Here is a 69,998-nt window from a genome sequence, read left to right as displayed (position 1 = left end):
AAACCAAATCATGGAGAAAGGCTACAAGTTTACAAACTCATCAATTGATTCAAACCACAGTAAACGGAGTAAATTTTCCTTTCACATTCCTCTGACATCTTTCTCTTTTGCTAACACATTGTAGCCTTTTTCACTCAAAATGTGTTTATACACCTCTTTGCATTTAATCATTAATTATTATTATATCTGGCTCTCTTCCACAGCATGTCTTTTGTCCTGTCTTCCTTCTCCAACCGGTCGCAGCAGATGGCCGCCCCTCCCTGAGCCTGGTTTGCTGGAGGTTTCTTCCTGTTAAAAGGGAGTTCTTCCTTCCCACTGTCACCAAAGCGCTTCCTCATAGGGGTCGTATGATTCTTGGGGTTTTCTCTGTTGTATTATTGTAGGGTTTATACAATATAAAGCTCCCTGATGTGACTGTTGTTGTGATTTGGTGCTGTGTAAATAAAACTGAATTGAATTGAGTAGGTGTGAAAACGGCCATGTGGTTCCTACTTCCTGTAAAAGGGAACTTCCCACTGTTTCCAAGTGCATGATCATAGACAATTGCCTGAACGTTGAGGTTTCTTTCTATTATTATAGGGTCTTAACATTACTATATAAAATGAATTGACCTCTACGATAATATTTTATACTTCGATATTAAATTCCTGTAATACAAATGAATATTAGCACATGAATTACAAGGTATGAAGTCATTTGAATCTAATTCTCTGGAAAAAATAGACTGATGTGGCCTTCAACTCATCCCAAAGATATTTACGGGTTTGAGATCAGCGCTCTGCACATGCCACGACGTTCTTCTTTGCCAAAATTGTTGAAGTCACTGTTTGCTGTGGCACTTTGAATTTAAGGGTGTCTTGATCTGGACATGTAATAAAGAGTAGACTTAAACAAGCATGACCTGTCATCAGGCCAAATTCAAGTTTAAGTAAGGTCAGCAAGGTTATTGGCACAACTGCGGTCCTGTTTGGCTATCAAGCAGACACCAGCACAGATCCATAGTATCCATAGCTCTTTATGGATCTACTTTTTCTCCCTTTCTCTTTCCCTTCACGTCCCTCTGACTTGTGAAAGTTATTGGAGTGTAAATGCATTTAACAGCTTCTGCCTCCTGCTCAGTGTATGGAGGGAGATATCTTTTCTTCTGATTCCTCTTTCATAGTGAAACTAGTTTTAAGGTTAACTGAGCCAGAAAAGTGTGAGTTGAAGAATTAAAGAACAAGAATCTCACACCATTTTTACACTAACTTCAGTTCTAGCATGTTGATATAGAAAGTTTTTCCTACCTAAAGTCGGCTTCATTGCGTCAGTTTTTTAAATGATTTTTGTGGGAATCTGCTGTCTGTAGCTACTCCTTCACTAATGTTTATTTCAGCGGGCAGTCAATTAGAAAAAGATTCTTATTTACAGTGAAAGGTGGGTGGGTGGATCTTGAATCCTTGATTAAGACATTAAGAGTGTTTCGGCTTTAGCTCTAATGAGGTCGAAGTGAATTTTACTGATGTGCTGTTCTTCTACCACACCAATTTAATATCTCATAACTCTGGCACTTCGTTACTCTCACTTTTCATGCCTACCTGCCTCTCTCAAGCCTAATTCTGTTCCCCCCTAAGGTGACAGAAAAAGGGCAGACGCTCCTGTTTACACATGGCTCCAGGGGCTTGTGGCTGCTGATTAGCAAACCAGTGTGAGTCAACATTTGGTACATCTTTTGCACAAACGAGCTTACTGAGTGCACACTTGGGCTGTTGTCAGACACCATCCCTCTCCGTCCAGTTCCCAACCAAGCGGGCAACCCCCCAAGCAGAAGTGTTGCGCGCTCACACACCAGCGAGACATTTCCCAAAGCCTTCCCAGTCCTCCTGGCATCTGGGCAGGCCGTCACCCTTGTACCTTCCTGCGTGTTCCACAAGCACACTAGAGGACCAAAGGGCACCAGGATCCCAGCACTACCACTCGGAGAACTGCCCAAAAGAGAGCGGGTCATGACACCGATGCGCTCCGTCACGTCCGTGCAATGGGACGCCCTCACTCTGAAGCCCGTCACAGACTGGTGGAGACACCATCGTAGAATTTCCCTCCCTTTGTTTTTGTTACCCAGTGCCAGTCCATGGAAGTATCTTGGCTCTAGACTCAACAGAACACACATGCTGCGGAGAGCGTCGGGCAAGGGAACATCTGTTGTGGTCAGTGGCTGTGGGCAAACTGTTTCATTTCGACAAGATGGCCTGTGGCAACACAATGGCTTAGTGGTCGGGAGAATGAACGAATTGCCAGTTACTTGTGGTCAGGGTTTACCTAAGTTGGACAGAGCTTCTGAAAGACATGTGGTTACATGAAATTACTCTTTAGTTAGTGATAAAAAAAAAGGGGGTAATGGCACATTTTGAAACACAATTGTTTTTCAAAATGTAATCTTTTCAAGTGGGACAGCAGAATTTGAAATACCCAAATTGTTTTCATTTAAAGTCTTTATTCCATTGTAGTTGCTTCTCCATTTCTCTTCTCATGTAAATCGAGACCGTTAACAAGCATCCAGGGGGTGATCGATAGAGTGTGCCAACAACGATTTCACTGATGGAAAAGGAGATTAGAATAACAGATTAAAGCTTTAGCATTCACAGAGATTGAAAATACATTATTTAAGTGTCGAAACAAACTGTGCTGTACTACACTGTTGCGGCTCTCATATCTCTGCCATGGCATCCGATTCACACACCACTTGACACACCATTGAGTCTTGACATTTCGTATATCCTACTTATTTTCCCCTCGCTTTCTTTATTCATCTCTCTGTCTTGCACTCTCTCTCTCTCAGCCTTTCCTTCTCTCCAGGCTGTTGGCGGCCGGCCAATGATGTCATCCTGCCATAGGGAAGACCAGGGGGAACGCCCTCCTGGCGTTTGGAATGCGCTGTTTTTTCCTGTTGTTTTCCGGAAGGTGGCGATCAATTTAATTCCGCCCTCATCACTCCCTGATCTGAGGGGGGCCGAGGAGGCAAGAAGGGAGGGTGGGACAGTGGGAGAGCCAGAGGAGGAGGATATGACAGAGGAAGGATGGGGGCACTCTTGGGGTTTTCCAAAAGGGGATGCATCAAATATAAAAGGAGAGGGATAGATGAAGACCATGGGATGCTTCAAACTGTTGAGATCCTCTTTTTGTTTCAATTTTACACGATGTGAATACGGGTAATCACCCTGGAATTTTGTGAGGGCACGCCAAAGCCAATTAAAAGCTGCCAGGCGTCATTACAGGAAAATAGCGATTCATGAAGAAAAATGGGAATGACTTACGGAAACCAACAATGCTTATTTCCAAGTGACCCAGCTAGGCCATTACAAACGCCGAAACAAGCACATAATAGTTAAATACATGTTTTTATTCACTGCTTAACTGCAGCTACTTTATAATAATAAAGTCTTTCTTGAAAGAGGTATTTTTTTAAAGTCATCTGTAGCAATAATACTCAAACTTTTCATGGATGGTGAAAACTCAGAGGTGGAGTTTGTAGGATTTGATGTAGATGTGAGGTCACCGAATTCAAACTATAGTAACCCTTCTCCATATAGATCTGAAGGGTTTGCTCTAAGCTAATAAAAACAGAATAATGATGATAATGAGTAATTATAAACTCAATAAAAAGCATAACTGTGAAAACACTATATTCAGTTATTGTGAACAGGTCCTTCATAGAAACTTAGCTTTTAATTTTTTTTAGCAGCATGAAACGTGTTGCTTAGAAGACCTTATGCCTCATTCACCCATTCATAAAAGCACTATTTCTATGCAGAAGTGCTCTCTAACATTTACAAATATTCATACTCCAATGGATGCATTGGAGATCAACTTGGGGTTAGTATCTTGCCCAAGGAGTTCTGGAGGCAGACTGGAGCAGGCAGAGGTTGAACCACCAACCTTCTGATTAGTAGATGCTGAGCTACAGCTGCCCCAACTGGGCGATCTCCTTATTTTCATTGTTGCGCCGAAACAAACACGTTTTCAGGTCGTGTGAAAAATGTTGGCAAGTTCTTTAAAGATTACACAGATGCCACACTGAGGTCCAGTGTTTTTTCTCTTATAATAAGCTGTTTTTTTTAAGTTACCATGACATTTGATCAAATCATTATGACTTGTAATCACAAATACTTTGGTCTATGACTACTTTAAAAACGAATGACATTATTATCAGACTGTGATTATGTGGCTGTTGGCTCCATTTACTATGTTGGTAAGAAAAAAGGAAGCTAAGTTCTTTATCGGGCCCAGCAGGGGGCGACTGCTCTATGTAATACTGCACAGAAGTCTAATATTCTCTCTTGATTTATGAGGTTGGTAAAGGTTCTGAGGTCTTTGATCAACTTGTGATCAGCTGCTGTCTTCAGAGGTGTTTTGTGTAAAGATGGCAATAAAATGGAAAAACTCGGTATCACACCAAAACGTGTAATAGACATGCAGGTCCACCGTGTCCATTTCATGCTTGCATTTCCAGAATATGAAATGGACATGCATGCAGAAGTTGCATTACCAGCAGGGGGAGATAATATATTTAAAGCAAAAAAGTCGGTAGTATCCAAAAAACGTATGGCGTACATTCCAGGTTCCTTAATTGTCAGAAACAATTAAGCTGGGCAGCTAATATGTATGTCAATGTAAATATGTTAATAATGTTTGTAATAGACATGCCGGTGTCTATTACATGCTGTGCCATGACATCGGATTGAATGGAAATAAGACAGAGTTAATTTGCTATCTGTACGCAGATAGCAGAGCGGTTGCAGCCTGTCAGAAGACAGGTTGCCTCCCACCAGGCGACCTGTGCAATCACCTTGAGATTGAACATGGTTGCTCAGAGGTCGAGGGTGTTGCACGCTCAACTAATCCATGACAAATTGGTCACAACAGCTGCTTGTAATTGGTCACCAAATGTAAAAATATTTAAGTTTGCCTATTCTTGTTCTAGTATTTTGCATTAGTGAGCGGCAACCTTGTCTCTTCCAAAGAAGCGGGATTCCACCAGCCAATGGGTGACATCACAGCTGAAAACCAGCATTGTGTTTGTTATTGCTGGAGCTTAATTTTTCCTCAATAGGAACACTGCATTCAACAAAGTAAAAGAAGATTCATTTTTCCAATTTCATTTCACTTTCCGATCATAGGATTGTTTTTTTAGGATTAGCTGTCAATACGACAGAAATGTGACTTCAGCTTTCAGGCCCCGTCCTTTGCATGTGCACCGCCATATGAAATCTTCATAAAAAGGAAAACTCAGGTATTGAACAGCTTCGGTAATGAGTGACTGAACACGTACAAAAACCTAAAGAAAAACATTCATATTCACAGTGCTTGTGCCACAGTAAAGTTTCCTGGCTTAGCTCAAGTTCTTCAGTCTCAGAGTTCAAAGTGGGCCCCGCAGTCACATCACAAAGCCAATGAGCTGTCTACAATATGATCACCATTAATCACAGCTTTTGATCACGCGTGGAGCAGCATTTTCTCCATCGCGACTGGAATGCCGTAATAGACACAAAGGATGCGGGGCCCTGCTCAGATTGACTTCAGACTGAACAACAGCGTGGCGCGGCGCTCTTTCAATAACAAGCCTTACACTTAGTTCAGCTTTCTTTTCTTCTCTTAGAGGAAAAGGGGGAAAAATATCACTTTGATGCTGTTTACTGGATATTTTTGCAAAAATAACTTTATGATGAATTTTAGGGGAAAGGGAAAAAAATATAGCAGAAGGGAGGTGGGGAGGGGGGCTTCAAAAGTAGTGTTAACGGGAGACAGATTTTTGACATGCTTCCCAAGCCATCTGCTTTCAGTTAAAGCTCGGAGACAGAGTCGAATATGGGGGAGAAGGAAGAGGGGAGTAAGCCTGGAGAAGATGACAGGGCAGTGGGGAATAAAGGGATATGCAATATTGACAAGCAATGGTGAAAGCTATGTATTTGCATTGTGAGCATTTCTGTGTATGCTGCTGCAAGGCAGGTCTCGCAAGTCTAAGGACATAATATGTCACATCAAGCACTTTTAAAATGACTTTCCAACACATTAGACGTTGTTCTAATCTCAACGTTTCTGCAAATATTTATCTGAAATACTGATAAATGCTTCTACTGATTTGACAGCTCAAAAAAACAAAATGTTCAGGCTCTGGTTGGTTCTGAAATCTGTCAGACTGCCAAAGTCCCATCAGAGAGTGTTCTGCTGTAGATGCCACAACACAAAATGAATTATGAGACGTTCACCGGGCATATCTTTTTATTTGATGGGGTGTGGCCTCTGGGATTTGTTCTATCTCTGCCACTCAAGCCACAGATAGCCACAGCAGCTTGCCAAATTCCATGACTTTCCTTAACTAATCTTCTGACAGGTAATATTTTGTCGTCTTAGTTTGTGAGTTTCTTATGTTTAGTCTCCCCCCTCTCTCTCCTCTCCAATCTGTCCATCTCCATCCACCCATCTGTGCCATTCTACCAGTCCTCAGTGGGCACAGTCGGCCAGTCTGGCCTGGGCTGCCCCTTGCTGTGCCCCTGCAGTGCATAAGCTCCTGTCTGGACTTTGGGTAAAGGCCTTTGTATGGAGCTGTAGGTGTGTTAGTGTGTGTAAGTGTTTGTGGTGAGCTATGTGTGGGAGTGTATGTCTGTATAGCATTCATAGCAGAAAAAGGAGAAGGGAGTCAAATCTATGCCTTAGGGCACCCCCGCTGCCCCAGCACCCCTTCACATGCGCCCTATTGAGGCCTAAGGGAGCGTGAACAATCACTGCACAACCAAAGGACTAAGTCCCCTTGTTATACAAGGCCAATTTTCAGCACCAGACCCCCTCCCCGCTCTCTCCTCCATAGTTTGACCCGCTCCTCAGAGGTTGACGGGCTTCGTTAAAGCGAGCCGGGGTCCTTTAATGCCGTTATTTAATTAGCCATTCCACAGCAAACTGTCATCCAGCACTAAAACTACCCTCTCACCCCCACCCTTACCCCATTGGTGAATCCATCTTCTTCATCACCATCACCCCTCTGCCATCTCCCCCACTCACCACCACCACACATGCTCAGCATCACCTCGACCCTTCCCCACTGTGTCCACCGGTCCCCTCCTCTCTTCTTTCCCTGTCTTTATCTCCAGTAATTAGCCAGTAAATGGGGGTTGACTCATTGCTGGGTTTCTAGAGTATTTGGGCGTGGGACTCAGGAAGTGTTTCTCCCGGCATGGGGTTTCTCTCTCAGTCCAGCACACCAAGAGCTGTGGAGGAAGACAATGGGAATAGCCGGTACTACAGTAGCCGGCTCAGCCTCACTGTCCCTGCAGCCCACTGAGTTCTGTCTACACCGGCACCCTAATCATTAACCAGATTATGACTCTGTGTGTCTGGATAGATGTTAGGAGGGGGTCAGAGGGAATTTACTCACAGGATGCCAAAGACTGCTGGCAACTTTTTCCATCTGGTTAGACCTGGATAATGAAGTTGAAGAACTGTGCAAGACACTGAAATTACAGCACTTCTTGTGATAAAAATGATTCCATCTCACAACTGTGGAATTTTTTATATTATACTCTTAGTGAGTATGATTCCAGTTAACTACTTCATTTGCCCTCAGTGGAGTCTTTTAGAAGTTTGATTACAGAGCTGCTGAGCAATTTCACTTGAGCTGCACCCTAACTACGAGTGAACATTCTTTCCCCATGGACTCAAACATGAGTAGTCAAACTGTGAGGGCGAGTCTGGGGAGCCCCTGGCTTCATGTCCTCACCATGCTAGTTCACCGCCCTCTAGTGACTACTACAAAAGACAAGCACAATCACAGCCCATCCAGACTGCGTAGGTAAATGAAACCAAGAGTCAGGTTTAAATTCAGAGCAAGCGCGTGCTGATGGAGTTTGACCAGCTTTTGATGCAAAGTTTAATTTCAAAGCATGTTTACATTTTCTTTTTTTTTTTAAAGTCTATTAAAGTTTTGAAAATGTTTAAATGTTCATTGGAATGGAGATCGACTCCTGAATCAGTTTAGTGCGTCTACCGAACATGTTTAAGCGATTTGACTATCAATAAATTTCACTTGTTTGTGTAAGTTCTAATTTGGATTATGGGAAAATAAACATAGTTTAATAGTAAGAAGAAAAAAACGTTCTGTTGATTTTCCCCTAATGACTGCTTAGCATGGGAAAGGTACCGCTTAGTTATCCACGGCCATTTATAGCCCCTTAATTATGCGCCTATTTTGTGACCCCCGAGTTCAACGGGCCAATTCCTGTGTAGACCCAAATCCCGATGAACAAAGGTGGAATGTGATGCCCCTTTTCCGCAGACAAGCTACCAAACGTTTCCCATCATTTTCATGGTAAAGTTCACGAAACTCTTTTACACTTCAGCCGAGTATTGACAGCGCATTGAACCTATTAGTGCATCAGAGACACTCTGCTGATGAAAACCGCAGGAGAAGCAGCTGCTGTTATACTTACAGTGTGTAAGAAAGAGAGAGGGGTTAAAAAAATATCTTGTATTATCCTGTGTGTCTGGGAATATTGCTCTTAAATGCGATTAAAAAAAGGCTGGTGCTTTAGGACCCAGTTGATCCTCATTGTGGCTGATATTTTCCACGTTGTGAGGGGAGGGTTGGGGGGGGGGGGGGGGGGGGGGGGCTGTCAATCATAGTGAAAGTGGCCAGGGTGGGCAGGCCCCTCTGACACTTTGTACCGTCGGAGGGGGATATTTAACTTGGGACTGAGCACCACTCGCTACAGACACACTCACACACAGTGTGCCTAAGCAAAGAAATGCTCCAGCGCCAAGTCTCTCACACTCCTGAAGTAGGAGCGACTTAGTAGCTGCTGTACCCAGTTATCAAAGGAGGAGAGAGGCTCCCTAAGGAATTGACCGCTTTCATAGACCGGGGAACAAAAAAGCAGATTATGGACTCTCTCGTCATGCACCGACATTGCGATTAGAAGATTTTTTCTTTTTGAAATTAATATTATTTGAATGTATTTATTATTATTTTTTATTTTGTTGCTGGTGTTGTGAAGATTCAGCGATGCCACACTGAGAGGATCTCTGACCCAACCACGTTTTCTGTCTTTACGCAGTTTGCATTTCACGTGCAGTGAGGCTGCATTTCGCTGGAAAGCTGTGTTTTCATCGTTCTTCTTCTACTTCTACTACTTACACGCAAAAGCCAGAGTTCTGTGGGAATATTACAAGCGAGACTTTTACATGTAAAACCGAGCTGCTCTGCGATTTGGAACATCCTCTGGGAAGATAAGCGGCTGTTGCGTCCTGAAAAAAAAACTGAGATTGTGCCACACGGCTCCTCCAAGTTTTCTGTCATTTTCAGGGAAAGTGCGCATCGACGGGCTGGAATACCGCAGGAGACTGGCTGCAGAGACTACCCCACTCCCCGCCCCCCTCTCCTCGGTCCGTGGACTGTGCGCTCTGGGACCTTGTCAAACCTGAGAGCGCCAGGCGACGTTAAGAGAAGCCACGTTTCTAAAAGCCGTGCGTAAAAATAACATTGGCCAAGGCTGGCAATCGCTGCCGGGCGCGTGACATTTAAAACTTGGTGAAGTGCTCTTTTGTGCGCCCTTCTCTCCCGGGAGCTCCGGATCTATTCTGTCCCTTTCAGAAAACACTTCAGTCCATGCAGCTCTCGCCTCGGCCGCTGTCATCCAGTGCAGACAGTTTCGTCGTGGCTTCGAGTCCTCGGGGTAACCATGACAACCGAGAGAAACCCGAAGTGAATCTGAGGAGCGGGGTGAAGCAGGAGAGAGCGTGAATAGGCGCTCGAGTTTTCCCTTTTTTCTTTTCTTTTTTTTTGACTCAACTCTTTCTGCAGAGAGCGGGGTAGCCCGCTTCCATGCTGCACATTTGCATCAGCGGGTAAATTGCAAAGTTGAAGGAGCCCTAAAAAGCAAAGCACTCCGCTCCATGTCATTCAAACCCGACGTGGTCTATTAAAAGTATCGCCTTGCTGGTGACTGAACTTCTACTATTTATGAAGCCCCGGGCTGGTGACTCCACAGAACACAGTAACCGGGAAAAGAACTGAGTATTATTCACGCGAGAAGAGCCCGTGCGTTGAACAAGAGGAATTATGGGCTTCTCTCAAACGCTGTTCGTTTACGCGCTGGTTTGCGTTCACCTCGGAGTTTCCCAGCATTACCTTCGCCTCCGCCCTTCGCCCAGCGATCACTTCCGCCCTTCGCCCAGCGATCACCTCCCCGTGCCCGACCTGAAGGAGGACCCGGACCCGGAGTACGACCCCCGGGAGCAGGACTTGGTCGAGAGGACTCTGCGGAAAAGACTCGGCAGTAACTTTGACCCCAATTTCATGTCCATCAGCCCCCCCATGCTGGTGAACTTCTCCGCGCCAGATAACCAGGTGAAGCTGCAGGGGCCCATGCCCAACGATATTAAAAAGCTGGACCTCACAGAGACCCCCTATGGAAAGCGGCTAAAAGTGGGCAAGAAAGCCCGTAGGAAATTCCTGCAGTGGCTGTGGACCTATACGCACTGCCCGGTTGTGTACACCTGGAAAGATTTGGGTGTGAGGTTCTGGCCACGTTACATGAAAGAGGGAAACTGTTTCTCTGAGCGCTCGTGCTCCTTCCCCGAGGGGATGTCTTGCAAACCCGTCAAGTCAATCACCAAGGTTTTCCTCCGGTGGTATTGTCAAGGCTTTCTAAAACAGAAATACTGTACGTGGATACAGGTGCAATACCCAATCATCTCAGAGTGCAAGTGTTCGTGCTGATTCTCTCTAAGGAAGGAAGTAGTAGTAGTGGTGGTGGTGGCGGCGGTGGTGGTGGTCGACGGGGGAGTGGACTGGAAATACGGTTTCTATTGCACTGTTAACTCTCTACAGAGGTGGGCACCATAGCAAATCTATTTTTTTATATAGCATTTTAAGTGAAATACCAACATTGTACATATTTAAGAAAAATGCAGCTATTTTTTCTAATTGAACCAGGACCATATTTTATTCTCAACCCTGACATTTTTTTTCGGAGGGGAACACGAGCACTTCGTGAGGAAGGAGCATTTTGTTTTGTTGATATTTTTAAGAGACATTGAAAATGGATTGCATATGCTACACTTCTCCAAGAGGTGACCTTTTTCTTCTTCTTCTTCAACTGAACATTGATGCTGACTGTTATTTCACTGCGATGCTGCCTAGAGTTTTTGTATATTAATATCAATAATAATTAAATTGTAAAAAAAGAAGAAGAAAAGTTGAGGTTAAAGATATATATAAAGGCGTGAACTCAGCTTTTTTTTTTGGAATACATAGTATTGTAGGAATAAACAAATCTGTACGTTTTATTTATTATTTTAACGATTTGTGAGTATAGAGCATAAGGACAGAGAATAGCAGAGTATACCAGAATAAAAAAATATGGGAGATGTCTACTTGAATATTTCTAAAAATGACAAAAAAATAAATAAATAAATACAAAAAACCCAACATATCAGTGTACATGTTATGGTTACACGTTTTAGCAATAAAGTCCATCTTTTCAACATGTGTTAGTGTCAACCCATGCTTACACCACTGTGTATATCCAAAGGGGCGTGTACACTGTAAAAACAAAAAGCTATCTAAAAATGTCTCATTAAGCTGTAAAAATCTTTCCTTGCCACAGAGATACGTTTCACTGGTTTCCATTCGGGGTGACTGAAGAGATTTCACATATCAGAGCGATGACGCTGAAGTATTCTTGCAATATTCGTGTGTTTTTCAACCGGAAACCCCTGAAACCGTACCTCGCTTTATTAAAATAATAAAGGGTGAAAAGACTTTTGCAAATGACATATTTTTTTACAGTGTAGACGGCTGGGCTCCGAAGTGGAGTGGAGTTACAAACTACTATAAAGTTTCGGTGACTTTGTGTGGACTGTCTGACGCTCCACGCCGTCACAGCGATTTTAGAAAAGGCTGATTTACTACGCTGCTTAATGCGCAACGCATACCTCAAGCGCCTCCACAGACCTGGCATTCATTTGTCTCAACCGGAGAGCGCGCGAGAGAGAGGGAGAGCGAGGGGGAGAGGCCACGCACACGCATTCATCTCCAACTCGCTCATGCGCTTCGAGGTGTTAACATAATGGCTAAAATATGATTCAGACTTTTCAAACAGTGTCAGATGATGAAATCGCAAGAGCAGACGCGCAAAGCCTCCAGTGTCTGGGGTCTCTCTGTGTTTTTTACTCTGGAAGCTCCACACAAGTTCCAATGAGGTATTTGTATAGAGGTGGACTGGAGCAGACAGGCGCCTATTCAAGTCTGACCGCCCTGGAGAGAGCGAGGGAGAGAGAGAGAGAGAGAAAGAAAGAGAGAGAGAACACAAAGCCCATAAAACAATGGTCAACTGTTTTTGACGTTAGCAGACTATTAATTGGAGAGCCTGGGCATGCTGTCTGCAAGTTAAAGAGATATGGGCAATTAAACGCGCTGGAGACGCGCAGGGAGGGAAGGGGGGGCAACGAAGTCCCGTGAAATCAAAGAGCTGAGTAATTTTCTGTAAGTAGGGTTTTCTAAATTGTGTTTATATTATTGGTCTAAATACAATCAACGAGTTCAACAGAGCTATGACTAAACGTCTGAAAGCGGAGTGTTTCCACTGAGCGCATTTTGTGTGCCTTTAAGCCATTTGTGTGTTTTCTTGCGGCCAGAGCCGCATTTGACACTTGCCGCCCGGTTATTGTGACAGAACCGCTTAGGGGGGGATTTGGTAAGCAGAGGGGAAGAACGGCAGCATGCCAGCGAAGGAGGAAGAGAAGGAGCGGGAGGGGAGGGGAGCAGGGGCTGCTTTCCTTACTGTCAGCTTCTTTCTTGATGATGTCTCGGGGTTTTTAGAAACTGCGTCTCTGACTCGACGGCGCCACTCAGCCGCCCCCTCTCGACTGCGCAGAATGAGGCACTTTGGGAAACAGTAACCCTTTCAGGCTCTGCCCGGAGAGTATTTTAGAAGCGTGTGAAAGGCAATACGCCGCCCTGGCTCCAGCCAGTTAGGTGCGCACCTTTTAGAAACAGACCTTGCCAGCTAGTCAGATCACTGGTTCTCAAAGTGGGGTCCGGGGAGCTCCATGTGGCCTTTGTGGGGATTCCAGGGGGGATTGGGTGCTTAAAATGTCAAGAAAGTGCTTCATTGACAAGAAACAACAACATTCAATTGCAATTACGCACATTTTGGCACTCTGACCATGATCACAACCGCCAGATTTCTGCACTCTTCTTCAGTGGCAGGTTTACGACTTTGTTTGGAGATTTAAACTGAACAGAAATGTTCAGTTTGATAACTGATAACTGTCCTGAAGTTGTCATTTAATTAGATAAGCTCACATATCTCCTCGCTCAATCTGTCCGCCTGAAGTGTCAAATCCAGTCCACATCCACTAACTTTATCCCATTCTACAAATAGAAACCTTTTCAATACAGAGTTAATATAGAAGCGTCTGATGCAGCCGTATGTTAAAAGTGGACTTGTGTTCTTTTTCTTACACCCAAGGGAGGAAACAGTCCTAAAATGGGTAACTGTGCTGTCTTTACTTCTCCCCCCAAACTACGAGCTGGACTACAAACGGCTTTACATGCCCTGATCAAATGTGTCCATTTTGTTTTTAAAATCAATAAATCAGAAAATTTCATCATGAAATTGGGTTTGTAAATTTATAACCCTTTTATTGGCTATGAACAGACTTTTGACTGACATCTTATGCTGGAGGAAATCAGAAAAAAGAAAAACCCTTCCCATCAACACACTCATCATCACATTGTCCTTAAAAATGTCAAGACTCGTGTGGCCTCACCCCATCAGATGCTCAGCATCATCATCGTCTGACAGCGCCCGTCTCCACATTCGTCAGCACCGACCTCCTGCGAAGTGAGCTACAATAATAAATATGGTTTGGTAGATATGTGCACACTCCGTACATATCTACAGCCTCACGTGAATGTAAAAGAACTCCCATATTTGCTGGCTGTAAAGAAAATTAAATGAAAGCCTGGAGGCAATTAGGATGGGGATGATGGGGGAGTAGGTGGGAGGAGGGGGTGACATGCTTAGTGGTAAAGATGATGAGTCTGTGTCTGCCTGATGATAGTCAATTATTCTGATGGATTGTGGTCAGATTGGGAGTGACTGTGTGTGTGGGTGGGTGGCAAAGGGTTTGAAGTGACACATCCTTACCTGTGTGGACACATCTTTTTAGAAGAATATGTGTGCAAGTGAGCGTGCATGCTGATTGCATGTATGCATAAAATCTTCCACAGGCACATGCACAACTCCAGTGTGTGTGTGTGTGTGTGTGTGTGTGTGTGTGTGTGTGTGTGTGTGTGTGTGTGTGTGTGTGTGTGTGTGTGTGTGCAGTGGGCTGACAGACAGACAGAGATGGAGACGAGGGTCTGTGGCTGTGAGTAAGGCCCAAACCTCATAGTTGTAAAAGCCAGTGAGTCAGCACTGGTGAGGTTATTGATGATGACAGGGTATTAGATTGAGCACTGGGAGGAGGGAGGGCACACACACACACACACACACACACACACACACACACACACACACACACACACACACACACACACACTTTCACCGCAGATGATACCCAGAATTCCATCACACCATCATCCATGGCTTGCGGTGTGTGATGGTATGTGTGTGTATAGGTGTCAAGCATTTGTTCATGTTGTACACGAGTTCTGTCTGGTAAGTGTGCCTGCAGAGCGTGTGTGAGAGAGAAGAGCAGAAGCTACTGTGACAGTGGGTTTTCCAGGTCCCCGTTTCTCTCAAATTCCTGAAATGGATGTCTGTGTTTTCATATGTGCTGCCAGTTTAAGATGGGAAGTCTTCAAGGAACTCACAGATGCCTCTCAGCAAACCTCTGCCGGGCTGATCCAGCTTTTATGATGCCAGGCATCCATCGCCGCGAGAGCTCGCAAAACCTGACCTGGAGTCAGTAGCAGTGGGCATAGAATTCATAACATGCCATTGCATCAACACAGTGGCCCATCTTTGCAGACAAACAACAGGTGACTGTAGTCAAATAACAGGTGTTTGTAATCAAACTCCAGCCATTGCCAGCAAGTGGTGCTTATGGTAATTAAGCAGAAAGCTGGGAGATGAGCACAGTGCTACTAAGAGTCATGAATGCATTCATTAATACAGGTCTGCAGACTCTGAAAACTGGATTGCTGCTAGTTTTGGTCTGGATGTGAGGTTCAACTGCATAGCTTCAAATCAGAAGAGTGCAAATGCCTTCTTTTGTTAAAAACCATCCTCTTACAGCAGTGGCTCCCAGACTTTTTCATCTAACATACCTCACAGGCACGTCAGATAGACTCAAGAAGCCCCTCATCAGTACCACTTACCACGCTTACTTGAACTAAGCTCCAGTTGTATCTACACTTCTTCCAGCTTACCTTTCACTCCTAGTGATGGCATTCAGCTCACCCAGGGTTAGTGAACTTTATCAACTGTTTATTCATACTGTTTCCTTATTATGCCAATCATTCATTCATTTACTTATATTACTGATCAATGGAACATCTATTCATTATGCTTAGTGACAACTCTCACGAGCTCTGGCCAACAGTGTCAGCTAAACCTCTACCAAATATTCCTCTCTATTTATTCAAAGTGTTCAACTAGTTTTTCAAATGTTTAGACAATCCATGCATTTCTCTAATTTTATGTGTTTATTTCTAATTTCTGCTGATTAGCACACCTTCAGTTAATAACTTCCTGCTTATTCATAGATATATCTAGTGTTTAACTAATGGCTCAGTCACTAGAGTCAAAATAGGACAGTGACCTCCTTGAGAACAGGGAAAAAAATCAACGGTTGCGCTGTGTTTGCATTGAATTTTTGTATTTTTTATTGTTTGTTTGCTTTTGGAGATTATTGTACTATGATGCAACAACTAAATGGTTGCCCAGGGGTTGAGCGTGCAGCACCCTTAACCTCTGGCCGTCGACTGTCGACTGCAAGGTGATTACAGCGCTCATGTGATGGGAGGCAACCTGTCTCCAAACAGTTGTCGTCTGACTCCGACTGGCTGCAATCATTCTCAGACAGATTGGTGAGTGTTTGAAAATAATTGCCGTCTAATTTATAAATGCAAAGAGGTTGCAATCAACCTGCATGAGTCAGTGAGTGGAACTTATCTGCAGCCTGTCCCTTTAATATGGGGGACTCTACTCAACTGGTTGAAAAGTGGTGCTATTCTGGTTATGTTTCTTATTTAAAAGCATGGTTACTGAGCGCTTATGTCTTTTTTTTCTAGTTAAAAATTGGCATCCTGCAGCATGTATGTCAGTATTTGTGGAGGAGTTTCTGAATTTCCGTTTCAAATCTATGTGATTCTGGCTGGACTCTGGATGTAAGTAATTAATCTGGATTTCTGTGCATGTAGACAGAAACAGTTAAATATTATAAACAGCAATTGGAGCGGTAATTGCCAGCTTGACCCCCATTGGAAAGTGAAATGATAGCAGACTGAAGAAGAAGACAGCAACAGATAAATAGTGGTTGGAAACTTGCTCCCCATCTTCAAAGCAAACATTTCAAAAGAAACAAGAGCAGAAGTTAAAGTTGATTGCAATAATTTTGGTCATGTTCTGGTCTCCAACCATTGTTTTCCTTGTGTGACTGCAGCATAACATTTACTGTAACATTAGCATTTATCTCTTAATTTAACTAACTGTAAACACTTCTGCTCAGTTCCCCTCACTTTTTAATGAAGTTGTATTTCTGTTGTGGTTTAGCTGGACTAATCTTTCCATATAACCTCTGCTTTCTGTACTCTCCCTGAACCCAACTGCTCCTATTAATCACATATTACTATTAGTTTCCATTTCTAATCTGTGCATGTGAGTAATGTGAAGACTATAAGAGAACTTGTGTCTATTTTATGTGATTTGTATCCTTAAATGCACCGCAGGCAAACACATGCAGTGAGATCCTGGTCATTCTATATGCTTTCTCGCTGCTACCATTTTAATCAGTGTCAGAGTCACATTTCTGTAGTCACGCTTGCTGATTACTCAGTTTAACTCTTGTTAGATGTAACAGATATTTTAAGCTCAAAGTAAGGCCTAAAAATAGAGCTATGGGTGGTGTGGCGTTCTCAGGGCTGGGAATAGTGCATATTCTAAGCTCTGTTTCCATGGTTACTTGTCGCCAATAAAGGTCTCAAATTCAGAAAATAGTCCCTTTGCATCAGTGTATACATTCTTATTCATTAAAAAAACTCAGTTAATTTGCCTTTATTTCATTTTTTTTTTCTCTTCCCACACACCACTCAGGGGAGAACAACAAGGAATAAAAAGCTCACATATATACACAACACACACTTTTCTATCACTCATCACCAGCACACACAAACACTCCAGTGTCCTCATACATAAACGGTTTCTGGTCATCGTAGCAACACACGCAGGTAAACTATCTTTAAATTGTTTACCTGACCACTCAGCCCAATCGCGATACCAATAACATGAAAACAAACACACACTTGAATTTTCCCCCAATTAAAATCTATATTTTCCATCTCCGCTCTGCTCCCTGATTGCTGCTTTACTCTCTTCGCTAACACAAACACGCACACACACATACACACCTCCCCCTCACAGCCTGTCCGGCGGCTGTCTCCCAGTACCCCTCTGTGCGCCTAGATGGCATGCTGAGAATGTTTACTTTTGCCACAGTGTGTATTTACAGAGCCTAATAGTTTTTTAGGCCGCAATGGCGCCTCACTTCGTAACATGTGTACAACCCACCTACTCCTTCGAACTCCTAAACAGACACACACACACATAGTCTCAGACTCACACAGAAAACATACAACACCCCCCTACACCGCCGCCGCCACCACCACCACCAAACAACAAATCAAACCTCTGGTATTTGGGGTTTGGCAGTGGTGCAAGCTCGAATGCAGGCAGGTGACACGATTAAGCAGCAGCAGCAGCATGCGATATTACCTCCTGTGTGATTGGAATGAATGAAAAAAAGGGAAAAACAAGCATCTGAGGGGAGCGTACTGTGACAGGCTGAACGAATGCATGGGGTTCTTGGAATGAACGGCCTCGTGGTGTTTTGAAGGATTGTGCGTGGTTTTGCGGGAACGCGAAAGATTAATGAATGTGTCCGAAGCACCGTGTGAGCAAGTTTGTGAGGCAGAGAGTGGATGAAGTTTACCTGGATAAGCAGATTATGCAGACAAGATGGATTTGAGACGACTCCTTCCTGGTTAAGAGATGGAGAAGCTATCAATAATAATGAATGAGCACATTCATGGACTTAAAAGGTAAACAAGTTGCAACAAGAGTTATAACAAGAGGAGACCGGGGGTAATCATACAGTAAGGCATCAGTTCATTCATTTTCTTAACCACCCGGACACTGGAGGACAGGCGGGGCGCCCCCTGAATGGTTCATCACAGGGCTAACTCAGAAAAAACAAACAGCCATTCACCTTTTTGCAGTGAGCCCACTGTACTGGAGCCACCCCGCCGTGTGCGGTATTTTATTTAATAAGACAACTGCAGTGTTATTACTGGGATGGCTGGTGTTATGTATTATATTAAAACACAACCACAAGATTCATCCCTTAATAATAGTTAACCCATAAGCGGTTACAAAAATGCTCTTTAATGCTGTGCACTGAACACAGTAACCCTGATAATTAGACATGTTCAGACATGTGTATGTGTGTCTTTTAATGTTGTTTCTGTGTCACCTTAGTTTCCTGAAAGTCAAAAAAACGATGGTACTTTGCTTTCAAGTTACTTATTGACTGGAAACAAACTGGTATATGCAGCCCTCTCCAGTGGGCGATTAAACCATCTAAATGGCAATACCCAACTCATCTACAGCTCCTGTCTGGCACGTTATAAAGAACGATCCACCAACATATCACCAGATCATGGGGCAGTTTCTCTCCTGAGGCTGTAAGATGTCTGAAGTCATCCTCCAGCTTTGTTTAATGACTAAATTACTTCTCTTTTCTTTTTGTGGTTTTGGATCTTTTATTGTGTAGCAGTATGGGGCCCTACATAAGCAGACAATTAAATGATCTTGAATCTAGAAGCCTAAATTTGTCTGTTCAGTTATGATCTATTAATATAAAATTAATGAGTCCTCAGCAGTCACCATACAATGAGGGAAGGGGGTTGTGTACAGAACAGGTATTAACTGTGGATTTTAAAACACTTAGGCCATTGTTTTATCTTCGTCCTTCCATTAGACAAAGAGCTTGAGGCAACCAAACAGGTGAAAATAAATAACTGGCTCTTTTTTCCCCCACTGGGCAACTATGCAAGACTCGGCCCGCCGAATCTGATGTCCTGACGCCTGTCTGTCTGTCTGTCTGTCGTATTCAGCTGAGGTGGTCTATTCAGGGTTAGGGACCAAGGGACACAGAAGCCCGAAGGGTGTGGACATGCATGTGTGTTGTTGGTCTCTCAGGGGGAGGGAGGTGGCACTGTGAACAGCAGAGAATGCCTGGTGATGGGTTACCAAAAACAGAGCACGAGGGGACAATAGGACCTGGGACATTCCTGACATAACCCCAACACACCAGGGAGGAAGTGGAAGGGGGGATTTATTGGTGTCAATGGCCCCTTGCCCCGAGAGGAGGAACGGGTGCCTCTTTTGTCCCCTCTGGCGTTGGAGATGGACTGAATCGAGACGCCTTGCAAAGAGAGGACGCCACTAAACACATACACACATAATCACTCCTTTGAAAGAAGAACCACCAATTAGGGAATGGACATATATGGCTATAGTGGTTTAGACTCAAAGAGGGAGGCTGTGTGTGTGTGTGTGTGTGTGTGTGTGCGTGTGTGCATGCGTGCGAGTCTGTCTGCATGCACTTTTCAATAGGATCTGAATGTAAAGGGAGAGGCAAATAGGATGCTTTTCAGCACAAAGTGCACAAGGGCTGACCCCATGGGAACACCGCTACGAACTTGTTTGAATCAGAGAGCATTTAGTGGCATTTAGGAATGGTTCGAGTTACACTGAATGAGCCCACAAAGAACGGGACAATGTAATACTCTAGTAATTGGCTGGACAATTGTGTAGTATGTTTCACTTGAGAGAAATGAGTCTCTCCCTGAGTCAAATGAAACAACATCTTACTGTTTGCAGTGATTTTACAAAACAACAAAACATTAAGATGCTTTAAAAAAAAAAAGCATCTCTTGTTTTCCTATTTTAAAGATTTCCTTGTAAAATTCATGCCACCCATTATGCACTTTAATATTTCTCAACTGATGAGAAGAAGCATCGTTTTGGTAATGGGAGGGCTGGTTTTAAATTGCATTGTAATTACTGACCCACCCTGAGCCTCCTTAAAGCTTATGCAAACCATATTGAAGGTAAATACCTCTTTTGTGAACGGAAATGACTACGGAAAGCTGACCGCTGAGCCCTACAAAGAATAATGTTTCTCCATAGACACTTGAGACTTGAGCCGTGCAGGAAAAATCAATGACACACTCAATAAGGATTTAATTTAAGATGATTGATTTAGAAAATATGAATATAAAGTATCTGCTGGTCTGAAGCCAGTCAAAAATCACACATTTTAGGGTCTGATTCAAATATATGCTTTCATTTACACCACAAATGACTTTTTTTTTTCAGGCTTTATACCTGCAGGGTGGTAAATTGATGACAGAGAGCTACAGGTGGGCCTGAAATCCTCGGGTAGAAGCTTTTTATCCCAGGAGCTACAGCACACCTGGGATCAGTCTGGCAGCTTTTCTGTGCAGGCCTGCTGTTAATCTCCACTGTTTTTGACAGTATGGATTAGGCCTTGGTCAGTGGTCACCTATTTTAGCTTCAGAGAAACACGCTAAGCTAGATCAACACTGTCATCTAGTGGGGAAATGAGGAGCTATCTCTTCCAATAACATGTGTGCAGTATAATAAGCTTGTAAAGCTGTATGACCACACTGTGGTTATCTGTGATAAGCAGTTAAGAAGCTGACCTTTTACTGTTTTACAAGCTTGAGGTCTGTATTACTGTCATGTTCACATAGCTGTACTGAAGTGTTTATTTTTTGGGGTTGTTAACTTGACCATATTTGCCATGGATTGCATGGGATTGCAATAATCAGATTACTGACTCAATGATTAAGGACGAACAAATACATAAAATAACCTATTCTCAGTTTAATATTGCAGTAAGTTGTCATTCAGACTGGTTTGCATGGAAAACTCCGCAATATAGCATGCATATCAGCTAAAATTAGCTAATTAAAAGTGGAAAAGGCATTAAATTATTTATGAGGTCTAGTTGTGTGCAGTAATGGAAGTTTTGAGATGATCCCATAAAAACCGTGCCAGCGTAGCCTGTACTTATACTTCTAATCTAATGTGGCTCAGGCTGGGAGAGCAGCATGTCATCAGGGATGATGATTAATATGTATTCAGATTCTGAACACATTTTAACGACCACAAAATCACTGTGATTTTCACTTTTGAAGCTAAGTCGCAATTCCGTGGCCTACATACTAAACTTAGAAGATAAAAACAAAGGATTGATCCTATCGCGCTGATATTGATGTGATACCAACACCAACACTGGTTGCCTGATACCACACAGGTCATAAAACACAATAAATTTCCAATTATCCTGATTTAGTGTCTTCGTGTTTTGCAGAAATTGCAACAATTCTTTCCATTTTATAAGCATATATTGAAAAGCTTGCACTGGAGGAAATACTAGAACACCTAAAGTTTTCCTGGAATCGATTGGAGCTTTATTAGCCCATTATTTACCATCATATGCTTGACTTCAACCCTTACCATCATCCACTTCCAGCTCACTGCATTACAAATAATTGAGAAAGCATCTCTGTAGCCTTGGGTGGCATTGTTGTAGCTGTACAATTTATTAGCTAATCAGCAAGACAGTGCCAGATTCTGCTGCTCATGAATATCAGGGTGGAATGAAAACCAGAACATGAGCTTTCATTATAGAGTTTTGACTCTTTCAGTCGTTCTACATCTTCAGAACACACATAGAGTTCAAATGGGAACTCCCAAGCACTTCCAGCTGGCAACACTTTGGGATAATGATGCTGGATTCCACACAAATGAAGGGTCTAAATACCACCAGAGAGGCACCTGAACCACCTCCTTAATGCACAGACATGCATACATGTATGACTTCCAAGTCATAGCTTCTCTCTGTGGGTTAATCACACATGCACTACATACCAAGTGGGAAAGCCAATTTCCCACCGTCAGTCCTGACAGTCACTGCTGTCAAATGTAAGCAGCTACCCCCCAAGAAATCCCACATCAGGTCAACAGCATCCCCCCACAGAGCACACATCCTTTGAGTCTTCAGCAGCGCAGAATGGGTTACAGCTGATTCCAAGCTGCGACCTCAAGGTATCCTCATTTAAAAACTCTCCGTGGTTGAGTCATCAGTGTGAGCTCGGAAGAGGCCACCTTCGGCGGCGTAACGTCAAAATGATGGATGGGACAATAATACCGATAGAAGAGCTATTGATAGCTCTCTTTCCTTAATGTTGACATGTTGATATTCACACCCCAAGCACTGTGTCACATGGGCAAAGAGAGGGCCTGCACTCGTGCACACACAGTGGACAAGGACATGATGGTATTATACCCATTAATATCACTTCCGTTCCCACTTAGGTCTTCGGGTCTTGAAGTGACAGCTGAGCCCTGGGCAAGTGAATGTGTGAGATGTATACCACAATGCCGCCGTCTTGACTTCAGTTGAGCTGGCAGAGGGAAAGTAAACATGCGGGGTTCCCCAAGAGACTGCTGTTGTAATTGGGGGTGTGCTAAAATGGGCTCGAGTTGTTTATTTTTTTTATTTTTGACCCTAATTGCTCCACATTATTGTTTAACAACAGTTGAGATTGCTGGAAGTCTAGATAAGGGGCATAATCTGTTTAAGGTTCTGCTCCATTCACCTCCACGTGAGCTAATTATGCTTAATAATTTAAGTATTTAAAGGTTATATAGACAAATGTGAGCCAACACTTCCTGAGAGACTGAAAACTCAACCAAGCAACAACCTTTTGGGATAAAAAATGAAGTTAAAAGGCTTGATGCTAGCTTCAGGAGTAGCATGTTTTTATTTAACTCGCCTATTTAAACTGTATTAAGGCTTTGAGTGAAACTTGGGTGCTATGTTATCTTGTTCAGCACTACGTTTTGGCTAAGTTATTTCAGAGTGAAAACAGGACATCAACATCCTTGCAACTTGGAAAAATTGGTGGTTTTACTGTGTTTGCATTGAATATTCTCATATTTGGCAACCATTTACAAATAGATGCGATAGTTTTGATTGCAGTTGTCTAAGTTGATGCATCTTTTAGCAATAAGGGACTCATCTCAACTGGTTTTCAGCTGTTTGCATTGTGTATTCTGGTTATATTCCTACATTGCTATTTCATTTTGCATTTAAATTGACATCCTGTAGCATTTATGTCACTATTTATATAACTGAATCAAGTGTACAAGGTTATTGAGTATGTAGATGGCAACAGATTTGCAGTTTTTGCTTATTTATCGCAGATTCACTCCATTAACACAAACAGATTGCATCTAATTTGAAACTTGAGCTTATTCAATCAAGACTGACTGTGCGTTATCCTCATTTTATTTCCATCTTGATGCATGAAAGTCCATTTGCAGACAGCAACTGACTGCGAGTGGTTGCAGACCTGGATTCTACGGTGGCCCTGAGAGGTCAAATGCACTGCCTAATAGCACACATGTATCTATAGTATTATATGACTGATGCGATTAAAGCACATGTTATTTTATGTCTGTTCCTGCTCACAGTTCAGATGAATCCTCAGCTTCTTTTAAGTGCACCTGAGTGCAATCCTTCACATGCTTTGGTTTCTGTTACATCACATCATTGTCTCCCCAAAAGACGTTTTTGTGTTTCATTTTTTTCCATTTCCATTGTGTTTCATTCAACTTTTGCTGTGTTTCGTGTGCTTTTGTGGCATTTTTTCTATTTGCTGGTGTTTTCTTAAGTTGCTGTGCGTTAAACCTCTCAGAATCCCGTCTTAGAAACAACCATTTGAAAGGCAACTCGATCCGAAGTTCAAGTACACACGGTTGAGCTAATTTTAGTCGTGCTGCACTCTCCAACCAATTTGTGTCTGTAGCCTTAAAGATACTGACACAGTTTAAACACAGTCTAAACATTTACATCCTGTTTTTGCTCAGAAAATTAGCATCCCATTTATTGTCACAGTACAATACACATCCCAGTTATTAACCACTCTGGATAGAAAGAACTAATGTTAGCTGATAGCATCCTTCTTGTCCAAATATGGTCATTTCTTTTAACATTCTTGTTTAAAAACAAACAAACAAACAAACAAACAAACAAAAACAATTGTAGAAACCAAAATGCCAAACTGAGGGTTTCAAAATATCAGCAAAAAATTGAGTGGGTGACATCAAAGTGCCTTTGTGCATCTTTAAAATACAGTCTGTGGGTTCTACAGATATTAAAATGTCAGCGACAGCTCATAAGTTCTGCATGTTAAAAAGTTTCTTACGCCCACATTTTCTTCTATAGGCCAGCAGGGGTGAACTCCTCAGGTCCTTAGTAAACAGTTTCCTATGTCCTATATTTAAATTTAAAGTATTAATAAATGCAACGTTATGTTCATTTTTATAAATTGTCATCTTCTTGTGTATCCAGCAGAATGATAAAGCTTTGTGGGGCCTAACTTGTGATTGATAACTTATAGTATGAGCAAAGAGTTCCCCTCTGTGCTCATGACGTCTGCTTTTAAAAACTAACAGTGAGAACGCTCACCTCAAGGATTAAAAAATAAGACTTTGCAAATCAGTCAGTGCTAACAGAGTGACTTTATCTGTGATTAAGTGCCAACAGAAGATTTCATTACATTCTGGTGAGTTTCCTTGTGTAGCTATAGTGAAAAAAAGATGGGAAAAGCAGTAAATGAAAAACAAATAATCCAAACAATCAAATAATATGGCAAAGTGATCTGTTTAATTCAACAACTTATCTGAACCTATAACACAGCAAAAAGAAATCCCGACATGAAATGATAGTATTTTTTCTTTGTGTATTTTACTTTATTTCAGCTGTGAGCTACAGACTTAAAAAAAAATGTGTCATCACGCTGAAATCTGTTTGATTAGTCAAAAACGTTAATAATGATGATCGGTACTGTGTTAGTTCATATATAACGCTGCTTACTTGGGTAACTGAACGAAACAGCCCTAATCTTAACAGTAACACTTGTTTTCATGCTAAGGCATACATGTCTCCACGGTGGCCACGCCAGCTGATCCAGTTATATCGTGGAAATGCTCTCTTGCTTACTGCCATACAAACAACCACGAATCTTTTTTTGTCTCAGAAAATCTGAGGCTGATAAAACGTCAACAAAGGTGCACCTGGTGGAAATCCACTCAACTCACCAGCTTAATTAGTGACATGACTGGGTATCATTTTCACGTTATCTTGCTCTGAGGCAATGCAGAGCCGCCACTAGAACCCCGTGATAAGGAAAATGTTCAGTACTATAGCGCCACCTAAGTGTGAGTTGCATTTATGTACTTTGGGGCAGATTTTTTTATTTTATTTTTTTTAAAGGCACAGGTTATTAGTCTGACTGAGTATTACACGGTATTCGCCACAAGAGGGAGGCCCGTCTCCACTGAAAGCCAATTGGGGGTTTCCCCTCTGGATAAGGTAAGCATCTCTCCTTGCGCCCGACAGCAGGGGTGCCAAAAAATGAAGCGAGGAAACAGTCGGAGGCTGACATTTTCTCCAGGGTGTCCGCCACAGGGAACCTAGTGCCGAGAGCCCCCGGGCTTGGAACAGACAGACGGGGTTGTTTTGCAGACACAATCAGCAGACTGATCCAAGTGCAACAACTAAAGGACCGAGGAGAGCTCCCCGCTTGAATCCCATCTGACAGCAAGTGAGTGTGTTGCCTGTTGTTAGTCTTGCTTTCTTTCATTCTGTCTTTAACGCAGTCCAGCCTCTCCCACTTGTAACTGCAGAGATAATCTACCTAGATTACTGGCTGGATGGTGGAGCTCCTTTATTTCACAGGAATGCGTCAAAATTGTCCCCTCTCTCAAATAAAACGCGTGAACATGGACTGCACTGCCCCCGTGTAAACAGAAACGCTGGCAGCAAAATGCCCCTACTTGTTTTTTTTTTCCTCCTTTTAACAAACCAAAGAGTTTGAGTATTTTGTGTTTCGGACAGTTTGTTGGATCAATTGATGAAGGCCTGCTGTGTTTGTGTCAGCTTCTCTCCATTTGCTGCCCTACTTTCTCAAACGTTTAGCACTAAACTCAAGTATTTTAATTCAAAACACTGGAGAATATTTGAAGCGCCTGTATCGATGTTCAATCTGCAAATCTGAGAGATTTTAATAAGACTGGGATAGAAATGCATCCGAAATATTAAGATTTACTACAAGATCCCATTTAGAAGCTTAACTCTTGGAGAGTTATTTGGAAAGAGTGGAGACAAACCACCTGAGATTAAGAACTAAATTGCTCTTATATAAATAAAGTATTAATCGCTGAACAAAAGGAGTCAGATAAACCTTTGTGTTTTAAGTTTTCTGGAAGCAAATCGAAAAATCCCAATATTCTGTCTCCACTGCACGGCTCCCCTGTATGCTTGCCCTTGCTCGTCACTTACTTTCATCAGACTTCATTAATTTTAGCCCACTTTCTGAGCCGTTTTCCCCTTTGTGTTTAAATCCATTAACTGATTTGAGTAATTTCCTTTTCCCCCCTCTCCGTGTCTCATTGTGTTCACTGATACTGTTAATTAGTATTGGCTGCAGGTGTGCTCCGTGGGCGTAGCGCACGCGCACGGGGTTGGGGGTTAATGCCTATTAATTTTAATTATCCGCGGCTTTGAATTCGTGTTTGAACGGTCTTTGTTTGAGATGAATTACTGGATGAAGGCAGGGCGGTTCCGGGCCCGGGCCAGGCCAAGCTGGGCCATGCTGTTCCCCCCAGAGGATGGTACAGTAAATCGCCTACAGGAGGAATGTTGATCAGCTTACAGCGGGCCAGGAGGTTCTCGGGATTTGATCGACCGCGATACTAATGACCGGCCTACCCACCGGTAGGCAGGCTGCACCTGCAATAACACGTAGAGCAACACGCGAGCTGTCGCCTATAAATTACCTGGAATTATGAAGTGAACTGCGGCCCGTCCTCGCGGTTCTGCCGGGCTGGTTTTACACGTGTGACAAGTTATCCTCTGTGCTTACATTAAATGAACTCTGCCCAAAAGTCCCGACACGGCCTATTTTATTTGGCCGTTTTGTGATAAACGTCAGCGGCTCTAATTGCCGTTACCTACGTCTGCGATACCTGCTTTAATTCTCAAATCCCCGAAAATCCATTTGCTCCCCCAGTGCGCCTTTGGGCACGCGCTCCCCAGACGGGCTGTATAAAATTGCCAGCACTCATCACGACAGACCGCATGCTCTTTAAAGTCACATGAAGGCAGTTAATGAGTTAATGCGATGCTGTCATAGCCGAGGGCGCAGGTCCACATTTTCTCTGCCAGAACGAGCCTCTTTTTACACAAGCGCACAACAGGCAGTCCTGGTGTGTTTGATTCCATGTTACTATTATTAATAAAGGGGGGGAAAGTCGGTGCCTCGACGCAAATAAATCCCGCGTGTGCTGGACTATTATTGGGATTAATAAGTCACAACATTCTGCATCTGCCTCTTGTTTGTTTGGCCCCCGCTAACCCCTGACTCTGTTTCAACAGGTTCAGCGTTGTGCGCTCATTACGACCTCCATATGGCTGCCTGTGAACACAGCCCAGCACGTAGCGTTCAGAGCAGGCAGCAGAGTAACTGCCGGTCCGTAAAGTGGCGGAGATGTATTTGTTGTAAAAGTGAGACCGTGGAATGAAATCAAATGATATAAGTAGTGTTTTTCTTCGCGCATATTTATTTCTTTTATTAATTGGGCGCCTCTTCAAATTACAGGAAAAATGAAACTTAAGTTATCCAAATACTGTGCGCTATTGGATATGCAGAGCTCTCTCTCTCACACACACACCCTCACTCTCTCTCACCCTCACTCTCTCTCTCGGGTGCGCTCTTTCTCTCTTGGTTTTGGGGGAAATCTGGGTTTGATTTTAACGGGGAGTAGCCTAACCCGGGCTCTCTTTACATATGGATGTACTGGACGCTCTTCAGTCGCTCTGAGCTTCGGACGGGGATGAGTTCGGTGGTTCATCTCTCCTCCCGCCGCTATCTTCTCACTTGTGCTTAACTATTTTTTAAAAGGAGACGAACGTGAGAAAGTACGCCTCACTTTTTTCCCCTCGTTTGGAGAGGACGGTTTTTGACGGAGCACGAAGCTTGATGCTAAGGTGGATCTCTCGCTTGTAGGACGTCTTTTAAAAGTACTAAGTCAGCGGCTCTACCGTCTTGTGACACTGGGGTAAGTTTATAATTTGCGGCTCACCGTGCCTGTTTGTTCCACACACCCGGCGTGTGCGCGTCTCTGCGGAGAGCAGATCTCAATTTTACGCACCGCTTATTTTCCTAGTAAGTGACTCACGGCGCTCGCTGTGACGGGCTGTCCAAACCTGCTATTTGTTTTAAACGCAGGCAATGACTGTTATTACCGCATTACAGACTGAGGTCGTGTAAGTTTCGGGTTGCTGAATCACCGGGACGCGCTGGATCAGAGCGGCGGACATCACGAACAGGTGTCAGCCTCCACGGTTTACACCTGGCCCACGTGTCGCCGCAAAGGAAAAACAACAATGTCAGCCCGTGCCGAGGTGCAAGAGGTGAGCTATATGAAAGCCAGCTTGCATGCAACAGCTTCCAGGTTCGGGCACTGGCGCGTAATCGGTGCATTGGTCGCTTCTAATATTACCCCCTTTTCCGTTCGACGCCACCACGTGCAACTTGTGGTTTAAAAAAAAAAAAAGGGGACATTTATGCATTAAAAATGTTTAAATTAAGACACAGTAGCTCGTTTGGAGAAATAACTTGTCTTTATTATTAAAGGTCAGGAAAATCTGTCTAAATCAGGGTTGGCAAACATAAGTCCCAGGGGCAAGAATCGGCCGCCCAAGACTCCAATCCGGCCCACTTGATGGAAAATGTGTAGGAGGACATGAATATATGACTTTTGACCGTCCTTTTACAAGTTTTGAAGCCTTTTTTTTTTTTTTTTTTTTTTTTTTTTACTGATCCAGACCTTCCCCATTACCATTCATACTACCCCAAAGTAAATAAATAATAGATTTCTATCATTTTAAACATTACTGCTACACAGAATTTAAGCCCAAAGAGTTGTGCTGACAGATTTCATACATTTACTGCAGCAGCATTTCTTTATCATTTAGAAATGCTGTTGAAATTTGACTTTCTTTTTTTTATATTAAAATCTCTCTGGGTTTAAATGTGTAGTTAAGCTTCTGCACACTGACAGAAAGGGGAGTTTCACTGGTACGGCCCACATAAGATCAAAGTAACGTGTATGTGGTCCGTGATGTAAAATTAATTTGATACCTGTGCTCTAAACTCTAAATAGCAAATGATGATAATACATTTTTGCACTTAAGTCCACTTCCTGTCAGGGTGTGATGGGGAAACAATAGCCTTTACAATACTGATGAGGTTCACCCTCCCCGAGCTCATCCACTTCTCTGCTCTCAAGCAGGTACAAGCCTGGAAGCGAAAGCGAGAATCCCATACCGATGGCTTATCTTAACTGCTTCAATAGACTTAAAGTATCCCCCTATTGCGCTCTGAAACAGTGTCAGCCACTTGACCTACTTCTCACTCTCGCCGCAAACGCCTGGAATCGGTGCACGATGAGGGCCTCTGAAACCTTGCCGCTCGCCAAGGTCAGAAAGAATGTGAAATGTCAAGTCGAAGCCAGAGGAAAGCAGGGGGAGTTTAATGCATCTGAAGCGAAGGGCTGTTCATCTGGAGTGCAGCCACTGCTTCCCTGTTTTTGCAAATTAATCATCATTATTTAATTGCATCACACCCTGCTTCCATCAGTGACAGAGCGAGGGAGGTAGAGCCAGGAGCAGCTGAAGGCACATGATGTGGAGGCTAATCCAGAGCAACATAGTGCAGATTTTTATTAACTCCTTAAAGTGTGGCTGGATGGGGATGGTTAAAGCTGCAGTAACATAAGCAGACTGTTTTCTTCTGCCTTGAAGAGCAGGATTCCTCTGGATCTTGGCTCCATCCACCTGAGCGAGTAAAGTCAACACTTCCACTATATTTTTCCTTCTGTGGCTTCAGCAGTTTGACGAGAGCGGGAAAGTAATGCTATATCTGTTTCTCCTAGTCGCATACACTGCTCTGTTTTTACTGTGTGTAACTTCATCCCCCTTGAGTCGAGCATTCGAATAAACTGTGCAGGCTGATTAATTAATAAGGTCTGCTCAACCACGAGCCTGTGGGAGAGGCTATCATTGAACTCACGATGCAGCTGTTTGTCAGGAGCTACCATATCAGATTCTGGTAGCTACAGGGATAAAACACAAGATCCAAGAATTAGAGTTTGATTTCAATCCATGAAGAATTGATATATTCTGTTTCCAACCTTGCATTTATATGCAGCCCATGAGCTGAATGTGGTGTGACAGAGTACCCACATTACATGCACTCACTCAGGCAGCATCTGTCTCCACTTCAGAGGTGAGAATGAAGTTGAAATACTATCTTGACTGCTGACTGAATTGCCTGTGTGATATCTCTCTGAGTGACAAATTAGGTGTTTGTACTTGCTTACCTTCTCTGTTAAAATACCCATCATTCATCAGCGTGATACCCAAGATGGCTCTCGCTGTGGGAAGAGGACCCAGAGGCAGAGATTCACATTTTATCCCACCACTTCCTGCACCAGCAAACGCTAGGCCTGCGTTTGCTAGCTGCAGATTTCATCCAGATGCAGAGTGGTGTGTGTGTGTGTGTGTGTGTGTGTGTGTGTGTGTGTGTGTGTGTGTGTGTGTGTGTGTGTGTGTGTGTGTGTGTGTGTGTGTGTGTGTGTGTGTGTGTGTGTGTGTGGTCCACATGCGTATATCTGGCCCCACTTATTTCCTATCAGTATACTTATCTGACTTGGATACACACAGACACATCCATAGTGATGGAAAAGTGTTAGTGCCTTTACACTATGACCTCTGACCTGTGGGCAACTCCCCTACAGAAATCCCCCTGGGGTGTAGTAACATCGCCCTCAAGGGAGAATGAATAAAGATGGAGAGGAAAGAACAGGAAGAGGTGAAGCAGGCTTGTCTGAGTCACAAGCTTTGGCATCCGATAAAGTGTCTTGTAAATACAACTTGTTTGTCAAGGAGTGTGTTTAATGAACGCAACCTTCGGAGTATTTCAAGGACTTAATAAAACGATTTGCACCCCCTTTGGAGTTCAAAGTAGGTCCGTGCTTTTGGCTGTGGTGGGGTAGAGGTTGCTCTTATGCAATGGAAAAAAAAAAAAAAAAGAGGAAAAGAGACCGTTTTTCCTGTTAGGGGGGCTTTTGGGAAAACCGCGGCTCTGCCTACCGCAGCCAACCTTCAAAGGGTTTTAAAGGAGCGTTCACCTCTCTTCTCCTTAAATCCTTCCATGCCTCTGAACGAGTTACTTCCTCTCATACCCAGAAACGGCTCACCTGCCTCTCAAGCTGCGGTCTGGGTTGTGCTTATGTCCATGGGAAATGTTCCGTAGGGCAGCCCTCCAGTCCAACCGCTTCCTGAAAACACCACACTTTGGGAAGTTCAGCATTTCTCACATGTCTGTATTATCGCTGTAATCCTGCTACTTGATAGCTTTCATCCAGTGTTAAAGGAATTTGTTAGTCTGCCCGCCATCGTGGTCCGAGGATATCATCCATCTTTTTCGCTCTCTCTCTCTCAAGCTCATCTTGACAGCACATGTAGGGGAAATATTTCTTGTATTTGAAAACAGATCACAGCGTGACATAGGTGGCTATAAATTTTTGGACGCCGGTCCTTGTACTCCAAACTTTTACCCTGTCAGCTAAAAATCCAGAAGAAAAGTTTTTCCTCGTGGGAGCTTCATGGAGATTTTTTTTTTTTTTCAAGAAAATAGTTCCACATCCTGTAACGCAACATACTTATGTTCAGAATGATCCATGATCCATTTGGCTGTGACTCAAATAGATTCAGAGTTTGTAACTGCTAACTCACATACTTTATTTTGCAGTGTGATTTAAGGTTGAGCTTTCTGTAGGATTTAGTCTTAAAATCAGTTATTTTACCACAGATGTTTGGTTTGTGTCACTGACTAAATGTTTTTTTAAAAAAAGGTCAAAACTAAAAAAGAAATTATTTAAATGCATCATATTTTATTATATTTTTTTTAACTGTAGAGCTCATACTCGTCTTCACCTTACTTACTGTGTTTTCTTCTCGCTTTTTATGAGTGCAGTCACATTTAAAAGTGAAGCAGAAAACACATGAGTCGGATGTGTGGAGGCTCTAAGTTGGAAAAACAACTAAAACCAAAGGTCTTGTGTATTCATTTGATGTGTATTTTTGCCTGTTTCTGTTCTCACAGTTTAACCCTCTTTAATCCCGTGTAAATTCATGAGTAATGCCTAAAACTTTCTGTCTGCTCATGTCCTCTCCACTCCCTTACGCTTCTCGTTTTCTCACCGAGAGCAGGCTCACCTCACTAAACCCTCTTTTTAACAGACAAAAATATACAACAAGGTGTCCTATCAGCAGTTTTCGTGACTTTTTGCACTAAATACAAGGATCAGCAGCTCAGTACAGCTTCCCGTCCAGAGTCTGTGAGAGCCATCTTAACTTCTCTGTCTGTCGTCTCTCCTCCTGTTTGGTTCTGGATCAGGTTCTGTTGATTTAAAGAACTGCTGTCAGACTCGGGGCCGGCGGTGTGGGCTGGGTCAGAGAAGCTGCTGCATTCCTCTGCTGGGCGTTCAGGGTTTCTCCCTGTGGTGTCTCTTTCTGTCAGATAGAAAGGTAGAGAATTTTTTTTTTTCACTTGGATGTTTTATGATCTTCTGTGGATCTGCCTGCTGCGTCTCAAGCCACACAGACACTTTGAAACGGCTTTGTGTTATCCCAGAAACAGCCAGTACTATCTCATGGACTTTGCTTTAGCTACAGGAGTTTGATATAGCAGTAAGGTGATGGTGAGTAGTTTTGAAGGTTGGAATTGGAGGATTTGTCACATTATATACACACACACACACACACACACCCTCTGAGGAAACATAAGCAGGCTTTAAAAATTTGTTAGTGATCCCCGTGCTAATGACGCCCTCAGCTGTGAGAGGTTACACCCCTCTTTCCTCAGCCCTCCCCCTGCCTCTTCAGTGCCTAATGAATGCTAGTGAGGTACTCAGACTTTCCTTCACCCTCACGTACTTACACACAAACACACACACACACCAATGGTAGGATCTTCATGACCGTGGAGATGGACATCATTAAGTGGGATTCAGGCTGATAATATCTGACCCCTGTTACCTGAAACCTGTCAGTCATGTTGATTGGTCTGGACAAGTTTGTTTATCTTTCAGGTGTGTGTGTGTGTGTGTGTGTGTGGGGGGGGGGGGGGGGGGGGTGCAAAGTGGACAGGGATGTGATTCATGATTAATCAGAACTGTCATTTATGGCCGGTTCCATTTTCTCAAATATATAAATTTATGTTATTCTCTCATAAATGGCATCAATTAATAATTTATAGGTGTGGCACAAAAGCTAAAATAAACCTTGTGAAACGTGACTACTTCCTGATATCTGAAATAGAACACTAGTAGTTGATAAATGGATAAGATTGAGGGGATGGAGTAGATGTAGGGGATTCCTGTTGCTTTCCTGTTCAGCGGTGTAATATTCATACAGTGTATCTTTCCATGCTGATAATGAGAATGGAGGTAGCCCTGTTGTTAGCCTATTAAAAATCCCATCATGATTCCAGGCAGCCGGTAATAACCCCATTAGGGATTACTATACAGCAGGCTGGAGGGTTAGCAGGGTACCAATTTGGACCCCAGCTTGCTGTCATCTGAGACGGTCGTCGCAGAAGGCCTCCATTCAGTCCCACTTTGAGTGCAGCCAGCACACCGTCGCTCCAGAACAGCAGGAACGGCTCCCAGTTGGGATACAAAGTGGCTCAGCTGGTCCCTCTCCTATCCTCACCTCCCCTGGCGCCCTCCTCTTCACCCAAGCCAAATAAAGCCTCTCAGCCACTTCTGTTTTCCTAATCTGTGAACTCTGACAGAGGCGCCCACGCTTGAAAGAGAGACAACTCAACATGGGATGATCTCCCGGTGACAGCGAGAAGCTGAAAAAACGTTCCCAGGAATGTCTCCGCTGAAACCACCAGACCACCCTGTCATCTTCCTGTTCTTCTCTTCCTCCCTTTCTCTCTCGTCTGTCTTCCTGGATTTCTGCTCCCTCTATTCGTCGCCCACATCTCTTTAATCTAATTTCCTTTCCCATTGCCCCTCATCATCAGCCTTCCTTAATTGGGCTCACTGGTTTGATTTTTAAACCGCTGGATCTGTTCCAACTGCCAAATGGCCTGAGTAATCTTTAAAAACATGCTATGCAGGGGGAGAGTGAGGGCTTTCACTCTAAAAGCCCCATATTATTTTCATTCTCTCATTTCCAAAGGAGTCTATATTACTAATAAGCAAATAATTTAACACTGCCACAGCCCAGGATTTGGGATCAAAGCATGTTTGCACATTCAGGATTTTCATTGCCGTTATGCCACAGAGGAATGTTGTTGTGACAATTTGCCTAATGTGCAGTTTGTATTTATCACCGCACTTCGACCAGCTAATCATTTTAAAATTACTTCTTTTTTTCTCACTTAAATGATGCCAGTAGGTTTGCAAGCAGGCCAACTTTAACGTGAAATGCAAAAGCGTAGCTATTATAGGAGATCAACATGGGAAGCGATGCATTACCCTCAGGTTAAATGTAACATCTTTACACTCAAATGTAATTAATTAGTGAGCTTGGGCAACGTGGCAGCCAGATTTTCCAACACTTAAACAGAGCCAGGATAACTGCTACACTCACTTGAACGAGAGTGGTTTTAATCATCTCATTTAACTCTTGGCAGGAATCATAATGTAAAAATATTGCATGCATGATTTTATTTTCTCCCACAACAATAAGAATATCTCTTTACTAGAACAATGTAAGCAAATCTGCAAGTCTTTTTGTTTCTCTTTAAAAGCTGCAGCCTCTCCTCGCTAACCCAACATTTCTGTGTGGGATTCGTCGTCTTAATCAGAAAGACGGAGACACTGGACTGCAGCTGTTGCTACTTGAACCACATTTAATGAGAGGCTAAATCTTTCCCACTGAGGGGAAGTCGTAGCTTGTTAAACACACGGCCAAAGCTATAGGCAGATAACTTTTTGCTGAAACAGATTCTTAGTATTTAAAAGGTCAACCTGCTACACCTCAGTGCTGATGTCATAGCAGAGATTAAAAATACCAAAAGGCTGATTTTAGTGGAAGTGAGATAAGTCTCTCGTGCATGCTGGCAACTGTTTCGGAGGGCGGACTGAGTGGAATTAAACAGCCGTGTCACTGTACCGTCTCTGTTTAACCTACATGCTCGTCTGTCAGACGCGCCTGACAGCACCAGACCCTGCAAGAGTCCCGGCAGGCACATGGGCCGCACCATATTTAGTCATCCAAAGTCCAGACACAGACCCGTGCAGTCCTCTACCTTAATCTGTCTCCCCTCCATTGCACCCTCTCTCAATTTTTATGTCCTTCCCTCAACTCCCTCCCTCCATCTCTGTCACTTTCCCTCTTTCTCCTACTGCTCCCATTCATCTCTGTCCTTGCTTGCCCTCCCTCCAGTCATTTCTGCTTTATCACTGTCGTGCCCCTCACTGTTTCTCTCCTTCCCGTGTCCCTTTCCTTTCTTGCCTACCAAAACTCTTATATATGATTATGCCATCTATTTTTCTTTGGTCTGCTGTCCACCCACCAACTCTTTCTAAACATGCCCATAAAATCTTCAATCCTGTGATAATTTCTAGACCTTTTTCCTATTTTGTTTCCACTCCTATTTCCTCTCTCCTTCAGAGACTCCCCACAGTTTATTTTCCCAGATGAGCATGCCTCTGATGGAAGCCCGGCCTGGATGCTAATGAGTTGCTAATTCTATCGGCCGCCTCTCTGCGCCCTCCCCACTGAGTGTCAAGCCCACCAGCCTTACCATGACCGGTCTTTTGATGGAGTACGTTTGGTTGATGAACTCCCGTCTGTGTAACCACTTTAACCTCCCTGACCGCAGACACATGCAACCTATCTGTGTCCTTATCTATCCTGCCAAGACCTCTTAGTCCAGTCATTAATGAGCAGACCCATCCTCTCAATCCACTGTGCATAGTGTAAGAGGAAATGTGTTGTTTTTATTCTTATGCTGAGGTCTTTAACTTGCCAAGAAGATTATTTCTGAATGTCTGCTTCACATCTCAGATGTGTTAGGTTGTATTTCCCTATACTCACATATAGGGAACTTCCCACTATATCACTTTATACTAAATCCTACAACTTATGCTGTCATGTCCCAAAAGTTCTCTGTAATTTTTCTGAACTTTTTATTTGAAGTTGTGATGCATACATACAGTAGGTACAGAAGGACAACAGAGTACGATTGCACCTCAAACTATGTAATTTCACATTAAGATAGGGGCATTCGGATTCTCTATAATACAGCCCACAACCCTTTTACAATACTGTGTAGATACTGCATTTCCCTTATGACATTGTATGTTTAAATAGAAAAACACCTGTATGATATTTTATCTCCTTTCCTTTCAAATACTCCAAATGTACCTGTTACTTTAAAATTATTAACAGCATACTTTTCTTCTTTTCTTTAAGAGTGAAAACTGTATCCAATGTTCTCCTGCATGTATCCATAACACACACATACTGAAAATAAAAAAACCTAAACCTAAAAAAATTACCTGCTTAATGTTGCTAAAATTAACACCACACAGGTTACACTCTGTAATGCGTGACAGAGATTGATATCGATATTCATCACATTAATTTTTCTAAGCATCTGAATTTATGCTTGACAATCAGCTGAATGGTGTTTAAGCACAGAAGAGGCATCCTATTTATTAGGACACGTGGGTGTTATTTTTTGTTTTTGTTTTTTTTGAGGATTTCTATGGACAAAATCCACAAAAATTGACTTTTTTTTTTTTTGATTGGCCACAGATGAAGCTTTTTGTTCTACAAAGATGAAGAACGATTCTGTAGTATAAGAAAGAGTGTGGGGGTAGAAGGAGGTGGGTGTGATGCATTGTAATTGAATTCAAACGGTTGAGGTACCTTCCCAACCCCTCCCCTGTCACTTTTAAAATGAGGCTCTTCTAGACTTGACATCCAGGGAAGTAAAAAGGGGATTAAGGAAGAAGAAACCTCAGGCCATATACATCTCTTTCTATTGTCTGCTTTCTTTGCTCTGGGGCTTTTTCTCCTTGTGCCCCTCGATCTTTCTCGGGGACCAAGAAGCCTCTCGTCAAGCACTCAGCTTATGAAAGAAGCCAGCCAGGTACCTGTCTTGACCCATAGATTTAGTCTGTGAGACACTGAGGCCTTTCTAAGTTCTTTTAAAGTGGAGTTCATTTCTCAAATACCCATCACTTTTGGTGAATTTTCTGGTTCAGCGAATAAACACAATGCTGCCTTCTTTGCGGTCAGCACTGTGTCACAATAGCGTTGCAACGGTTGATTTCCTGTAAAATTCCTCAAAAATTAGCAAGTAACTACAGCCTGGCCTTCGTATGTAGAATCCACCCCCCGTCTTTTTCTTTTTCTTTTTTTTTCCCTTCTAGGACCAGCGCTTGCAGCAGTGCTTTGACCAGGGTCACACACGGTTCACTGCTCTGCCGCACCACCAGGGATTATGGGGTGACTTCTGCCATGCTGCTCAAGCATGACCAGAAGGCTTGGCCAGTTTTGACCTGAATAGCGTAGGACTCGAGTAGTGAATGAGAGGCCGGCATTGAAATTCAGGATGCAGCTACTTGCAGTCACTTATGTCTCTCTTTAAATGGTCACATTCTCTCTCTCGGGCCCCTCATCTGTCTGATCCTTTGACAGGCTTTCAGTCAATGAAAACATTCACTTGTGGCCGTACAATGTAAAAGATTTTATTTAATTTCCTTTATAAGGGGAAGTATAATTTGGTTTTAAAGATACACAACATTGGGTTTTTTGTTTGCTTGTTTTTTATGCAGTACATCAATGCCACTTTCCATTTTCTATCCTGTTATGGTAAAATATGTCGATGACATTGACCCTTGTGTTTATTTCTCTCTCTTACAGGAAAGGCTCTGGTCAGCCTGAAGCGAAGGGTCACTGAGCTCAGACACTCTTCTTCCACTGACTCACAAATTACACACTCACGGGGGGGGGAGTCACACACTGACACATCAGTGCAACGACGCAGACACTCAGTTTACACACTTGGGCAAACACACATACCCTCATCCTTGCACATAGACATCCAAACACAGGCCCCTTGAGCAGGATGAGGGAACCTTGGAGGTACCTGCTGGGCCTGTGCCTCCTGGCATGCTCAACCTTCACCCACAGTGCCGCTAATCCCTTCACAGGACAGCAGACTCCTCCAGACCCCTGCTATGATGACACCGGTGCAGCACGCCGGTGTATCCCTGAGTTTATCAATGCTGCCTTCGGCAAGGAGGTGATGGTTTCCAGCGTGTGTGGCCGACCTCCCTCCCGTTCCTGTAGCGTGGTGGAGCGGGGCGACGAGCGGCCTTCTGTACGCACGTGCCAAATCTGTGACGCAGCCGACCCTCGCCGTGCCCACCCGGCTTCCTACCTCACCGACCTCAACTCGGCCCACAACCTCACCTGCTGGCAGTCGGAGAATCTGAACACCTCTCCGTACAATGTGACTCTCACCCTTTCGCTGGGTAAAAAATTTGAGATTACCTACGTCAGCCTGCAGTTTTGTTCACCACGACCCGAGTCCCTGGCCATATACAAAAGCATGGACTATGGCAAAAGCTGGATGCCCTACCAGTTCTACTCCTCGCAGTGCCGCCGCATGTACAACCGACCCAACAAAGCAACCATCACCAAGCAGAATGAGCAGGAAGCTCTTTGCACAGATGGTCACACTGACCTTTACCCGCTGTCTGGAGGGCTTATAGCTTTCAGCACTCTGGATGGACGGCCTTCTGGTAAAGATTTTGACAACAGCCCAGTTCTTCAGGACTGGGTCACCGTCACTGATATCCGTGTGGTCTTTAGCCGGCCGCAGATGCCCCGGGAGTTGGTACTAGGGGCCGGAGGCAACACTGGAGGGAGGGATGATGACCCCATGGCAGTGACATCAACACTCCCAACTTATTTCTATGCAGTGGGAGACTTCCAGGTGGGCGGGAGGTGTAAGTGCAACGGCCATGCCTCACGCTGTCTGAAAGACAAGGAAGGTAAACTGGTGTGTGACTGCAAACACAACACGGAGGGACCTGAATGTGACCGCTGCAAGCCCTTTCACTATGACCGACCTTGGCAGAGGGCCAATGCTCGCGAGGCCAATGAATGTCTGCGTAAGTCTCTCTTCTTATCTGTCATCCGTTATGTGCTTTTAACAATGTTTTAGTTTTTCTGCTCTAGATATCTCGTGGATATAATCTGGATATTGCATGGGATCATTACTTCAGGTTGCAGACAATCATAAAAAAGTCTGAATTTGAACAACACTGTGGCGCAAAAATCAGTGCAACAGTGGCTGCATCTAAAGTTCTGATTGCATGTCTTAGCTGAGCAGATGAAAATTAGGAAATGCCTGAAAATTTCAATGTTTGTCTATTTTGTTGCGTCTTTTCACGGCACAGTTATTTTCAGGACGTGAGCTGAACTGAGAGGGCACCAAAAATGATTTTATACAGAAGCAACACAGAGAAAGAGCGAGCTGTAGAAAAGGATAAATATGAGTTGGAAGACCCGTGTTTGACTGTCATAAGAGTAATTAATGATGTTGCCAGAACATTATGTTGTTTATACAGGTGAAGAGTTGTGCGCTGACAACTTTGGCAATGTCTCTCAAAACACAAGCCCATACGTTCCTTTCATTTCTCATCAGCCTCTTGCATTTACTGTTCCAGTAGAGAAAAACAGGGCTACTGCACTCAACTACATCCTGAACTTGTCTATTTAAAAAAGGAAAAAATTGTTTTGCACAAGCAAGTCTAAACAGTGGATGACAACAGCTCGACTCATTGGCACACGGCTACGGCTAAGACTTCCAAGAATGTTATTTGGCAGCGTTTGCCGTCACCTCACGACACACTCAGTAAAAGTCATCCAGACATGCTCTGAAAGCATGCCAAGAAAAATCATGGCAATTTCTGTGGCAATTTTTGTAATGTAAGTAGATTACCTTTGTATAGGATCAGGCCTTTCTATGACACCAATTTTATGGCTGTACAAAGGTCTTGCTTACATGTCACATTAGCGTTTTTATCAGGATTCATCCTCTAATGTGTGGCTGTTTCTTTGGTGGTTACACACAAATATATATATAATTATTATTATTATTTTTTTTTTTTTTTACAGCGTTCTTCTGTTGGTGTGAATAGACTTACGTTGAACTCAATTCAGGTCAATTTTGCTTGTCATAAAAATGTGTTAGCGTAGCAAAATAAAACCATATTAGAAACCACTGTCCCTGCTTTAACCTTTATGAAATAAAATTACAGCCAGAGAAGGAGGGGGGAGAAACAGGAGCAGAACATTGAAAAACTCAGTATATTTTTCTAACATGTTGTAATTGCCCTGTGAGCTGGCCTGAGTTCATATTTAGCATTGAACAGAGCCAAATCTGTTTAAAGGGGGCAGAGAGTGACAGAGCCAGAGAAGCGAGGCCGTTCTAGCCTTAGACTGGACTTAGAACTGACACGGGAGATTTCAACCTTACTTTTGGCTTTTCCTCCTCGACGCCCTCGCTTCCTCGGCTCACAGATGCAGGCACACATACACCTAACCCCTTTCTGTAACAATATCCTGTCAATCCCTGAGTGATTTCGCCCTCGTACTTTTGCGCACGCCCTCTTTCAAATGTCCCGTAGCCGTTTGTGAAGTGTTACGCCCGCTTTCCGTAGATCTCATCTCTGTGGGATTGATATGTCACTTTTACCCAGAAGTTCTGGCCTAAATAGCCCGGCTCCACGGGCCAACTACGATGACCTAATCCCTGTGTTGATACAGGGCAGTTAAAGGTCTTTGCTAGTCGCACGCTATACCTGATCACACATCCTGATTTGCCAACAAACCAGTCCCAGTTGTCCCTAATTTCACGTTCCACAAGCTTCTTTTTTTTTGCTTTTTTTACAGCCTATTCCACTGGAACCACTTCCAAAATATTCTTAAAGTAGCAGGAGGGCCTTTTAAAGAGGCTTCTCAGTGTATAAATAAAGCCCCTTAAGAAAAAAAAATGCTGCCGTGCCTTGTCGATTTCTCTGCTTGCTTTTCTTTTTGAGACGTTACACAAACTGATTGGGGGGGTAAGAGTGGTAAGTTACATAGTGGAGGAGTCCCTTAGGTGTCATAAGAGGTCCTGGGGTTGTTTGGGTTTGGAGGGAGAGTCTGAAAGGTCACGATCCTCCGTGCAGGGGTGACGGAGTTAAGCTGATTGGGAGGTGGTTTGTGGGTAATGAGGAATTCAGAGTGGGCAGATTTGGAGCCACATCAAAAGCTGTTTTGCACCCTGCCACTGAAGCCGAGTCGGCTCTTGAGAAATTATGTGCCTCTTGGCTGATTTTTTTTTTTTTTTTTTTTTTTTTTTTTTTTTTTTACCCTTTCAAGTTCCTTTTAAATGTTGTGCAAGGTTTTGGTCTTATCGGTCTTGACTTAAATCTTAACATGCACAACGTGAACATCGCCTCCAACAGAACTTGGGTTTTGCTAAATGTTCGACATGCCCCGCACCAGGATTTCTGTCTGTGCTCTTGGCAAACTCGCATAGCGTCTCCAGACACAAGCCATGCGCACACACGCCCATCTGCCGCCTCCCTCTCTATGAATCCTGCCTCGAGACATTGGTTTACAAATCCCTGCTGTAGTAGTCGGAGAGGGCAGCCTCGTAAAGGATTGTGTCTGTTTGTATTGAGGGAGACATGATGGAAAAATCTGTGATTTATCTGCTCGGCGTCCGAGGCACAGGAGAGAATAAGGAAACAGATGGATAAGAGCTATTTGGTTAGTGGTTGTGATGGAGTGTGGGCTTTTCTGCTGGCGTGGCCGGTCTCGTAATGTAAATACTTTATGTTAACTTAAAAATATGAGACACTAGATCATGCCATAAATTGAATCTGCCAAAGTCGCACCGTAAGATGAAGAGCCCTCTTGTGGAGTCAACGACAATGTGACATCCTGAGTAGATGATAATTTATGGTCTCGTAGCTCTCTGTTCTTGGCTGTGTCCACAGCCGTCTCGGCCCTGTTTGGCTGCAACAACAAGCTGCTCTATTCTCCAGCCCTTCCTCTCCCTCATTTGTACTCAACCTGCAGGAAGTCCAGAGCACTGCTGGGACGCTGCGAGCTCGGGGCCAGACACCATCCATCCCCCAGTGGCCCACCGAGCCAGATCTGCTTCCAGTGTTGAGCCAGGCGCGCTGGTATGCATTAAACAGGGAAGTCATTTAAAGACTGATTGAACTGCTGTTTCGTCTGATTTGCCAGAAATGCAGGTGAGCTGCGGTTAGCAGCGAAAGCCGAGTGTTTCTGCTCTGCTGACGTCTTTGGGCATGGTGTTGAATGTTTTGAGTAGGAAATTTGACACACTGGGTCCACGGAGGGAATGAATGATATGGTATTCTTCTTTTTTTCTGCACAAGAGGGTTTAATTTTGAAATTAAACAACCAATCAGTCAAAGACCTTTTCACTGTAGACTCTCGTTATACCTCAGGCCATGTCATCACCTGAAGGAAATCCCACAAATTAGTTATTACCTCTGAAAAAAGTTATTAGCTGTTATATAATACGTAGATGCTATTAGATCATGTCTGCTTCACTAATGAAACAGTGGTCTTATTAAAATGTGACTTTTACAGCGGAAGAGGAAGGAGAAGCAGAACGGACAGATTTTTGCGAGTCTTGTCACAAACCCTCTCAAGCTTTTCAGGGGGCTTGTGGCTTTTTGTGGGCTCAGCTTATGTTTTTTGGAAACTATTAGCTGGAATTAGGGGGACATTGACAGATAGGTTTCTTAGGGAAAGCAGTGTGATCCAGCAGTGGTGTCAAAGCAAGAGGCCGGCCAGCAACACATGCTCAGAACCATTACTCTGATGAAGCTTTCAGAGCTGGAAACTCTGAAAGACCACAGAAGCGCAAATTCGCCGCTTTTTTTTTCCTCTTTTTTTTTATATCTCTTTTTCCACCTTTTCATTTCTCTCACTGACAAGGGGCAGATGGTTATTCAATCCTTATTAGAATTTCAAAATAGGCCTCCATCCTTTCACAGCACCCCTCCTCCTCGTCCTCCTCCGCCTTCACCTCCGCCAAGGCCAAGCAGAGGTCAGGCCCGCGTTCCAGTCATGGAGCAGATTCATCAAGACACTTTTTAGAAACTTACTTGTTAGAAATGACCTCATTCTTAAACATCCCACACATGAAAGCATGGCACAGTATGCGTGAAGATGCATCAGCGACTGATTTCACAGATGAGCAACGTTTGTGTGCTTTTATTTTGAAATGAAAAGCTAACATCACCAGAGCACTTGGTGCCTTAAACTGGTACAACATGGTCAGCTGAACTTTTTTTTTTTTTAAATTATTATTATTTTAATCTGACTGTAGAGGCCATTATGAAATGAATCTTAGTAAGATGCTAAATATAGATGGCTAAGGATGTACGTTTGTTCCATTTTCCTAATTTCACTAAGTGACCTCCGCTGCCTTTGCCATGGAGGCAAAGGGGGAAACGATGCTTCAGTTACTTTTGTTTGTATGTGTGCTTGTTGAGGGGGCGTGGGGGTTGGTGAGCAAAAGAAAGTGATTTTTTTTTTTTTTTTTTTTTTTTTTTAAAGAAACCTCTTGTGCTTTCAAATAATTACACAGCCGCAGAATGTTGTTTTTAAAATCATGCCTCTGGGATAGTTAGCGTGAGACACGAGAGTTATGGTATGGCGAGGCCAACAAACATAACATTAGGCCTCTGAATTCTGTTTTGGTGGGGTGCGCGCGCTTTAAGAATTTGAAGCAGGTCCTTTAGGACAGCAGGATTTGGTCACTTTGACTGTAAGCTTTGCTCTTTGCTTTTATTCCCTCTGTCAGTATTGCAGCTTTGGTTCGTGGCCAACCCGCAAGGGACTGATGCAGTTCTCATTCGGCAAAGCCACCCATAAAGGCTTCCTGGCAAGAATTAAGCGCGGTTAAACAAACGTTCAGGACAGCAAAGTGTCAAATAACAGCGCTTAATGTCAGCCGGGTTAAAATGCTGGATGCTCCGCGGCTGCCCGAGGCCAAGGGAGTGCGCGTTAGTGTGCGTACGAATCTCCTCGCGTCTGTGCATGTGTGAGAGCCACATGTAATCTGGAAGTGTGATGTAGCATTTCATCCCGGTGCCAAAGCAAACTGGTGGAGCTGCAGTGTGTGTGCCCACCCTGCTTTCCCAGGCCCACATCAACTCTCACCCACAGATGGTAGCAATCACCTCCTGAGGTGCCCTTCACCTCCAGCGTTGTCTTTGCTCTCTGTCCTCATTGTAGCACACACTTCAGTGTTCCCTCTTCTGCCTGGACAAACTCACGCCTGCTGTTTTGTATTTCATCTATTTCGCCTCACTGATATCAGCCTCCTCCTTCTATCGCTGAATTCGTCATTTCGTAATGTTTTTCCTCTTCATATGTTGTTGCAAGTGTTTGTGTTCTCTTGCCTGGAAAAAGAAGAAGAAAGAAGTAGTATTTTGGCTGCCAGCCGGTATTGCTGGTGGCAACAAGTTTCAGAGGGTATTAAAAGAAAGTATGTTTTAGTATGAGCTCCCTTTTAACAGGTTTTCATTCATGTCTATACCTGACTCAGACGGTGGGGAAATAGACTGATCTAAGCAATCAGTCGCTGGCATCGTTTGCATTTTGTGTACTGCATTTGAAGTGAAGTCAAAAGAAGACTGCATCCATCTCCACTGAGGAAGTTCAGCCCATGAATACATCTTACAGACCGGATCTGTAAGTCAGGCTACCTCTGCTTCTCACTGCTGATTTAAACATCACCTTTACGACTCCAAAGCCGCTTCAAATGTTCAGCTATTATTGGGGTTTGAGCCACGGTTCTCCACCATTTCTGCTGTCATCTCTGGCCAAGGTGGTGAATTTTCACAGTATGTTCCATCTGTCACTTTCTATTTCTATTTCTAACCCAAACAGGGCATCTCGTGCAATGCCCAGAGGCTACATCATGCATGTGTGTGCCAAGAGTCAAGGCAAAAAGTAAAAACTGCTGCACTTTACCTTGGTTCTTACTGATTCTCCATGATGATTTGATTGCACAACATCCTCTGCTGCTTCTCCTGATTGCATCTTATTGACTGTGACAAGGAAAAAAAGAGCAAGTAAGAGACGGAAAGCAAAGGCAGTGGCAGGACAGAGATAACGATGTAGGGATGTGAAGTGGACCAGTGAGGGGAAACAGAGCTAAGGACTCAAATCTCACTGACACCAGGCCCCCAACCTGGCAACCCTCCAGACTAATCTTGTTAAAATCTCTCCCTGCCTGATGCCATCCAGAGAGAGAAAGTGGAGATGCAGGGAAAAAGGTGGACGAGAGCGAGGGCCAAGGCAGGAAACGAGCAAAGGAGAGACGAGCGACCAGCATTTGAGATGGGGTCTTATGAAAGTAAAAAGAGAGGAGGGGTAGCAGAGGTATTAAGGGGACTCTTAAGTTCAAAAGGGCTCCTGAGAGCTTGCTCTTAAGCCAGCGGCGTGAGGCTAACCACAGAACCCATCAGAGGGAGGGGAAGTCTGAGAAGTGGTATCATATCTGAAATTGAAAGATGTCTGTGTGTATGGGGTGGGGGGGAACAAGAAGCTCTTGCATACTGTACTGAGTGTGTAATGCACCCAGCCGGATTTCCTGTTAGTCCTCAGCTCTGACTCTTTAAGTCATTGTCTCAGCTTGATGTCCACAGCTCATTAGAGTCTACAGATCCAGCAGAGCTTACATCTGCTTATGACTTTTATTTTATTTTTTTTTACCCTCAGTCCATATTATTTTGTGGGCAGTTATTACCTCTTGAGGCACTTATCACTGGGGTGTGTGTGTGTGTGTGTGTGTGTGTGTGTGTGTGTGTGTGTGTGTGTGTGTGTGTGTGTGTGTGTGTGTGTGTGTGTGTGTCCACACTGTACACTGGCTTGGCTATAATAAGGAGCTAATTAACCGGGTGTTCCCCTTGGTGCCCTGAGCAGGTGGCTGGAGCAGCCAGGTGGAACTCGGCCCAAACACACACACACACACGCATTGGCATACACACATACACACACATGATGGCAGCAGCCCATATAGCAGAGCCTGTTTGGCCAGGCGAAGAGAGCACCCAAGGGGGGCTGCTGCAAGCAAGTCTGGACTGTGGCATGGGCCAAGAGGGGAAAGGTGGTTGGTGTGAGCGCACTCCAATTTTCAAGGACCAATTTTAGCCATGGGATTTGTTTCGCACAGGCATCCAAAATCAATTGGCTGTGCTCACTGTATACGTACGGCTTGGCTTTTGTTCGGCCTGAAGGAAAATCGAGGTTAGATTTAACCCGGAGATATGGAGTGGATGCAAGAGGGGTGATGCACTCACAAACACGCTCGCATTTTTTTTGTTGTTGTTGTTGAGCAGAGTCTTTAATGGCCAATTTGGCATTCGTACTTGACGAGTCAACACGCGAACCTCTTCGGAGCACATTTCCTCGTAGAGGCATCTTAACACAATAACCAATATTAAGTGGTGTGGTGTGTGTTTAATTTTTTTCCTCTCGATCTCGAAATATTTCCTCTTGTTTTGAAAAACACAGATCACCTAAGATGACGAACTGTGTAGGGGGAAGGTACCGGGTCGAAACAAGAACCGCAGATGAAAGTTTTGCACTTGGCACCGTTCGGTTTGATGACAGTGTGGTGAAACAATTCATTGCTCTAAAATTTTCCAAAGGGTTCTCCTCCTCCCTCCCTCCCTTTATTTTGGTCTCCGCATCCCTCCGTTTGCCAAGCCTGTAGCCTGTGTTTGTTATTTGATTTCCACGACAACACGAGAAACCAGCTTTACGCATCCTCGAATTGGACACTGACCCACGGAGGAAAATCGTTCACTTTGGGGGGCAATCACAGACTCTTTGCTGACTTTGCTGCCACCCACAGAAGTCCTCCCCCATACTGAAATGACTCCCCCCCCCCCCCCCCCCTTCCTCCTTTAGATAAAAATGAGTCTTTATGCACAGCACTACTACGGAAGCTTTGATGTGTTAATGAATTGAAAAATGGTCTTCAACAGAGTTCAGTTATCCCCGCTGAGCCTAATTTGGTTGAGAGGGTGTGCAGTGGTGGTGATGGTAGGGGGTGGCATTTTGGTGTGTGTGTGTGTGTGTGTGTGTGTGTGTGTGTGTGTGTGTGTGTGTGTACGCGCGCGCGCGCGCGCGCGCGTAGGCACTTCAAAACAAACCCATAAACATTCCAGGATCTTTGGGGCAGCTGTAGCTCTGAGTTAACAGCACGCAGGGTGTGAAGTGCAGGAAAAAAAACACATGCAGGTAGCATAGAAACACCTACTTGCTTTTAATTTTTTTTTAGTGCTGATTTTCTGGGATTTGTTCATTTTTCTCCTGCACTTTTTTTTTCTGCATCCATCCCCATTTGTGTCGTTCTTTTACTGTCAGATACTAAACTTTTTCCAATTCTTTCTTCCTGTGACAAAATGTCTGGATGTCGTTAAATCCTTTGCAGCTACACGTGCTAAATCATTTAAAGGTTAAATTCTGGAGCTTTCTTTTACATTCTCCACACTTAAGCGTGTCCAAGCTCAGTCCGGTCTTTGTTGGCCGATCTTATTGCACAGCTGTAAATCTAGAGGATGCCATAAGAGGTCCGCTGGTACTTCAGCTGGGCAGAAAACGCGATCCATCGCTTTCATGTTCTGCTACAAGGTGTTAATGGTCACAAGTGCTCACAGCTGTGTGTGTGTCTGAGATGCTTGATCACAATCACAGACCCCTACCTCCATGCCCCCACCCGCTTTCCACCCCTGCAGCCCCAGCCACTCAGTGTGACGTGTGTGTTCTTTGTCACATTTCCCTTAGAAGAAGTTGGACAGGCTGTTTAGATCTTCACATGCACACACACACACATGCAGGGAGTCTCTCACCAGTCGATGTATATTGTTTTTCCCACTCAAACCTGGGACCAACCATCTCGCCATCTAAGAGCAGACTAAGGGTTAAAAGGCTTTGAACTCATTTTTCAAACTTTGTTCAGGATTAAATTGCCCCGCTCCCCTAACACTGCCTTCATATTCCATTTTGGATAATTCTCCAGGGTTGAGAATTAATTCTGATCTTGGACTCTCCAGAGTATGAAAGCACAGCAAATAAATCCAGCAGGGTCTCTACACAAACAGCGCTGCCTTGATATGAATTTATACATAAAACAGTATTTTCATTAGCTCGAGGATTCCATACAAATTGGGCAACATAATAACCAGATGGAATTGGGAAACAGTCTGGGAATGTGCTCCCCTTTTTCTTCCAGGGCCCGCAAGAGGGTGAGTCGGGGGGAGACTTGGCCTCTTTCCCAACCAGGTGCCAGGCTTTCCTTTGAGTGTGGACAGCGATATGTATTGCTCACCATATGTGGGGTACTTATTGCTTAACATTTGCGCTTGAGGGATTCTCCTCCAGTGAAGTTGTCCTTTAAGTGATTGCAAAAGGCTCAGATCATTGAACTTAATAGAACTGGAGAACTGACCTTGGCTGGAGCAGAGAAATGAAAATCATCTGTAAATTATTGGGAAATATGTCTTAAAGGTCACACATTATACCATTATCATTATAAGTTCATCTAAGTCTCATATCTCTCAAGAATGTGCATGTCAAGTGTCAGCTTAAAATACAAAACGGATTTCTCATCCTGCAGTGGTTGTACAAACACGGTCTTTGCTGTGTTTTATAAAGTTTCCCTTAAATAAAATAGGGGCCTTGGCAGTGGCAGCTTATCTGGAACAGCGCTGTGCCTTCTCCTGCCATTGCAATAGATATCTCAGAACAGGAAAAGTAAAGCAAAAGAACTTTGGTTACCCGCCATAAGCCCAGATCCTGTAAGTATAGACTTACCCACTGTCTTGTAACAAAACTCCAGAATTCAGCCACACGTCTGAACCAGAACTGGACCCAGAGCAAGGAAAGAGTCTTACAGAATGAAATGCTGCACTAAATTTTCACATAATAGAGTTACCATTTCTGAAATCACTTGCATTATGGCTATTTATTTTCCACTTATGTACAATCGGGCTAACTGAGTTTAGCCCGCACTACAGGACATGAAGAGACATGAAAATACCCACTTGTAGCAGGCTCAGTATTAAAGGCATTTTTTGCTGGCCTTCTGTATTCTAACACAACGCTGGTGAGTAGGCGTATATACTCAGGTCGTGCAAATAGTTGCCAGATTAGCTGTGCAACATGCTAACAGTGTTTTCCGATCAGGCAAGAGTGGGTAAAGTGTACTGCATTCATCCAACACTAAACATTAGTTTGATTGTAGTAGCTAAGAGCTTTACAGAGCTACAGGCTCAAACCAAAAAATAAAGAAGTAAAGGGTCATGGAGTGGGGGGAGGGGCTTTGTTGAAGATGAGGACTGTGTAGTTGTGACATGACGTTATGGAAGGCCCTTATAAGTCGTTTTTAAGGTAGTTTCTGAACACAGTTTGAGTAAATCTCTATTTTTCTAAATCACTTATAGTCCACCTTTACATATTTGTAATGAAATGGGTACTGAGATCTCATTTTCTACGAACTTGTAACAAAATAAGTTTAAAAGTTCTGTGTTCTACAACTGGTTTCTTATTTTGTCAGTAGTAAACTTAATTACTGAAAAGATTTATATAATTGAAAATAAAAAAAACTGATATTTCCCAAATCTTTGGAACAGCATTGTTGTTTTAAAGGAGTGACAGAGTCATTTAAAAGATGATTAATTATTAATTGGTCTTTATATAAACACTAAAAACTTATAAAAGCGGGGGTTTAATACATAGAACATAAAAGTGACGTTGGACAAAATTTTATTCAGTAGTAGTGGTGATGATGATGATTATAAACTACCTGTTTTCATTGCCCATTATGGCACTTAATTACTTAATTTTCTTATTTATTTTACTGTTTTGTGTCTGTGTACAATGTATTTGTACATACTGTCTGTGAAAAGCTCTTACAAACTTTTATTTACTTACTCAACACAAAGGTGTAAAGGTACCATGTTGTGGTTACAGGTGTTGCAGGTGTGTTATGTACCATTTTTATGCTCTTTAATTCATACACAGCCGTAGTACCTTAGTAGCTCGGCTTTTTGCCTAGCAACTTCAGAGTGGTGACGTGTCCTCATGAAGTGACTGCACCTGGGCAAGAAATAGCTCTACAAACAAACAAGATATAATGTGTTAATTAGTGAGGGCTGGCAGATTTAGTTGCCGCCGGTCAGAGCCAGGCTAGGTGTTTGGCCCTCGTAAGAGGCTGTTCTCGCTAGCTTCATGTTTATCCATCTGGCATGAGGATGGTGTCAAACTTGTAGCCCTGCAAATATGATCATGTATACACGGAGTAAGTGGGTAAGACAGAAAATATACATTTCACATGTTTCTGTAACTGACCCCTCTGCGCCTTACCCTCACCCAGTGTGTTTTAACTTAGTCTCTGTTGCTACATCCTTCTTGTTTTATTCTAAACATTTATTGTGTAGTGAAATCTATTTCCTTGACGCCTCTCCAGTTTGACTAAAGTTAATGAATATCACTTTCTGTTGTGATCCTCTAATACTTCTGCTTTGCCACAACTGTTGACATTTTCACTCAAACAGCTCTGCTGTTGTTTACCGCTTTTCAAATGCATCTGCAGATAACTTTGAGCTAAAGCTAAGCTCAGCGACAGTTGACTTTGAAGCCACGGCCAAGTCTTCAGGTTCCAGGTCTGACTTTGATTTAACCAGCAGAGGTTCTGGATCAAAGTCTTACACAAGCAAGAAGTGTGGGTTTCTCATTAGACTTCTCAAATGCAAAACCCCCACGTTTAGATAATGAAAAGAGTTTATCAATAATGTCAGAGTTGGTGAACGCAGTTTTATGCTGAGGAATCAACGGAAAAGACTTGTGAGCAAAAGAGACATTAAGGAACCAGCTGGATTTCAAGGGTAACTGGGAGAGCTATAACCACCCCTCACATGTCCCATATATCCTGCTCGCCTCATTTAGAAGACAGCTAGCTCGAGCCCATTCCTATATCTGATTTGGTCTCGCTTTTAATAGATCTAAGAAGTCTTTACTCATCAGTGATTCATGAAATTAATGTCTCTCTTTCCAGTGATTAATAACTAATGGGCTGAGAGAAGCCGAATTCATTAATTATGAAATGGGGAAAATGAGCTCTGCAAATATCACTTTTGATTGATGAGTTCTGGAATAGCAGCCAAGCCCACAGATGCAGCATAGATTATAAACCACTTATTATTATTATTATTATTATTATTATTATTATTATTACTACTACACTGCCTTACTTGAAAATCTTTCCCAGCTCTCTTGTGATATACATACCCCACCAGTAAGGATATATTTTACTGCTGAGCGTGCTCCATGTGAACATTTCAGCCTGCTAAATTTATGTTTGAACCCTAAGATAAATACTGAGAAGTTATTGTAAACTTTTGTATCTATCCTCCTCACCCTTGCCGATACCATAACGGCTTTGCTCTTTCCCTCCGCAGCGTGCAACTGCAACCTCCACGCCCGCCGGTGTCGATTCAACATGGAGTTGTACAAGTTGTCAGGGAGGAAAAGTGGCGGGGTGTGCATGAATTGCCGCCATAATACCGCAGGACGCCACTGCCACTACTGCAAGGAGGGCTTCTACAGGGACATGGCCAGACCAATCACCCACAGGCGAGCCTGCAAAGGTGAGAATCTAACAAGAAGTAACAGTAGTGTTTATGAAGAACTTTATTACTAATTTTCCAACGTGGCTTTCAAGATAGTCTGTGCTATTTGCTGCATGAGCTCATTCCTCCTCTATACTTCTATTAGGCTTCAGTCAAGCATACTGCAGAACTGTAGCACTCATTCATTTATCCTTGATTATGATCAGAGCTCGCTCTTCATCTGCTGTCAGAAATATAACACACAAGTGGTTTCCTGGGAAAGAATTACCAACCACAAGTCACGAGCACGGATCGCTTCGCGTTATGTCAGTCATTAATAGAGTAGAAAATATTTGTTTATAGATATATGTGATTATATGAAAATGTCCCAGATTATTACTTTAAATGTAGTTTAGCTTTTTCTTTGGCGCTACTCGGTGCTAAATGTTTACAAAATGTTCAAACAAACACTGATTGAGCCAGTCTATGTGTTTGAGAAAGGGGAGAAGTGGTAATATTTTATGAGTGGAAACATATGTTGTCATGGCAACTCTTACTATATATGTATATATTAAAAAAAAAAAAAAAATCAGCATGTCTGATTTGCCATACCATAGCAGAGAGAAATGATTTGATACTATGCCTGGAGTCTTTCTGGCCACCCCACCGAATGTTTTCCCCCCTTGCCCACACACCACATAATATTTTCATGTAACCAATGCATGTCTCATGGAAAATTGATTTCATTATTTCACATTTGCAGTGATATTTTTCAGCCCCATATTATGCTGGAAATATTGCAAAAATAACACTTGTTTCCTGTATTTGATGCTCGAGAAAATACTCAAATAAATAAGAGTGTTTTGTAGCCGTATGATCCAGATGAAGGTTTAAAAAAATCACTTCCAGAACATAAAAAACGGCACTAGTGAAAGCTGCCAACACTCATAGCCATGAAGATCTCCTGGCTGTAATTTCACGGTGGGAATCTCTCACTGGCTTCTCGTCAGTTTTCCTTCTGCAGCCTGTAATATAACACCGAGAGGTTAGAAATGGCATGATATCAGGCCGCAGTTGCCCATGGTAGTTTCAATGAGATGTTGAGCCATTCATTGTGTAATGGCCAAAAAAATTACAAAAAAAACCCTCCACAGCGACTTGGTCACATACCTTAAAACTTAAGTCATTTGACCTGTTAATGCACTGAAACAATAACAGAAAGGGATCTGCTGCACCCCTGACAACAGATCCGCTCTGAGATGTGCATCCCCATGTGCAAATGGTTCTCTCATCTTTCATTTCCTGCAGTACGTGGAAGCATAATGTTTTCACACACATGCAGGCCACTTGACACTACAGTTTGTCTGCGATCCAAGTCAAGTGATCAGGTTATAAACAGTTTAACACCCTCCTTTCCAAAAGCTCCAGATGTGACAGAATCCAAGCTTACATTTATAAAGCTGAGGGGGCCAGCTCCATGATTGATCCACAGCATTCTAGGAGATGTCATTTGCTTTTGCTCTCTTTTTCTTCATCTCTGTCTTGCCAGATGGTTTACAACCAGGACCTCTGATTGCACCCTGACTTATGACTTCCCTCACTCTGCCTTTCTACAAACCCATTAAACCTTTGTCTTCCTCTTATTCTCATACCAGCATCTATGATTTTCTTTCCAGCCCTTTGCTTTCCATGTCCTTTCTGCCTGTGACCCGGTCGCGACAGAGGTCAGGGGTGTGGTATTGTTGAAGGGGGTGCGTGTCATGTCGTCATGTCTGAAATGGAGTTACTGCAATAAAATACAGGTGTGTTCAGAGGAGGAGGCGGGAATAGAGGGAGGCTGGTGGGCGGTACAGAATCTAGAAGGGGTTGTGTCTGTTACTGATCAAACTTGTCCAGGTCTAGTTGTCTGTTCACAGTGTGAGGCGTATTTGAAGGAATCTAAACACAAAACCAGGATTCCGGAAGTAACGTGGATATTTTAAGTCCGCAAATCTGAAAGCTACTTTCCATGACAGCAGACAAAGGCAGTCTTCCATGTGTCCTCACCCCCAACTGCTCTCAGCGGATGGCTGCCCAGCCGTGAGCCTGGTTGTTCTGGAAGTTTCTTCTAGTTAAAAGGGAGTTTTTCCTTCCCACGGTCGCCAAGCGCTTGCTCATAGGGGATCATCTGATTGGTTGGGGTTTAAGTATTAAATGCCTTGGTGTGACTGTTTTTGTGATTTGGCGCTACATAAATAAAACTGAAGTGAACAAAGTGCAGTCACCACAAGTTGAGTAACACAGTCACTTAAAATCACTTGAATCACTTAAAACAAGCAGACGCCTGAGAAAGGGACTGCAAATCCCAATGCAGCGCCTGTCACATCTGCAGTCACATGGGCTTGAAAAGCCATCAACATCTGAGGACATTTTTACAGCTTTCTAACTGGCTCTAGCCTCTGCACATAAAACCTCAGAAAAACAGTTTGAGGAAGGAAGGCTGGGGGTTAGACTGACACGACCAAACCCCCGTCTCCATCCTGCCTGCCCCTGACAGCTCGTTCAGATCTGGCCGTTGCTGGTTATTTACTGAACAATGTGAACACTGACAGTAACCTCTGAACTCCAAACAGTCAGAGTCTCAATTAGAAGGGAAGCGAGGGGGTCCTGTGCATCATTCGCAGTTTGTTTATACTGACCAGCCCTGTCAATGTTAAGTGATCAGTGCAGAGACAATAGCTTGTAAAACTCCTTGCCTTTGTCACATGTCTCTGCAGGAACAACTTGGGATTATGACATGGGTCATCTCACATGTGCTTTTCCTTTGGTCTGAAAGCGTTTTTCATTACTTGAAAAACGGTAAAAGTTGACGGACCAATGCACTATATCATTTGAGTTTTATTGAGAATGCAAACTTCAGGAAAATCCCAAATAGTTCCTAGCCAGAAGCAGAAGAAACTCTGGCTCTAAATGAAGGTGGAGGTTGCTGGCACAGCATAAAAAGGCGTCTGGTGACCCCCGGCACCCGAATTAGTCCTGCATCACACCCTGCCACATGCTTAACGTTCTTGTCCTTAGTTCAGTCGCACTTTACCAAGTGCCTTCAAAGCTGAAGTTTCCCATTGGAGTCTGCGTGACTCAAATAATGGGGATTTTGCACTCATGATGAAGCATCAGATTTACATCTCGGCTTCAAACAGTGTGCAGCCACTTTGACACCTGTAGACTTCGTTGGCCTTGCCAGAAAAGGCAGACACGATTCTAAAGATCTGAGCTGAGCTAATCTCCTCACACCCTGCCGTCATGCAGACACTCTTGGGTCAGTTTCAGCCATTTAAACGCTCGCGTTGCCGATCCAACAGGTGGTAGGGTCCTCTCCTTTGTTGTAGCAACTTTAAAAAAAAAAAATCTGCGGGCGCAAATAAACACATTAACAGTTTCGTCAGGTGGTGGGAAGAAACCGTGGCATGTTAGCAGCTGCCTTTCCCTGGCAAGCTCTGTAGAAGTCTGCTGGATTACAGGGTTTTTCCCTTGTATGAAATATTGGTCCTTCTTGCCTTTTCTTGATAAGCCTGGACAATTACAACTATTGTGTTACAGCTGAGGCCCTTGCAAGTTTGCTTTTGCCTTTTTTTTTTTTTTTTTTTTTTTTTTGTTAGTCTGAGAGTATTTTTCCAAAGTGTCAGACTGAAAACAAAGGGGGAAAAGGCAGAGTTTTCCTACTGGGTTTCATGGCTTATTGTGTTTTTGCTTTCACACTTCCTGTGTTCTTGTAAGCTTTTGTCAAATGGCTTCAACCAACACTCTAGGCCTCATATGATTAACTGCTCTTCATACATCCAAAAAAACTAATGAGTTAAAGTGGCTTAAATAAATCACCTAGAAAAGCAAACCTCAAAAGTCTTGCCAAAGTGAGGTGACCGGAGCATTGCCTGTTGGTGTTGGCATTTGGTGGGCATCCACGGAACTTTTGGGAAGTGATGAAACAGCAGAGCGTGTGTTACCAGGCAGGCAGGCACTAGGCTGCATGCAGCATTTAGGAAAGAGGAAACGAGCATTTGGTCTGCATCTCCTGCTGAAACTGATGCACTACATGCATCGTTCACCCGATCTAATAGCTTTCTGTGCTTTTAGTTGTCCTGTAATGTCCTCCACACAAATATCTTATTTCTCATCAGTTTTCTGGATATGCATGCAGTTTTTCACAATGCAGTAGTTTGAGAAACCTAGGTATAAAGGCTAAAGACATGTGGGCCCCCAAACATTCAGTATTAATGCAGTCAATCAATCATTAATCAATAATATTTACTGAATGTCGGAGGAGATTTGTCTTATCATTTTGCATTTTGCAGCAGGTTTGATGAACTGGTATCTCTTATCTCTTTTATCTGCCCCACCACCCTCCATCCCTCTTTGACATCTTCCCCCAACCCCCCCACGCCAGCTTGTGACTGCCACCCTGTGGGCGCAGCAGGCAAGACATGCAACCAGACCACAGGCCAGTGCCCCTGCAAGGACGGTGTCACGGGCATCACCTGCAACCGCTGCGCCAAAGGGTACCAGCAGAGCCGCTCGCCCGTGGCCCCCTGCATCAGTGAGTAACTCAGACACACATCCACACGCAGCTACCAGTTACTGCATGCGACACTGATCAGATCGTCATGGTTAATTTTATCAGCTTGCCTGTGACTATTAAAATCTGACAAAAAGCATGATCCATAGCTAAAGGCAGCACATACCCAAACCATGAAGAATACAGAACATAAGTGAAAACATACTTTTATGTAGTCTTTCTGGCTATCGGACAGACATAACCCGTGTGTGTGTGTGTGTGTGTGTGCGCGCGCCTGCCGTATTTGGATATATTTGTGAGGACCAAAAATTGGAATGCTACACTACTTGTGGGGACAACAGTCAGTTATGGGGACAAAATGCCTGTCCCCACAAGTTTGAAGGCATTTTAAGTTTAGGCTAAGGGTTATGGTTAAGGCATTAATTTTTGAAAGGCTAGGGTAAGCGGCTAGGGAAAGACTTTTGTCAAGATGTCCTCACTAGGATATGAAAGTGTGTGTGTGTGTTGACTTGCATAGCCACTGAAACTGCAATGACATTTCATGGAGAAGAGCCCAAAACGTGAGCCAAACGAGTGCCCCAGCATAAAGTTGGGTTAAATTGAAACGCGATCCATGCTAAAGGAACAAAGAGGCATACTGTTGTTAACGCTTGTGCTGTTATTCTACTTTCTCTTAACTATGTACCATATGTGTTTGTGTGTGTGTGTGTGCTCTAGTAGCTGTGTTTAGGTTTTTGATTTCCTGTAACAAGCGAATGTGAGTCCACGCAAGTTACGAATTTTGCCCGTGGGCCCAGCACGTGTCTGTGCCACATTGCAAACAATCAAAAGATAGCCTCCACCAAATCAAGTCATGCCGCGCCGCCCAGTGCCGTGACCAGCTCTGCCACACTGCCACACGGTGCCATGTTGTTCCTCTTGCATGCAGCTCCGAAGCAGATGGCGGATAGGCAAGAAGGAGAAGACGACCGTGGTCATGGATGGCAGACTATACTCGTTTAAGTGCCATTAGGTGAACTGTCTATCGAGAACAAGAGGAATAGTGGGTGTGGGCATGCTTAAGCTATGCACATTATGACAACCCTGTCTGCCATTATAGCCTGATGTCAGCATATTACCCCTGGAGGATACTGTATCCCAAGACAGAAGACAAATCCATTAAGAAGCCAATTAGTATGATGGCAGCAACCCACATCTGAATGATCCTTTCATCATCTGTCTATCTTCACAAGATGTGGCCATCGGGGCAAAGGGTCTCAAAGTGGCTTCTAGCAGCTGTGCCTGCCTTCACAAAGCTCCGTGCCCTTGTTTGTTTTTGTTGGCAGGGTGTCCATAATTTTAGAGAGACAACTGCTGCTTTTGCCTCAAAACAGCTTTCCAAGAAACCCCCCTCTGCCTCCTGCCAACACACTCTCACACACTCGGTCCAACCCCTGAACCTCCAAATCCAATCAAAAGCAGATCCTCTGGGTGGATGCTAAGCCGGCGTTCCAGTAATTCTGTTTACGGTAAAAGGAGAGGGGCCTGTTGTTAGCATTAGCATTTGTATTGGAAAGATGCATACGATTAAAGGAGTAGTCCTGGAGGAATTCTACAAGGCACTTTTTTTTTTTTTTGTAGCCAGCGGGCACAACAAGGGAGGGCTGTATCTGTCTCAAGATGATCCCACCAAAATTGCCCCTTTGCCATCCGTCCATCTGTCTATACATGCTTGCATGGAGATTGCACAGCAGTGTTAACCCCACATCTGTTAGAGGAGGATGAAACTAATCTAGTGTAGCCACCTTGCCATTGTGTGCCTACTTTCAATGCGCTGACTCCTCCAAACTGGTTTATGGTGTGATTCTTGTGAAGCATCAACTAACATTGGACTTTGATTATTTCTTCCAGTTAGTCTGAAGATCTCCTTAAAAAAAGACACTGAAACCACTGCATTAGTCTATGGCATGTATGGTTTATTTGAACCGGTCTTCCCTCTCACCACCAATAAGTATTCCTGTCAGTCTCTTAGCGTTTATCTAGCACGTCTGTATGGAAAGCCCTGTGTGTTTTCATAAGTTTGACATATAGTACACCACAAACCTACTGTGTGGCAACCCTGATTCTTCTTCTTTTTTTCCCCAGTGACCTCAAATAGCACTTTTTACTTCTTCTCAGTACTATTTCCCATCCCACCCCCATATTTGGGATCACATTTAATGAATTTGGACACACTTTGTTTCTTTGACCACACGTGCTCTCATTGTAGGCCGGCAGCCAGATCATTTCAGACATACTTAAAAGGTGTGGACTTAGAATTAATCGTTGAAATAACTTTGTGTTTCTTGTGCGTGTTTCAGAAATCCCTGTGGTCAACCCCACAGCTGTCGTGAGCAGCACAGAGGAACCAGCAGGTTAGTATATACTCCTTGCACCTTGAGCACCCCTACTTTATGAGAGGAACAAAAACATAAAATACGTGTCCAGAAATATTAAATATTAAGGCGTGGAATAAATATTAATAGAGGGCGGGTTTGCTCATTTGAAGTTCTCAGGGAAACGATTGCACTGGGGACGGAAAAATTTTACATTGTCTTAAAACTTAAAAACCTGTGTCCTTGGCATAGTTTCCCCAACTGCTAGCCTCAAGTTAGTGGAGACACGCTGTGCTCAGACTTTAAGTGCAGCTTTAAGCCAAGGGCAGAAGATAGGCAGCTGAGGTGATTAATTACAGTTTAGTTGGGAGATATAGTGGAAGGGGAACGTTGCGAGGCATGAAAAGAGTGTTGGCAAGTAACTGGGGGAAATTTGTTCAGTCACTCCCTCTAACACTCTAGGCTTCGGTCAATTACCCTGTCCGCATTTTTCATTCTACAACTGTTTGATTTAAATGGTGGTGTTGATTTGGAAATGTTGATTCATTAGTGGATTTATATCATATATTATCACTGAAGCGGCAGACTGTGCACCCCTCCCAAATTTGCTATTACTGCCATTCTTTTTAAAGCAATAATGGTTTTCTTGTTTTTATGTCCTTTCTCTTCTAAAAATAATCCGTATTTTCAGAACCCTCACAATAAATTTTCCAACTTTAACTTTCGACTTAACTTTCGAGGTTGCATGCTATAAATTTTGAGGACTCGATTCATAGAGTTCAAGATGTTTATAATGGCTCTTACCGAGGTCCACATAAAAGGCCAAAATTGGTTGTACACTCCAAATAAAAACCTCCAGATATGTCTAATAGTGTGAAATGAAAAACATTCTTCTGGTGGAGAATTCGTGAAGTTTCTAAGGTAAATGTTGTAAACTAGCTAAGCTAAGCTTACCGGTTACTGGTTAGCTTAGCAAAAATCGTGGACAAAAAATGGGGGAAAGAAATGGTTTATTACAACAGATTAATCGTGGTAGGTTAATTATTGAGATTTAGAGCAGATAATTGCATAAAATAAATCCAATTGGGATCAAACTTTACCTAAATGATTTCAATTAGGTGAGGTGAATTCTAGCCAAAGATCTTTCATCTCATTTTTTTTTACCATGACTATGTTTACAAGTGAGTGTAGTTAAAGTAAACATAAAATCAGGTCTTAAAATTATGTAAATACAACCTCAGAAGAACAACACATGATTATACTGTGTTATTATTTTTAAAAATGCTAACGCAGAATTGTGTGTGAAAGTACATCCTCAGTGTGAGCATCTCTATAAAAGCTGAAGTTCGGACAGTTTGCAGGTCTGGAGTATTCAATTGTGTATTAGCACAACATTAAAGAAGAAATGCATCAGAAATCATCTCAGAGAAGCAACTGATGCTGCTCACCAATCTGCGAAGTTGGAACTAGTAATTTGAAATCCATCATTGTAGAGTGAGAAAGATTATTCCACTGGTGAAAAACATTCAAAACCGTTCGCAGGAGTGGATGTCCCAGCAAATTCACCCCAAAGTCAAGACCGTACAATGTTCAGAGAAACTTCAAAACAGAAAGGCTACACCTCAGACTGCACATGCCTCAGCATGGTCAATGTTAAGTTCGTGATAATACGATTAGAAAAAGACTGGACAAGTATGGATTGTTTGGAAGTGTCTCCAGGAGGAAACTTCTTCTCTTTCGAACATGGCAGCACAACTCAAGTTTGCAAAATTGCATCTGGAAAAAATTCCTTTGGAAACATTGGAACTGACAGAGGGTGTACTTTCTTTTTACTGTGACTGTAAGTCCTGAATTTAATTTTCCTTAGACTCGCAGCTTCTTCACTCATTTACAACTTGTTCTGTATAACCTTTTACCGCCATCGCTTGGGTCTTTTTAACCCAAAGAAGCAGAGTCCAGCCCTTTCTTGTTTACTACTTTCCTGGGAAAATGTTACAGGGTCTAAGAACACAAGAGTCATTGATTGTCAAGTCACCTCAGCTTCTACCAAACACACCAGCGCATTTCCCCCATCTTTCTCCTTCCTAAACTACCACAGAAAGAGCTTCACCATCAGAAACCTAAGGCCCCCAAAATCTTTTTGTGTAAGGGGCGTTGGATGCAATTTGTCCTTGTCATGGCACAGTGAAAGGGGCTCAAGGGAAAGAGGGCATCGAGAGTCTTGGAGCCAATTGTGCATGTTTTCAGCAGGCTGGCCTTCTGGGTCATTGGGCAATTCACCGAGAGCTTTTCCAGGTGATCACCCAGCAGTAAGTAGTGCTTCATGGGAAAGAGCATACTGTCGCCCCAGCCAGAGTTTCAAGAGCAGGTTAGCCACTGTATACAAAAACAGAGACCTACATACACAAAACAGCTGTGATCTAATGAAATCCATGCTCATCTCATGCACATGCACGCCTGTCACAGCTGCATGCATACTTACATGAATACCACATACTCTGTACTAATGAGAAAGCCCTTAAGTAGACTGTGATATTCTGCAACATTTATTTAAAGTAAAACGTACACGCATGCACCACACACCTTTGCACTCATCCACACCTTCACTCATTGCAGCGTATTGAAAGTCATCTTCTTTCTCCTTTTGTGTTTCCCCTTCTTTCCTCTCTCTGGCTAATAAAATCTCCAGCACTCTGATATACAGCCAACCTTTCTGGACGTTTTAATGAGCTCCTCGGTCCCCCGTTTCTTCCTCCTCCTCAGTTCTTCCACAAAAAAAAATGAACAATACAACACCCTTTCACTCATACAACATTCCCAAAAGGGTCATTTTTCTCTTTTTTTTGTTTTTAAACTTGGACATTTCATGTCCAGCGATTTTTATTTGGTTTTCTTTGGAAAGCAAAAACGGCTAAATGGTTATTCCTCTTGAAGGGAACGAGAGATACCAGTCCACTTACCAGCGTGTGGTTTGTTGGTGGTCAACTTTTCACGTCCCTTCATTAGAAGTGACTAAAACTCTGTTTCTTTTGCAATTTCAGTTCACCATTTTCATTTTTTTAAAACTTATTTTGTATCCTTCTCATAGATTTTTATTTTTATGCTGTGGATCCAAAATTCAATGAGTCACAGAATCCAGCAGCCTGTGTCAACCACAGATGAGTCTTACTAACAAACAACAGCATTTTTCTTTCTGCAGCTCCAGTGGCAGAAATTGAGTTAAAAGCACAGTGAATGCTTTAAAGTTTAAAAGGGATTCTTATCATTGTTTTAGCGCACTTCATCTGTTTAAGCCTATTTAATCATGCTTATCTTCTCAGTTTCCCTTTCCTTTTGCTCTTTGTTCTTGCAAAACATGTTTTCCGATCTCCGAGAATACAGACATGGCAAAACAAATATTTCAGGACTACAAGAAAATAAACCACGCGATGTAATTACATGCATATGCTTTCAAATCTTTGAAGGGTTCTATAACACAACTGAGAGTTTCTTTCCGACCTTTCTGGTCCATTGAAACTGCTGTACACAGCTATTCCTCAACATAAAATTACAAACAACTTATATATATATATATATATATATATATATATATATATATATATATATATATATATATATATATATATATATATATATAATAATTTGTTTTTTTCTTTTTTTTTTAATTTAATTCAGGTTGCAGGTAAGCTGTGAGTCATATAATAGAAGGAAAGGTGGCTGCTCAGGTTCCAAATGCTGAAATCAAGCGCCAAAGTGTTTCCAGCGCCACATGCCTGCTCTTTGGCCAAAATCTGCATGAGGGAAAAGCTGGATTGAAAAAGATGCTGGAGGACACAGAACAGCTAAACCAAACCGTGACTGGCCTTAAAGTCGGTCAGAAAAAGATCAGAGAATGGTCATCCAGCCTAGAAATCAATTTTGACTGTCATATTCATAAACGTAAAAACCACATCATTTGCAACCCCACCTACTAATGGTCAGCAGAGGTCATTGGTCCAGTGTGTGGTCTTAGTTGTCACTCTGGCAGCCAAGGCCTATCCACATTCATCCAACCATGACCTGCTTCCACCACGCTCTGCCTTTTCTCAAGGCCCCGGAGAACATGTCAAACTGAACACTTTTACTCCTCTGGTATGTTTCACTTGCCTCCCAGCACTGGCTGTTGCAGGGATTTGGATGTGTGATTTGTCAGAAGCTGTTTTTTAGCACACAAAAACCACACCAAGCCCAACTATTATTTAGCGCTGCTCCAGTTTTCCTTTCAGCCTTTGGCAACATCAGTCAGTTTGTAAAGGCAAGTATAAGTTTACTCAGTTATTATAGAAAAAAATACACATGTATTTAAAAAGTAGATCATGCTTTGATGTGTATTTTTTGTGTTTATAAAAAAATGTGAAATATATTAATGGGACGGGGAGTCAAAGTTGGCCTTTCTATATAGAAATCAGCACATATCACAATGTTATGTTTATATTTGCTTGATCACTGCGTTTTATATTTTAAAGTGATGTGACACTAATTATGCATTACAACGTGTTAGTAAGACTGAGCAAATATGAAAGATTCATGTGCTCCTTTGGTACCTTTTTCACCAATACTGTGACTGTGCCTAGCCTATAAATGCTTAAACACATTTCCACCACAAAAAAGAAGACTGATGACTTGTGTCAAAAATCTGTCCCAAAGGGAGGGTTCACAAGTGACTGGCATTTGGAGTCTGCAGATTCTGTTGACCATGATATTCTTCCCAAGGAAATCACACCGACTTCTGTTAGTAACACTATGCAACATTTGGTTCCCAAATCTGTCAAAATGAAGGATGGTTTTCAGTGCACCAAGAGAGAACTGGCCCCAGCCACATGTTGGTGGAAAACAAGCACTGGAGTCACTGCCTGCATTTCAGGTGTGAACTTGGTTGTCCTTATTTTTGCAGATTGTGAGTCCTACTGTAAACCAGTGAAAGGCAACTTGAAGATCAACATGAAGAAATACTGCAAGAAGGATTATGGTAAGAGAGCAGAATTCCTTTCCATACCATTAATTAAAAAGCGTAAAGAGTTTTGAGTGTGTTTCTTGCAAATGTGTTCCCAGCTGTCCAAGTGAACGTGCTGGACATGGAGACGGTGGGTGACTGGGCCAAGTTCTCCGTTAGCGTGGTGGCTGTGTACAAGAGCCGGGGCGAACCCTTAAAGAGAGGTGACAACATCTTGTGGGTACACATGAAGGACCTTGCCTGCAAGTGTCCCAAAATCCAGATGAGCAAACGATTTTTGGTGATGGGTGGCGCTGAAGGTGGAACGGGCCCAGGAGCAGGTCCAGGAGTCGGGCCCGGAGGTGGAGCCAGCAGTCCAGGGGCGGAGCGCATAGGCTTGGTGGCCGATAAGAACAGCCTGGTGATCCAGTGGAGAGACGTTTGGACGAGACGTCTGAGGAAGTTCCAGCGCAAGGAGAAGAAGGGGAAGTGCAGCAAAGCATGATTGGGAAAAGCAGCGTCCATCCCTACCTCTCCCTCCACAGCACTCAATCACAAATCCTGACTCTTGACTTCTCTTATCCCCGGCCACTCGAGTCCTTTCTTCTCCTCCATTGTGGGAACGCTGCACATTACAAAGACTGCATGTACCCTGCCTGTTTTAAGGACCACGTTTTGTGTATATTGTATAATTATTTTCATTTTTATTTTTCAAGTTTTTTTCATTGTAAGGCCACTTGTCTATTTGTCCGATTGGTTTGCCTTAAAAAGGGACCATTAAAAAGGGTGTGAAGTGTAGACAAAAGCAGGCGCCATTTCCCCCCCTCGACGACGGCAACTGAACTGTCCAACCCCCTGCTAAAAAATACAACCCCCTGACCTCCACCTGTCAAAACTGCCTGTCTTCTGCCATTTTAAGGTATTTCCATGCAAGACTACCAATGCTCACCCCTCACTGTTCTCTGAGGATTTTATTATAGAGTGTTTATCACTTCACAGACTGATATCAGCAACAAAACAAGCTACAGATCTCCAGCTTGGCCACCTCACACTGATGACCTTCAGAATTTTCCTGTCAAAACAGGCCTAATTTCTCAAGGTCTTTGCAGTATCTTCTTTGGACTATAGGACTTCTATGTCCTACGAGGAACCAAGGGCTCCCTTTGCAGGGACATTTTCCACAGCAAACCTCAGTCACACCACCACTGCTGCTGCCGCCACCACCACACAGCCCTCACAGAATAAACTGCTCACGTAGGCTCTTATACGGTCAAGTGCCCGATGTCACTGCTCATACTAGAGTTTGTATATCTTGTGTGGCTACTTTGCTATCTCAGCCATCCACATCCTTATTTGAGATGTGCCCAATGCAACAAAGGGATACGAGTGAGTCACATCGCAGGCCTCTTCACCACTGTTCCCTCTTATGAGTGGTTTATAAAGTCACCATCATGACTCATGGCCTGTCACTTTGTGGAAGATGAAGCGGCGCAGACCGAATTTCAGAACAAAACCAACTTTTCCATTGAGACTTTTGCGCTTCATGGATATTCTCTTTGCTGGGTACAGCTCTTCCAGACGTTGCTGTGTGGCCAGCGTCACTTATGTCTTTAAAAATGGCCGAACATTTCATTGCGTTGACTGATGAAGACTGGCAGGCTTTTGTTTGCCACAACAAGAGATTGAAACAAGAGTTCCTTTTTCATGCAGTAAAAACACAAAAACAAGTTGGATAAAGAAAAGACGTAGCTGTGTTGTTGGGTTTTTTCGTTTTTGTTTTTCATTCCTTGCTTAGTATTTCGACAAAATGAATGAGCCTGGAACATTTTTAGTGCTCACTGATTGTATTATGACATGAGAGGATCATATTTCAGTCCTCATGTGCTTTGTTAAGTTTGCATGTTTGTGGAGTTTTTTCTTTTTTCTTTTGCTGGTCCATCAAATCCTTACAGGGAGCAGAGAGAGGTAAACTAATATGAGCATGAAGATCCAAAGGAAAACTTCCCAGGTCATCTTCCACCACTTGCCCACCCCAAATGCATAACCCTGTCATGCCTTGCCAAATAAGAGTAGTCAGTTTTTAAATTCAATTAAGAGACTATGAAAGTCAGGACCAACGAATTAACCGCAGAGAGACCCATCTGGTTGCTCTCAAGCTTTTTATCTGCCTTTTGCAGTTATTTCATTTTGTAAACGACTTTACAATTTATTTAAATAGAGTACAATATAAACACACAGTTTAGTTGAGGGGCACATCAAGCTCACATAGCATTGAGTGTTCCTACAGGCATCTCATGCTAGCTTGTGGTTACGCTCCTTTGGCTTTGGCGGCATGTTTGGTTTGTCATTCCTCCAAAAGTGTCTCTCCTCTGCTCTCGTCTGTGTGTCAGCCACAAACTCCCTCCCTCCACCCCTCCCCCCCCCCCCCCCCCCCCCCGAATTCTCCTTTTAACCCATTTTGCATGTTGTGTATTTAGTGTTTTAGATAAGTGAAAGCACAGAAAGAGGCTTCCAGACTCCTCTGTGGTGTATAGTACTGCACTGTAGTTCTTGTTTTCTGAGAATGTAAATCAATCTGCAAAGAAAAGACACACAGGTAAATGGTCTGATTGTGTTTATGAAGTGTTATTAGAACTGAGGACGTCTAATGGCATGATATTTGATGCTGTTATGAACTCTGAACATGACTAGATGTTGTTCAAACGATTGTGGCTCTTCATGCTTTTCACTCTCATCAAGACATTTTTTGTTTTTGTTTTTTATAATACAATGCAAAAACAAGTTGTAACCAAAATGAATTATAAGCCACCACGACTTCTGATGTGTGACAAAAAAAAGGTTTTCTATGGCACTATGCTGAGGGCACAAATCCCACTGATGGAATTTCTCAAAAATGCAGAAGCAGTCCTTTATTTATGTGTCGGCTGTCCTCTGTGACCTGTCAGACAGGTGGTGTTACAGTAGCACCCGTGTCCGCATCTTGGTATGTAAGTCTGGCATTACAATGAATTGTCAAAATATTTGCCTCAGCTCCTTGAGCACCCAACACCCTCGTGAAGGAATTCCACAAAATTCTTTCTCTTCTAGTTTTCACGTGATATGTCACACTATAGGAACGCTTCCAAAAGAGGCTTTTTCCGATGCCTGTTGATCATTTTTGCCAGTTCAGTTTACCCAAAATGCTGGATAGTTCTTAAACTATACACATGTATAACTATCCTGCCTGCAAATCTTTAGAGTGTGGCACTGCATGGGAACACATTTAGCCTAAGGGCCCCGTTGTACCAGCCAAGCAGATAAAAGTGTACAATCATGTCAGGTTTTACTGCTCACATGGTCACAGATCAGACGGACATGTTGTAAGATGACTTGGTGGAGAAAAAAGTATAGATGGAGGCGATTTCCCTTATATCAGTGCCGATGCAGAGGGTTTTTTTTCAGAGTAGCGACACCTATTGTTCCGAGGAGTACTGTAGCAGCTTCCTGCACCATAAATGTTTAGGACTATGATGATGACGTTGCCTGTGGCGAACAAACAGACCAGCGTGAAAGGTATACTGAGGCATCCTGTCATGCAGCTACTGCGGACAGATCACACCAATCCACCACAGCAACTGATCTTGTCAATAGCAATAGGAAATAAGTTTCACTATAATGATGTTAAACAAAATGTTACTGGTGTGTCACTTCTGCCATAAAACATCTGAAGCCAGCAGCTGAGGGATCACCATGTGTTAGCTAGCTAGTTTTAGCTAAAGCGCCCTTGCCTTTGTTTTAATAGTTGAGAGCTTTTTTACCTTCAAATCTAAAAGAGCAAATCAAATCAAGATTAAGCATGTTTGTGCTTTTGCACTGCAGTGTAAAGTGAAGGAATCTCCACTAAATGCACTATATGGACAAAAGTAGTTTACCTCACACCTACAAGAGCTGCTCAGGTACCAAAATCCATGTCGTGAAGCTCCTGGCACACAGCAAACAAGGTTTGCAAATCTGCAGTTACTGAGTCACAGGTGCACCTTAGCGGTTGCTCTGTAACCTCACATGGCCTTCCACTTTGTCACTATTTCTAAACACACCCATGTTTGCGATAATACCACCGATAGCTTATCGTAGAATATCTGGAAGAGGGGAAAAAATTACAAATGTGATGGATTTCAATGAGCTCTTTAGAACTGATCTTCCACAAATGCTTGTAAACGCAGACTGCGTTGCTAGGTGCTTCATTTTATACACCTGTGGCAATGGGTTTGAAAACACTTGAATTCATAAAAAGGTGTGGTCCAAAATTTTTTATCCATGTAGAGTTCAAGTAAAACATCACCAGAATGGAGCGGGATCACATCTTTGTGTGAATCCTTTAAAAGGGTGATCTAAACATTCATGGATTGTAAAAGATGAAATATTTACACGGTTCTCCTGCAGTTCTGTGGAGGGTCTGGTATGTAAGCTGGAAAAAAAAATACAGTTTTCCCTGCAGGCCTCTGCACAGGTCACATGATCGAAAACTACGAACCAGCTTTTCCTTTTCTTAAGTGCCCACCCTGAACATCGAAATCAAAATAGGTTAAAATTGGCCAGATTTTGTTCAAGTGGGGGGTTAGGGGGTGGAAGTGTAGCGCTTGTGAAAGCTATTTTGTGAGCCTCATAGAGAGAGCCATCCTGTTGTTTTATATTAACAAGCCCAGCAGCTTGGCAGTGGAACTGAGACCATAACTGCTTCACTTTGCTTCCTCCCCCCTGTGTATTTTTTTCCACAGCGTTTATAGCATTCACAGGTGTGTGAGTTTGTGTGTTTAATTAACCTTCCCGAGCAAACAAGTGACACACACAACTTGCAGAGAGGTGAGAGGAAACTTATTTGAAGTTTAGCGTTTTTGGGTGGGGGTAGGGTTCTGAAACGGTCCATGATGAAGAATTAAATCACACAAATTTTCTTGGTCAACTTCCCATTGTTTGTTTTTTGACTATTTTTTTTTTCTTTGTGCACATGCGTCATTTTCATCCACACATTTGGCTTGTCCTGATGCATTTTTTTTTTTTTTTAATATTGTAAATATGTACTGAACTGCCTCTGCCGTTTATGTTGTCTTTTGTAAAGCATCACTTAGCCTGGGATGACTCACATTTATGGATGTACAAACCAGATGATTATGGATGTTATATGGATGTAGAAACCAGGAACATATGCTTTCGTGATCACGACCAGAAGACGTGGTTCAGATATTACACAGAATGTATTCCTTTCGGTTTTATGTTGTTTCCAGACAACAACCACCCAATTGTAAATGACTTTGAGGTGAATGGAGTAAAAACGTGACTGACTGGACCCTCTGCTTTTCCCATAGAGGTACAGATGGAAACTGACACACAAAGCCCACCATGTCCTGTTACATTAATGTCCTGGGAATAATGGTTCACTCACACAAAAATTGTCCACCTACCTTTTTGGGGGGAACAAAGGGATCCTGCCCTCAGTCTAGCACTGCTTTTCACTTCTGTTATATCGAAGTCTTCCTTGTACATTTTCCTCTGAGGCAATGAACCACTGACTTTTTAATCTAAATGGTAAAAAATAAATTATTAGGTAATGAACTGTGCGTTGTGTTGATCATCTGTCTCTTTAATAGCGGCTATTAGCCTTAGCTGCAGAAATTATATAAAATTGATCATGTGTGTTTTCTCCATTGCTCAAACACAGTTGGCACTGCTCTGGTATGTTTCCACTCACGGGGGCTAGATGGGGGTTTGAAGAAGAGAATATTGGGTAGAGCGGCTCCCCTCCTCTATGAACGCTGCAAGAGCTAAAGCTCTGTAAATAAACAATGAGGCGCACACACACAGTATATACACACAATTTAATGCGTTCCTCACCTTGGAGGAAACCCAACTCCAGAGAAAGGCTCAAAGCAGGAATCTCCTTACTCTCTTTCTCTTTT

At 43.1% G+C, this 69,998-nt stretch overlaps 2 protein-coding genes across 6 annotated transcripts; both read left to right on the top strand.

Annotated features, from left to right (window-relative positions):
- Positions 1–8,730: 8,730 nt before the first annotated feature.
- nog2 (noggin 2) lies at positions 8,731–11,518 on the top strand. Its single transcript, XM_004571355.3, has one exon. The coding sequence runs from the start codon at positions 10,088–10,090 to the stop codon at positions 10,745–10,747; it is 660 nt and encodes a 219-aa protein (XP_004571412.1). The 5' UTR covers positions 8,731–10,087; the 3' UTR covers positions 10,748–11,518.
- Positions 11,519–25,645: 14,127 nt separating this feature from the next.
- On the top strand, positions 25,646–69,654 carry ntn2 (netrin 2). Of its 5 annotated transcripts, XM_076887412.1 has the most exons (8): positions 28,135–28,478; positions 28,676–28,833; positions 38,380–39,635; positions 52,035–52,223; positions 56,608–56,757; positions 59,076–59,129; positions 64,024–64,098; positions 64,182–69,654. In XM_076887412.1, exons 3-8 carry the CDS (start codon positions 38,585–38,587, stop codon positions 64,565–64,567), a joined length of 1,905 nt encoding a protein of 634 aa, XP_076743527.1. In that variant the 5' UTR covers positions 28,135–28,478; positions 28,676–28,833; positions 38,380–38,584; the 3' UTR covers positions 64,568–69,654. The 5 variants fall into 5 exon arrangements, with proteins under 5 accessions (XP_004571407.1, XP_076743528.1, XP_076743527.1 ...); XM_004571350.3 differs by lacking the exons at positions 28,135–28,478; positions 28,676–28,833 and adding an exon at positions 25,646–25,963; XM_076887413.1 differs by lacking the exons at positions 28,135–28,478; positions 28,676–28,833 and adding an exon at positions 26,974–27,135.
- Positions 69,655–69,998: the final 344 nt, after the last annotated feature.

The sequence above is a fragment of the Maylandia zebra genome, linkage group LG8 (assembly GCF_041146795.1).
Source record: "Maylandia zebra isolate NMK-2024a linkage group LG8, Mzebra_GT3a, whole genome shotgun sequence".
Lineage (NCBI taxonomy): Eukaryota > Metazoa > Chordata > Actinopteri > Cichliformes > Cichlidae > Maylandia > Maylandia zebra.
Note: the sequence above shows the minus strand (reverse complement) of the source record. Positions and strands in the feature narration are given on the sequence as shown.

Excerpts from the sequence above, each read along its gene's own strand:
- nog2 (XM_004571355.3), top strand. The coding sequence starts at position 10,088 with ATGGGCTTCTCTCAAACGCTGTTCGTTTACGCGCTGGTTTGCGTTCAC.
- ntn2 (XM_004571350.3), top strand. The coding sequence starts at position 38,585 with ATGAGGGAACCTTGGAGGTACCTGCTGGGCCTGTGCCTCCTGGCATGC. Across the intron at positions 52,224-56,607 it reads CCACAGGCGAGCCTGCAAAG|CTTGTGACTGCCACCCTGTG; the intron begins GTGAGAATCTAA and ends CCCCCACGCCAG. Across the intron at positions 56,758-59,075 it reads GCCCGTGGCCCCCTGCATCA|AAATCCCTGTGGTCAACCCC; the intron begins GTGAGTAACTCA and ends TGCGTGTTTCAG.